The sequence below is a fragment of the Cupressus sempervirens genome, chromosome 7, assembly GCF_028749045.1.
Source record: "Cupressus sempervirens isolate cs-2001-9-10 chromosome 7, ASM2874904v1, whole genome shotgun sequence".
Classification (NCBI taxonomy): domain Eukaryota; kingdom Viridiplantae; phylum Streptophyta; class Pinopsida; order Cupressales; family Cupressaceae; genus Cupressus; species Cupressus sempervirens.
The window spans coordinates 755,158,945-755,231,033 of NC_143124.1; the positions used below are offsets into that span (position 1 = coordinate 755,158,945).

The window sequence follows — 72,089 nt, forward strand, 5'->3', positions numbered from 1 at the left end:
CTTCAGCCACTTCTGATTCCTGATAGAAAATGACAGTACTTATATATGGACTTCATCACAGGATTGCCTAGAGCCCTAGGCAGGGACTGCATATATGTGGTTGTGGATTGCCTTACAAAGTTTGTAGACTTCTTTCAAATCACTACTACATAGGTGGCAAAGTTATTCTTCAAGGAGATATTCAGACTACATGGCTTACTTGAGAGCATTGTGATTGACAGAGATAGTAGGTTTATGAGTCATTTTTGGCAAGAGCTATTTAGGTTGTGTGCGATAGAGCTCACTCCAAGTACCAGCTTGTTGGGTGATGCGACGCGCTCCCCTGCCCACAGGTGGTTAATTATGTGGTGTTCCATGTTCACTAACAGTCATGGTTTTTGGTGCAACGGCAAGTGGGCCCCACAATTGGTATTAGAGCCTGGTTTTGGCTTGGTCATGGGTTCAAATCTCCCCGGTGCCTTCTTGACCCGCGTAAGCACCTGGTATGCGCGTCGAGGGGGAGATTGTTGGGTGATGCGACGCGCTCCCCTGCCCATAGGTGGTTAATTATGTGGTGTTCCATGTTCACTAACAGTCATGGTTTTTTGTGCAACGGCAAGTGGGCCCTACACAGCTACCACCCTCAGATAGAAATAGTGAATAAATGGGTGGAGGGATATCTCAGAAATTATATAGCAAGGCAAAAAAAGGCATGGGTAAAGTGGATTTATCTCTGTGAGTATTGCTACAATACCACTTATCACATGTCTATTTAGATGTCACCCTTTATGGCCCTATATGGGTATGAGGCACCCAATTTTATAGATCTGCTTTTGAGTGATAGTAGAGTGCCCAGTGCAGGTGATTTGTTACAGGAGAGTCAAGATATTGTTAAGACTCTCAAGGATAATATAACCAAGGCACAAAATTAACAGAAACAATATGTAGACCAGAAGAAGACAGAGCAGATTTTTGAGGTTGGAGACATGGTGTATCTTATGTTGCAGCCTTATCGTCAATCCACTCTCAAGAAGAGTGGTGTCAAGAAACTTAAGCCACAATACTATGGTCCATTTAGGATTATTAGGAAAGTGAGAGATGTGGCTTATGAGTTAGATTTTCCATCCAAGAGCAAGGTGCACAACATTTTTCATGTGTCACACCTCAAGAAGGCACTAGGACATCATATTGTTCCTTCTACAATGCTCCGACCCTTGGATGATGAGGGAAATTTGATATTGGTGCCAAAGGCTATCATTGATTTCAGGGAAAGGAACTTGAGGTGGTGCACTATAAGGGAGTATTTGGTGAAATGGAAGGATCCACCAGTAGAGGATGCGGCATGGGAGAATAAGGAGATTTTGCATCATCCGGACTTGAAGTTGCTTGAGGACAAGCAATTTCAGGGAGGGCAAATTGTAATGTCCCCATCTTTTAAGCATATTAGTGGAGTTCTTAGCCTTTACATTCTCCGAAGGCTAAGTGGAGAAATAAGGATAAATTAATCAAATTAATTTCTTATAAAATCAAAAAAAGAAAAAAAGAAAAAGAAAAAGAAAAGTAACTTTATATTTAATTAATTTAATTTGTCAAAGAATGCATTAATTATTTGAAGAGGGAAGCTTCTAGTAATTTAATTTTCTAGAAGCATAATTAATTATTGTATTGCAAGAGAGAAGCTTCTAGTGAGTGCATTAATTATTGGAAGGGGGAAACTTCTAGTAATTTGATTTCCTAAAAGCACATTAATTATTGGAAAGGGAGAAACTTCTAGAGAATGCAATTATTAAATATTTTATTTCCTTCTAGAAGGGTAAAGGAAAAGTATAAATAGAGGTGAGAGCTTCATTGTTTATCATCCGATTTTGTGAATTGCATTTGATATCAAGTTGGGAGAAGAAACTAAGGTTTCCAATTTCAATCAGCCATTGGAGAATGTTAACTCTTCAGTGTTGCAACCATTTGAGGTGGTGAAATATCCATTGAATTTGGTATTTAGGAGAGCTTCAATTCAGGAGTTCTATTTTAGCTTAAGGGGAGAAAAGATTTTGGCTGCTATAGTACACATGCACAATGTCGCGCTGTAGTATCTGTGTTTGATTCATTTCCATTACCGGGCATCACTATTATCATTGTACTTTATCAGCATATGATTTTGCTGTAATATTTCAGAATCTAAATTTTGGTGTTACTATAGTAATTGTTTTACATCTAGTTTCCATGTATTCGCACTGATAATACCAAAAGAATTGCACTTGCATATTAGTTCCTTGTAAGAGGATATTACATTGGTATCAAAGCCTACTTGCAAAGTGTTTGAAAAAATGTCGAACAACTGAATTATAGAAGAATCTGGTATTTGTTGAAGTTATAACCAGTGGGGGTTACTACATTGGTATCAGAGCTTGCTACAAAATGTTGAACAATTGAACTAGAGAAGATTTTGGTGTTTGAAGAAGTTATAACCTGTTGGGGTTACTACAAATTTGTAGAAGTTATTGAAAGGTGACAATCTTACAATAACTCAATTTTATATTATGATGGATATCTTACGATGTCTATGCAGATCATGATAGAATATACTTTCTGTGGTGGATGTTTATATGGTATACATTATGAGAATGTGTTCACACATACCTTATAAACATCTTTGAGTACTTGGTGAATATCATGTGTCGATATTCTAGAAGACCAATACTCATGTTATCAAATGTGATATCAAACCTTTTTTAGGACTCAGTGAATATCATGCATTGATGTTTTGGAAGACCACTACTCATGTTATCAGATGTGATATCAAACCTTTTTGAGTACTTGGTAAATATCATGTGTTAATATTCTGGAAGACCAATACTCATGATATCAAATGTGATATCAAACCTTTTTGAGTACATGGTGACTATCAGGTGTCAATATTTTGGAAGGCCAATTCTCACAATATTAGATGTGATATGAAACCTTTTTGAGTAATTAGTGAATATAATATGTTGATATTCTACAAGCCAATATTCATGATATCAAAATGTTGAATATCTTCCGATCAAAGATATTCTTATATTACGTTGAGGTAATATATGGTAATGTGTTTATCCTCCCTAGATAAGAGGGAGTGTTGCTATTTTGTAGCTTTACTCAGATACATTACATCAAGATATGTATATATATCTCTATATATATAACTATGAGATTTTAATCATGTTAATGAACAAACATGTCCTATGAAGGGACATGTCTATTCTCTCACTCTCTTATAAATATAAGAGGAGGCCACAGTTGGAAAAAACATACCAATCAGGCAATGCAATTATATTTACAATGATCCTCTAAACTCAACACTAGATACAAGGTTAAGTACTACACACTATGCATTTACTATTGGTGGGGCAATAATGAGTTAGATTTTTCGGTTATAGAAGGTGAATGCATTATCCACTACATAGGTATATCATGTTGCTACTACAAGGGAAAATAAGGAGATGATATGACTTTAATTTTTCATGGAAGAGCTCAAACATTCACAAACAAAAAAAATATCTACATACAAATAGCAAAAGTGCCATTCATCTTGCCACGTTTTTTGCTTTACATTCCAATACAAAAAACATACAATTGTAGTATCATTTCATTCAATCAATTTTTGATGATGAACAATTAAAACTGAAAAATATACATACAGATGACAACTCAATAGATATGTTTACAAAGACAGTGCCAAGGGAGAAGTTGAACTACTCTCTAGCTTTGATTGGTCTTCTAGATTGAAAGCAATAAAATAGAACAACATAGTCCAAGGTGTTTTTCATTTTTTAGTGGAAGCTATGGTTTTACCAATTCTATGATCAGTCTTTAAGTGAGAAGATATTGTTGTGGAGTTTGATAAGTCTCCAAGTGAGAGATTGTTGTTATGTGGAGCCTAATCAAACTTAGAGGTTATTTTCTTCCACTTGCTTTGATATAATTTCCCTGTAGATTTCTTCAACAGGGCTTTGGGGGCATCACCCTTGTGGAGTCTAGTAATAATGCCCAAGGCAAGGTCCTGGGGTCACACCCTAGGCTCGCTCCCTATTGCAATATATGACAAGGTCATGGGGCAGCGCCCCCAAGGCCAAAAATGACTCTACTATTATAAAAGACATCGATAATTGTTTTACTATTGGATGACATATTCTAGCCCTAATTCTGTAAGTGACATAAGTCTTGTATAAAATGACTTAATGTTAGGGATTTTATGATTTATGATGATTTAGTATCATCTTGCAACGATATTGAGTTGCAAGGGATTAAAAGTTGTAATCAGGTTAGAATCACTAGATAATAATATTGGACTTGTTGTTTGGTGGACATAGCCCAATGATTGGGTGAACCATGTTAAATCTTTGTGTCTTTTGTTTGCTTATGTGTGCTTTATTCCTTTGTAATATTGGTTATATTCAATTGATATTCTATCTCTCTAGTCCTAACACAAAATTGCATCAAAAGTAATTATGCTTCCTATCCCTTAAAAAAAATCACGCATGCTATATAAATAAACATATACAATCCAACGATACTTTCTCCAAATAAAATTTAACCAATACATCTCTTGTTGTGATTAAAAACATAAGAGAAAATTGCATGACTTTGTGATTTCCACCATTAAAAACATAAAATCAACCTATCTAACAAATGCAATATAATAGAGGTTGTACTTTCCCATTTAAGTAAGTTGTAGAGGGGACGCTTGAGAATACAACAAGACTATCCATCAATGTTAAATGAAAATCACACTGATAATGACAACATAATGCAAAACAATAAATAGATAAATTACTCGAAGCATGCATATCATATGCATATATAATATTTTATGTATCATATACTTATTAATCTCATATAAAAAATAAATATTATTTCTTATCTATATAATAATAAATATTATAGGTTACAAATATTAAGTTTCCACAATCTATATGAGTATAATTCAATTGACTTTTTGATTGTGTAAGAATTGTGATATTGCTATTAAGATTCAACTGTTTGATTTTTTTGAACCTAACTTATTGACTAATGTTTCATGAATACTAAGTAATTCACACAAGCCCAAGCCTAGCTCCCATCAACATTTTCTTATATATATATATATATATATAAAACTATTCATTAACACCTCCTCCTCCTTAATCACCACTACAAACCCTTATATATATATATATATATATATATATAAAACTATTCATTAACACCTCCTCCTCCTTAATCACCACTACAAACCCTCTCGGCAACCACTACACCACCAAGTAATCCCCTTTAATATTTTATTTTTAAATAAATGATATTTCAAATCTCATTTACAAAAAAAAAAAAACACATAATAGTAGATCCAAAGAATAATAGTAAATAAAAAGCTAATCCTAAACAGGGTGGGGATCTTGCAATTTCAAATGTATAAATTCCATCTGAATAGACAATTTGAGCCCTTTCGACCCTTCTCCCGATCGACAACAGAGTCCGTAGCGAAGAACTGCTCATTCCTGGCGGCGAAACTCCCTAAATAAACCTCTGGAACCCGTCTTTTGTCTTTCCAATAGCACTCGATTCATCGAGTACCTCAACAATAGGAAGAAGAATAAGTACAGGGCAAAAGAAAGGGGTTTTGGGTATCCATTAAAACTTAAAGATGTATGCCGGAGAGGACGAGGAGGATTATGGGAACAACAGTGTTAGTGTGAACGAGGAGGAGGACGGAGATGGAGATGAGGAGGTCGAACAGATAGAGATGGAGGATGGGAGGGAGGAGATAACCCAGGAAGATGCGTGGGTGGTCATCAGTGCCTACTTCGATGAGAAGGGTCTGGTGCGCCAGCAGCTTGACTCCTTCGATGAATTCATTCAAAATACAATGCAGGAAATCGTGGACGAGTCTGCGGATATCGAGATCAAACCCGAATCGCAACATAATCCTGGCAGACAAGCCGACTTCACTGAGGTGATGTGCACCATTTGTGTTTACCCCTTTTTCTAACAGAGTAATGGTATTGGGTGCTCAAACTATCGTCTTCTTTTAATTTAGAGTCGACGACTAAGGGACATCCTTTCCGAATTCGGTCAGGAGTTTTTCTCTTTTGTCTTGTAAAACCTTTATTTTTCCACTCTACTTGGGGTCACTCTAAATCTAAACGGTCCTGTGTAGAGTGCTTGTGAAATCATTTCGCCTCTTTCTGAGGTAGAAACGCAGTATTTATCATTTTCCTATGCATTTTTTTTTGGTCAGTGAGTAATATTTTGAAAGTTAAATTCTGTAAATTTTGAATCAAATAAGCTTTCTATTGGGGACCTCTCCCAGGAAATGACGGTACATATCCTATGAACAAGTAAAATAACCGCCTAGCTGCCGAGATGAGGCCGTACAGACAAATCTGCATACATAAGCCAAGAAAAGAGAGCGAAAACAGGACAAAACACAGAAATTCCAACCAAAATAAAGACAGACAAGGTTCAAAACTCAGGGCTAAGTTATTCCCAAACCACCAGAATCAGTGGTGTATCCAAAGCCCCACCTAGACCATGCTTGCTCATCACCACAGTCACGGCCTCTTTCTTGGAGTGAGCTGCAGAAGAGCCTAGGAAATTGTTGAGGTGTTTTATCCCATGGATGATTTCCTTCCGCTTGGCTGAACATTGGTGCACCGATCTTTGAGAGAGGCAGTGTATGCACTGTTCCCCTCTAAATCTCCATTGGTATGGGATACCGGCAAATGTTTGACAACCATTTTCAGAGCAACGATGAAATCCTTAAGCTCCTTCAGCTGGTGGAAAGTGGCCAACAAACTTATATCCAAAATAATCAGCCCAACCCTGGTACCACATCCAACAATTCCTCCTTAAGCTTAAGGGAATCAACAGATGGCTCCTCCACAATCAAAAGGGAGGAAACAACATTTTCACCTAGAAATTTTGTAACCAATTATACTGCACAGCGTCCAGGACACCACAAGATCATGTTCAAAGTCTTCCAAAATTGAGTCTCATGACTGGTTAACACTGGTACATTCAATTCCCATTAGGATCCAAAATGTGCTTGAAACTTGGCAGGAGCACAGGAGCCAACTAAAAATGATTACAATTCGTGAAAAGACATTCAATAAAATGATGTCAAGAATGGTTACGTGTGAATATTTAGAGATGATTCAGACCATCCTCACTACCCAAGTTGACAAGTGACATAAGCACACAATGTCAAAATCTGATGGCCAAGGGAGCCACCTGGGCTGCCACCTTGGCGGCATCCTTGGAGAGGAGAAGATCATGATTTTTCGATGCTGACAATAGAAATTTATCAAAGCCCAAGTTAGCAAGAAAATCTGCCACTTGATTCCCTATATCAATGGTGAAATAAAATGTCTTCATAGGCTTTATAAATAGAAAATGCCTTTTCCTTCTCACTGGGGTGTAAAATCTCTAGTGAAGAATCTGCTTTAACAATGAGACATTACACCCCAAGCAAGCAGGCAAAGAGAGACCTTTTCTGGCTGCTGCCCACTGTGCTTCATTGTTTGTGTGTACCCAGGAGAAAAGAGCCTATCTTCAACAATCTAATGGACTGGGATGGGAAAACTTATGTACTTTATCAATTCTTTGTTGTATTGTGGATTACAGATTTTCTTACAGCTTGCATGATAGTTATGTGGGATATCTTTTGTGCAATTTTGTCCAGAATTGCCCCGTTTTTTCCCATGCCCTTTAGGCGGGGCAAACAGCAAACATAATTGAAATTCTCTCAGTTGCTGATTCGTGAAACGAATCCGGTTCGGGTACGCGAATCGGATCCGTGGATTCAGGATTTTTTTTTCCAATAATGATCCATGGAGGATTTGCATGTGCGAGCGTGTATAAATACACTAAAAACTAAGAGAAATCATTTCATAGTGTGAATGTATGATTCTAGTATGCATCTATGAATCTAGTATACTTGATAATTGATCTATTTTCATGATAATAAAGAAAATAAGAACATTCACATTCATGATTTCATGTTTTTGTGCCTTGTATTGCCACGGATTCGTGCTTGGATCCTTGAGGATCCAGGCAGGATCCTTGATTCTGCCTGTGGATCCGTCAGGATCCTTGGGCCATGGATCCTAATGGATCCACAGGCAGGATCGCGGACCCTTCCCGGATCCTCATGGATCCATGTGCGGATCCAGACCTGGATCGGACCCGAATCCGGATCCGGGGTCCGATTCGCGAATCCAGTAACTAAGAAATTTCTATTCGCTTTGTGGACCATTGTTAAATGTTGGAATCAGTCCCTATTAGGCATTAGTATATGATGACTGTCTGTATGTATGTATTGTAGCAGATGTGTTTCCAGTTGATATATCATAGCTGCTCCACAGTGAATTTACACTGTCCTATATATTTAAATCAAGAAAATAAGTAAAAAAGTCTTGAAATATAGTAGATTTTCCTTTAAAAAGTATTCCAGTTTGGAGTTCCGTCACATTCCACATAGCTTCTAGTCCTTTCCTTAAAACCTATTTTTTAATTTTTTCAACTACTATTATTAATAATCTATCTTAATTTATTTATTTATATGAATTATGCGGTTCAAACCATACTAACTATAAAATTTGCCCCTTACAATTAGAAGTGCTACTGGCTGTCTAGTTCTAGCCAAATTGGCTCCAATTGGTAACCAAGATTCTGAATACGATTGGGGTCAAAAATCCATGTGTTTGGTTTGATAGTGAAATATTGAAGATGTTTGGCCTTTTATCTAGAAATCTCTATATTAGCAGAATTTTTGCTAGTTCTGAAAGTTACATGGTTCTGAAAGTTAGTGTTTGACAGTCGCATAGTTTGAGAAACCTTTCCCATGCCCTTCTTGTCCTTGGGATTCCATTGCTTATTTATAGGTAGATTTTACCCTTAAATTCAGTAATTTTTCAAATTTTGGATCATAACATGGTGTGACAACCACAAAGAACAAGCACCAGTAAAGAAAGGTGATATTTCAGATTTATCAATGTCCATTCTTTTGGCAATAACTACTAAATTTATTAAATTGTTACTGCACTGATACTTTGCAGCAAACAGTTTGTAACTCTGGTATATTGTCACCATGAACAACTTTTAGCTTTGTCATAATGAATAAATTGAGCAAATTGCAAAAAGGTTTCTCAAACACTGACTTTCAGAAATTCCTCCTGTTAGCTAGAAATCTCCATATTATCAGAATTCTTCTTTTAGCTAGAAATTCTTCTCAAACACTAACTTTCAGAACCATGTGACTGTCTCAGCATCAGCAGTTCATATTTCTTCATAGATGAAGCTTGGGTGGATGTCCAAGTTCACGAGTTTCCAAGGGTTTTGTCCAGGAAATCTGTATTCTTGTTGCAGAAGAAGAAAATAAGAAAACATGGACAAAAGAATAATCCGCCTGTGGATCAACCTCCTCCAAACTGATAGGAGATATGGCAGCACCCAAGATCTATCTGTGATGGAGGCGAAGGTGATGTAGAGGCAGATGGGGATCAACAAGTTTGTAAGGTCAAGCCTTGACTGCTCAACCAAACAAACACAGTGTTCCCTAAGCCCACAGTGTCTCCAGTTCATGAAAATGATTCCAGGACTCCTAACCTTAGCAAGGCATCTAATAATATTATCTTGATCAGACTTTCATAATTTGACCGAATATTCGGATAAGCAGTACTATTCTTGAACAACTCGCACTTTTCCAATCCACTAGCGGCCCTTCTAGGTCAATTAGCTCTTCTCTCATTGTTTTTGGGTTTTAACTCTTAGACTTCCAAAAGAGCTTCCCAAAAATATGCCAGATTTAAATATCCTTTTGCAAGTTGTACAACATATTCCAGAATCATGCATTCCTGTTTTAGACCAACCTCTCCAAACATAGGCTTCCTTGCTGCTCAACTAGGCCTATCAGGCCAACTTTGTAAAGGAACTCTACTTCAATCACAAAACCATCAAATGTCTACAAAGACACAATTTGAATACACAATCTTCAGACATCTACACACGTCAAATATCCATTCTATCAAACCCTTACTTTTAGGCCTATTCATGAGGGTTTTGAAGAACACATCCATGCATTCCTTTCGAAACCTTAACAATCACCCAGGCATCTTGTATATGACCTGCACATGCTAGCCAAACTTGCACATGGCAAGAATTGGTCCTTTTTCCCATAGTTACCATTCAAAACCATCAGTTTTGCTTCTCCAAACAGCATTTTCTACCACTATGGCATCATCCCGTTCTTTGGAAACTCAACATTCTTGTCCTAAAACCAATTGAACATTGAAGAGGACACATTAAACTACCTATCCCTCCATTTGTATAATTTTCCCATGGTTGGTTAGTGAGAAATTCACAAATTCCAGTCAAGACCTCTGTAATCAAGGGTTCCTGAGAGTTTTAACAAAAAATTCTCATTCTGTCATCATGAACCATGACAAGGGCTCAGACCTATTTCAGATTATTAAATCTACTTTCCAACCATATAAGGCTTGGTACCAAACAAATGCATACAGCATGTGAAAAGAGCAAAAATCAGAAAAATTGCTGCTCACAGATTACAAAAATTTCTCCCTGCAATCTCTGTCTTAATCCTCAACCTAAAGAGGATATATAGACCATAAACAACTTCCCCCAACTGCCTCTAACTACTTTTGGGAGTTGGTAACCAAAATTACATCTTGTGCATAAAAGTTGCAAAGTTATCATAGCAACTTTGACAACTTTTGCTTAATCACTTACCTAGACTTCTGAACTCCATTCCAACACCACAAACAAGTTCAAATAGGTCATAAAAGACCAAAAATATCAATGCTACCGAATTTTAGTCCTATTGGAGCGTTTGGACACTCTTGCTCAAAAGACTTCATAAGGGCCGTGATTGTCTTCAATGGATCTTGGGTGTACTAGAAGGTTGTAATGAATATACACAAGATCATTCAACCTTTTCACTGCCAACTTGCACTTTTTTGAGTGTATATGCTCGAACATGCTCTAGTTACGCTCGAATTGTAAAGAACTTCATAGTCAGCTCAAAATATGAACTGCAATCCTCTGTAGATTTGATTCCTTACCAAATATCTCCCACCATGCATCTGAAACAAGAAAATTTAAAAAATTAGTTTTAAAATTTAAAGATTTATTGTTGCTTTGTCGATTTTTGCAAAGCTTTTGATTTAGTTCCCAGGTTGGCTTTGTTTGAGAGGTTTAGGGAGATTGGCATCTCTGAGATGTTACATACCACTATTATGAGACTATATGAGACTGTGCTTGGCAGATTTAGGACTCCCGAGGGTTTCTCGGATCCGATTCATAGCACTATTGGGGTGAAGCAGGGTTGTCTTTTCTCTCCTACGTTGTTCGGGTTATATATTGATGAGCTTGAGGACTTCCTACGGAGGTCCTTGCTTCCCAGTGATGACTGCTATCTTCACCATGTTCTGATCTCCATCCTTCTTTGTGCCAATGATGTGGTTCCCCTTGCTTCCTCTCCAGATAGTTTATAGAGGCTTCTTGATGGCTTGGCTTCCTTCTGTGATCAGCGACAGCTTGTGGTTAAGTAAAACTAGGGTCATGATCTTTAATTGTTTAAAGACTTCCCATCTCCACTTCTTTTTTCAGGATCAGGAGATCGAGATCACTACATCCTATACTTATTTGGGGGTTAAGTTTTCTGGACCATGATTCGGTATGAGGTCAACTATTCAGCCCGGAGTTAATAAGGGTATGGGATCTCTTGCTTTGCTTTAGAAACAGTGTTTCAGGCACCACTTTTAGGATACCTCGTCTAAGTTATCTCTCTTAGATTCCCTTGTGAGGTCTATTGTTCTGTATGGGTCTGTGGTTTGTGGCCCATCTCTTCTTGGGTCTGATTGGGCCTCGATCGAGTGGGTTCAGACTTTATTTTTGAGGTGCATCATTAGATGTCACAGGTTCACTCCTCATAGTGTCATTCTTGCGGAGTTCGATGCTCATCCTTTCAGTCTTGTGACCATTTTTTATTTGGTTTGGTTCCTCCATCGTCTTCGTGGTTTTGCGGATCATGCTGGTGATTGTGATTGGTACTTCTATTTAGCTTATTGTTCGTCTGTCTATTGTGAGTGCCAAGTCTGGTTCTCTCTGGATGCCCCGATTTATCTTCTCCCCTCTCGGCAGGAGTTGAATGAGCATGTCAGACTTGACATCTATAGACAGTATATTGCCACTACTTGGGTTAACCCTCCTGGTGGGTTATGCCCACTGATGTCCTTTTACGCGAAGCACTTTTTGGAGATGTCTGATGTTATTATTGTTTGTCCTAGCTACCTATCTCGGAGGTGGTCTCATGCCTTGTGTATCTCTTTGGGGTCTTTTAGAGTTGGTTCTCACGTTCTTTGGGTTCAGACAAACCATCATATTGACAATGGAGAGCGATTCTGCAGGCTTTGTACTTTGGGTGAGGCGGAGATTGAGACACACTTCATTTTCCATTGCCCCATTTATTATGAGATCAGAGGGAGATTTTTTTGTCTATTCTAGGAATGCATGTCGCTCTACAATTTGTTCAGCTACTATAATCAGCACTGTCTTGCACTTTATCTTCGAGAGGCCATTATGCTCCATGATAGCACGATCTAGTCATTGCTTACGCATCGACACTCATCTACTCAGCTCATTATTGCCTTTTTCACATCATTATCCCCTTTGCATGGTGTGAAAAGGCCTTCTAGCTCCACTAGATCGACCGGGCATTCCAAATTGTGTTAGATCTTGGACTGGTTATTTGCGCCAGCGACACTCCTCTATGAGTGGCCACAGACAGAGCAGGGCCTTTACTTGTCGACATGCTTATTATTCAGTGACTGATTTCTTTTCGCCTATAAAGGACTCCTAGTCTCTCTTTTGGCCTTCTCTCTGGTTCTTTGTTTGCTTTCTCTTGTTGTTTGTATTTCTTTTTCGAACACCTTTATGTGCTTCTGCTTTTGTCAGCCTCATTGATGTAATCCTCCAATCCCATAGACCTTTTGTTGGTCTTTTGTTGGACATTAATATCATTATCTTATCTTATTGATAGCTTTGACTTTATCAACTTAAAATGGTAATAGAATCATTAGATTGAAAGGCGTTTTGATTTAAATTTTAGATTATGACCTAAATAAATTATTACTTGCATTAGTTGTGTTCGGTTTTTCTTGCATAAGTCTCATGAGAAGGTCTCTTGTTAATTCCTAAACATTTCTATCTCATGAACTACGTGTGCTCCAATTGATGAATTAGAAGATATTCACTCTACAACTTTGTAAAGGCAACAATTCAATTCCCTAAGTAAAAAGATCAAATGGACTTGTTCACTCTATCCATGCCCACATAAATGTATCCCATTGCAGATCTCTCTCTATCAAAAATCATAGGAGAATAATAAGAGATTCTATGAACTACAATCATTGTGAAAGTTGAAACATTAAGCTTTAAGTTTTAAGGTTTACTTTAAAAAATAAACAATGGCCATATGCAAGTGTGAAAGAAAATGATGAAATGAAATGAAAATGAGAACAAAATGGAAAATTGCTTGGACAATCTCCTTGGCTGGTTGCCAAAAGCCATTCTTATAAAAAACGTGATCAGCCATCTCAATCCCTGCATTGGTCTCTACATATGATGATGCGGTCCATTCCTCACTTACAAGCATATATTCCAAACAGGCCTTGGACTGAACAAGGATTGCTATGTGATAAAATTTGTTGCAAATCAAATTTTCCCTAGACTAGCCAACTCTATCTTATTTGTGAAATTCCTCATACAGTGGAGGTCCTAGGCATGATTATATATGAATTTACAAGTACTCCTTGTGTGCTCTACACATATTTTTATCCAGAGAAGTTTGCCAATATTCTCCAATATGAGATCAAGACAATGAGCACCACAAGGGGTTCAAAACACTATGCCACCTAAGAAAGAAAAAAACAATTTAGTACAATTATAATTTTAAAATTGAATTTCTAAATCAATATCGATTCTTGAATATGGTTTGCAAAGTTCTACAAGTTCTACAATTGCTAAATGAGGATACAAGAAAATTCAACAATGTTCTACTTCTGTCAGTCCAAAGTCCAAACATTAGTCATGATGGTGCAACCCTTCCTCTATACCTCACGCTGCTCAATGATGGCAGCTTTGACATTGGCTACCTTTCAGTTCAAAATAGGAACTTTCAGCTCCTCATCAATAGGGGCTTTGAACCCCAACCCAACAACAATTACCGTAATTTGCCAATAAGGAAACCTTAAACAAATTAAATAAACATAATATGTATATTATTAAGTTTTACTTTCAACTTAAGAAATATATATAATCAATAAGCAACACACTTGAAAGTTGAAAGCAAAAATATTAACTCAAAGAAATTAAAATAATAAGTACCTTACTGCAAGATATGGAAGGTTGTTGTAGAACCAAAAATCTCTATTTGCCATTTTCACAGCCTCATGTTTCTCTTTATTCTAACCCATGCTCTCAAGTGATGGTTGGGCACTTGGAGGTGTGTGAAACAAAAAGGGAATCTAATGTGGAATTTTTCTTATGATTTGAGGCCTAATGCTCACACTCGCATAACCACTACTTATAGATGGAAGGAATGGAGGTTGAGGAGTTGAAGAGGCCTCTCCACCAAAGTTTGCCATTTCTTGCATATGCCCTTGTTTTAATTTTTCTCTCTCTTTAAATTCCTCTTAATGAGTGTGCATTTCATGTATAACATCCTGGGGTGCTGCTTTGCATGGTTTGGAATCATGTTGAGGTACATGTCCAAGTGATATTTCAATCAATTAATAAACAACATATGTATATTATTAAGTTTTACTTTCATTTTTGAAAACTAAGACAATCAATGTGGCATACACTTGAAAGCAAGAAAATCAAGACAAAAATTAAAATAATGAGTACCTTGCTCCAAGAAATGGAAGGTTGTTGTAGAACCAAAAATCTCTAATTGCCATTTTTGCAGCTTCGTGTTTCTCCTTATTCTAACCTATGCTCTCAAGTACGGTTTGACACGTGGAGTTGTGCGTGGAAGAAAAAGGGAATCTAATGTGGAATTCTTCTTATGAATTTGAGGTTTAATTCTCGCACTCGCAGCACCACTACTAATAGATGGAGGGAATGGAGGTTGAGGAGTCCTCTCCACCAAAGTTTGCCATTTCTTGCATATGCTTTTGTTTTAATTTTTCTTTTTCTTCAAATTCCTCTAAATGAGCATGCATTTCACGTATAACATCCTGGGGTGCTGCTGTTCATGGTTTGGCATCGTGCCCAGGTGCATGTAAAGTGATATTTGAATCAATAAATAAACAAAATACGTATATTAAGTTTTACTTTAAAGTTTGATAACTAAAATAATCAATGTGGCATACACTTGAAAGTTGAAAGCAAAAATATTAACTCAGAGAAAATTAAATAGTGAGTACCTTGCTGCAAGAAATGGAAGGTTGTTGTAGAACCAAAAATCTCTATTTGCCATTTTCGCAGCTTCATGTTTTTCCTTATTCTAACCCATGCTCTTGAGTGATGGTTGGACACTTGGAGTTGTGTGTGGAACAAAAAGGGAATCTAATGTGGAATCTTTCTTATGATTTGAGGCCCAATGCTCACACTCGCAACACCACTACTTATAGATGGAGGGAATGGAGGTTGAGGAGTTGAAGAGGCCTTTGCTCCAAAGTTTGCCATTTCTTGCATATGCTTTTGTTTTAATTTTTCTCTCTCTTCAAATTCCTCTAAATGAGTGTGTATGTCACGTATAACACTCAAGGTTGCTGCTTTGCATGGTTTGGCATCACGCCCAGGTACATGTGCAAGTGATATTTCAATCAATTAATAAACAAAATATGTATATTATTAAGTTTTACTTTTAACTTTGAAAACTATAATAATTGATGTGGCATACACTTGTAAGTTGAAAGCAAGAAAACCAAGACAGAGAAATTAAAATAAGTACCTTGCTGCAAGAAATGGAAGGTTGTTGTAGAACCAAAAATCTCCAATTGCCATTTTCGCAGCCTCATGTTTCATCTTATTCTAACCCATGCTCTCAATCTAAGTTCCTCATTCATATGTTGAACCTGAAATTCAGTAGTTGGTTTGGTTAATTCAAAATTCTACGCAGTTCAGACTCGTTACAAATTCACTTTTCTGTATGTAATTCACTGCCAAGTCAGTTAGCGTTTTAATGACTTCTGTTGAATTTGGAAATTCCAATTTGAATCGAAAACAAATGGCAGCGATTTTGGAGTGACTTTTCCCAATTGTCGGGTCAACTTGAATTCTAAATATTGTTTATTAATTTTTATAATGTTTTGGCCTGTGTTTTTTATAGTTTTTAAGTGTGTTATTGGGTCAAACAAGCTTTTGGCTACCAATTTTTATATGCTCATATACCTCCTTCAATTTATCTTGCCGTACCCTGATCATGTTATGCGATTCTATGTTGGTTATGTTGTGTTAATGTTCTGCCGTGTCAGTTATATTCTAGCCACCCTTTATGTTTCGTGATATTCTAGTCACCCTTTATGGTTCGTGCGGGTGATATATTTGCCTTCCTATTTACTTCTATCTTTGTATTGCTGAGCAAGCACGATGTGGCATCAAGGTTTGCTGACATGTCTCACATTTGATGTGGTTCTTGATGGACACAATTCATTCTCTTTTGTGATGTATTGAGGTCGACATTTCTCAAATTAAAGGCGTTGATTCATATATTCAATATGCCATGTGTCCAATGGCATACTCGAACAAAGCTATCGAGGCATCCACATTTAAAATATTTTAATAAATGTGGTCAAATGGCATCCACAACAGCCATTGTCTAGTATTCCCATTTTATACTGTCGCTACATATTCTATTTTGCATAGCTCTATGTCATATTATTCAATCATATTACAAAGAAGCATATATTTTCCATGGCATCTGATCGCCAACAACCCAATGGAACAATTGAGAGAACCAACCTTAGATAAATTCTTAACAATATTACATTATTACAACAATATTCGGCCACATTTATTGAAATATTTCAAATGTGAATACTTCAATAGTAGATTATTGTTCCAACTAAATGGTAAATATATGTGGTGGAATGTTTGCTAAGTTGCTTTAATATTAGCATACAATATATATTTTTATATACTTTAAAAAATAAAAATAAAAATCCTTGTACGAACCCGAAGCAAACCCAAACCTAACCTCAAAATTTTTTGAGCAAATTTGGAACCCGAATCTTGAATCCGCATTCGTGCTAGAATCCGAACCGGCGACTTAGCTCTCAAGTGATGGTTGGACACCTTGAGTCATGTGTTGAACAAAAAGAGAATCTAATGTGTAATTCTTCTAATGTATTTGAGGCCCAATTCTCGCACTCACAACACCACTACTTATAGATAAAGGTAATGGAGGCCGAGGGTTGAAGAGGCCTCTCCACCAAAGTTTGCCATTTCTTGCATATGCTTTTTTTCACGTCAAATTCCTCTAAATGAGTGTGCATTTCACCTATAACATGCTTGGGTGCTGCCTTGAATGGTTTGGTGTCATGCCCAGGTACATTTGTAAATGATATTTCAATCAGTTAATACCTCCTCCACTACATTTAACATTTCAATGCCAACATATAACTACTCATTTTTTGGTCCAGGGATGGCATGTTTCCAAGCCTTATCCCTTTGGCATCTAATAGGGTCTGCATCTGGGTTACCACTAGGTGCACGACTCCCAGGCTCAGACATTATGCTGCTGCTGCAATATATCATAAATGAAAAAAATTAGCATCTACAAATTTTAATAAAATTGAAATAAATAAAATAAAGAAAGAAAAAAACTTGGGTGTTTTTCTTTTTCATCGACATAAAATGAAACAAAACTAAAACAAATGTAAAAAAAATGGAAATATGAATGTAAAAAAATTAGAAAACAACAAAAAAAATGCGATTCACATTTTCAGATTTGCTCCAAAAATGATAAAATGCACATGAAATTCGTAGTGGCCTCCTCCAAATGCTTCTTTAACTCCCCTCAATGTGTAAATGCAAGCTACTAACTTGCGCAAACAATCCACAATCAGTATTGAGATCCTGTTGATCTGCTCAATTGTACTCTGAAACCCCTATATTTTTATCTAATCCCTTTTTTCCTCTCTTCCTTGTGTTTGCAAATGAAAGTTAGTTCTTTTTTGTGTTTGAGAGGGCTATAAACCCAAAAAGTCAATGTAAATAGGTTAAAATAATGTTTTTTTTCACTTTATTTAAGTTACTGCCTCTGTCAGCCTAAGGCTTGGGACTTGGCAAGGCAGCCGACTCTGGCTGACTCGGCGAGAGACCAAGGCAGCCCAGATTCGGTCTGACTTGGCCGAGTCCAAGCCTAGGATTAGTTTGATCCTTTTTTTGTTGATTTGGCTCTGGACTTTGTGAGTCCCGCTAGGACTTCAGTGTTTTATAACTATGGTTTGGACTCCCTTGGAAATGCAACATTTATAATGTTTTTGTGGGCGAGTCGTCATAAGACACCGTTTATTGCTGGGGAACAAGCAAATGTCCCGGAAATGGTTGAGGGATGCCCGAGTATACCCGCTCTGAGGATGTCATGTCATCCTTGCAATTGGTGGCGATTGGGTTGTACTTCAGAGGCAATGTGGGGAAGCTCTGTCCCTGAACTGTCTTGGGGATGTCCCCATCCCAAGAATGTGGGGTCTCAGGGCCGAGATGCATCCCCATCGAACAAGTGTTGCCTTGAAGGATTAGTGTTGACCTTTGACACATTTTTTGCTAGCCAATTGTCAATCAACCATGCCATATAACTAGAACTGCATTTTAAATTGTTATGAAAGAGGAAAAAGGTTTATTCAAGCGGTATTGTACTTAGTTGTTTCAACACTGATCAGTACAGCTTGAAAAAAAGAAGAAAATGTGGACTCTTATACAATATACATATATCAGAAACTAAACATTCAATATAACTTAAATCACACTCTAATAACTATAAAACAGGAATAACAAGTAGGAAAGTGGTAAACCTGGCTACCCAGAAACTGAGATGGGGACTGAAGAATTTGGCGATTTTAAAATACAAAATAAATGCCCTTCAAAATGCCATAATACATGATATATGTATCTATATCAGGAAATATCTTTACATATTTTTGAATAAAAATTCAAAATAATTATATTAATGTAGAAACATTGAACACTTATGCATAATATATGCACATCAGTATTGCAGGGTGAAGAGATGCTTTGAAAAAAGCTGATTAAAAAGATCAATAAAACTTGCTTCCATAGTATTGCTGGTGAAACAGCTCTATTCCATAGTGTTCAAGAATATATGCTTGGAAATTCTAAAATAAATTATTGCTCATACAAATCATTGTATGTTGTGGTCCTACTTTCTTTGCACTTGAAATTATCAAATGCAAATCAGGCCACAGTTTTCTAATACAATCTAGTAACATAATACTTATCTTCTTATTTTCAATGATTTATTTTGGTCCAAGTCTTTCTCGTTTTAAACATTTTCTCACTTCCATCTCATATTTTGAATAAAGCTTTTGTATGCATAGCCTTGTTAACTCTTGTGGTTGCATCTGTTCAGTATTGCTGGTGAAACAGCTCTATTCCATAGTGTTCAAGAATATATACGTGGAAATTCTTAAATAAATTGTTGCTCATACAAATCATTGTATGTTGCGGTACTACTTTCTTTGCACTTGAAATTATCAAATGCAAATCAGGCCACAGTTTTCTAATACAATCTAGCAACGTAATACTTATCTTTTTATTTTCAATGATTTACGCTGGTCCAAGTCTTTCTCGTTTTAAACATTTTCTCACTTCCATCTCATATTTTGAATAAAGCTTTTGTATGCATAGACTTGTTAACTCTTGTGGTTGCATCTGTTCTTATTCTAAGTGATGTGGCCTTTGCTAGGTAAAAATCTCTGCTGTAAAACATGCTGTGAGTTTAGTTCAAATTAGAAAAATACTTCTATTACTAGCTTTCTCTGTTCTTTGAACTCTATGTAAACATTTAGTAGCGCAGGCACAAAAAGTAAATAGGAAATCCCCTTATTTTTGAGCAATGAATTTGGGAGACATCAGGAGATGCCCCCATACGTGCCTCTGAGACAAGTACATATTTTTAAGGTGGGAAATGACAGTGACGGGTTAGGGTGTGATTTTCCGGCTGACAATGGCATTTATATCCATTGGATCTCTCCCCTCTGAAAAATGATGACTCAATGGTTAAGTAAGGTGTTGAACGCAAGTGCACCTCAATTTTGGTGTATGAAGAGTTTTTCTTTTGCCTTACAAGGATAGTTCTGCTAGTGAAAAGTCCCGTATATCATCAAGAAGTACTAACCTTAACCAATATGTTTTAGGATGCATGAGTAGATCTGCAATATTAGACCAAATTAGTCGGCTTGAATTAAGCTATATTTTCGTAGTATAAATGTTTTTATATTAGTCTCCCATACATCACTGATTTTGACCTAATAGAACAAATCTTATTTATTGGTGTCCACCACTCAAACCCCCATCCCTGTCCCCTGATGTGTTTCAGGGTCGTGGGGACATCCACCAGCCACCCTCTTCCCCACCACCAATGTGAGGAAATCTGGAAATGTCAGAGAACACGTCCCCAAAATCGGGGATGGTAGGAAACAAGTAGGGGACACCTAGCCGTCCCCAAGGTGGTCTAGGATGTCTCAGACATCCCTTATCCTGGGGATGGCTAGGTGCTCCCTACAATAAAGTAGTTTTTTAATGTTTATTGAATAGCTCATGACAATCTAAAAAAGACTATTAAATATATCATGACAGCATAAGACAGCAGTATAATATGCCAGCATTATAACAGCAATTAATTTAGTCATGATTGTTAGATTTGAACCAGAACAAGCAATTTACAAATACTGACAAGATTTATCCTGGGAAAAAACTCCTTTCACAGAGGGAAACAACCCAGTCCGCAGAAACCTGTGAATATTATTGAAACAAATAGTAATTACAAATCTCTGGAACAGAGTTTCTCAACATCCATTACTGATTGCCAAAGATTCACATATGAATCATGAAATGGACTCCAGAATTCAGCAATGTAATTACATGCCTCCAGACACAAAGCAATAAATACAAAACTATGCAGCACTGAAATGCATATGTATGAGAACCGTAGAATCAATCTAAACAGTCCAGAATAGACAGCACTAAAATAAAAACAAAACCGATGAAGGAGAGCTCCTGATATCCAACTGCTGGAGAAAATTCTGAATCACGCTAAATTAATCTACATCTGACTTTCTTTTATTTGTTAACTCACCTATCTGTTCATGCATATACACTCAAGCCATTTTACATTCCCGATAATCATACCTATGTGTTCATGTATATTCGCCCGATTTTGTTTCGTATTGCTGTTAGATATACACATGCATTTGTGCATGAGACTATGGCATCAATAATAATATGCTATGCAAGCTGATACACACGAGCATACACTCTCACATGTTCCACTCACCAAACACACATCAGCAACGTCTCTCCATTCGTAGTCCACATACGTGCATATGCATATCGTTCTTTCTAGAACATGAGCGATGAGGACACGGAAACGGTAGCAGGAGCACAACTCTGCCAACGTTTCAAGTGATGACTTGTTTATAATGCCTATGACCTGGCAGAGGGATTTCCTGGGCAGTGACAGTTACAAGCAAAGGCCAAAACTTCCAACCTTGTAATTGTAGCTGGAAAATGTTGGAGCATATGGCACTTTGTAGAGAGCAATCTTACACCTGTCTAAGAGTGATTGAATATGATGCTGTTGCACATACAGAGTTCTAGGCCAGTAGAACTGTTAGAATGAAATTCAAATATCTAGAAATCACAAATACTTGAGTAGATATCTCAGAAATATTAAATGAATAATACCAGAAATATTTAGAATTTCATATCTATAAAATTAAACAATGATAGCAGTCACATTATTTAAAGTAGTATAACAGTAATAAATATATCACGATTCAAATTGATAGTCGATGATATAAGTTACAATGGTTAACACCAACAGCAGTAATTTGGGATTTTGATTTCATTGTTCAAAAAAGTTGCAAACTTCAAAATTCTTGATATGGCTTTAATCGTTATCTTCATTTAAAACTTTAAAACCTTCCTTCCAATTTGCAGAAACCTTAGAGAAGTCATTTCTTCTTTGTTTTGGAAAGAATGCCAACATATTGTCCGATGAATAGGCAGTTTTTGTAATGTCCATTTGTAAGCTATCAATATAATATTTACCAATTTATGTACTTCGCAATGGATGGACATTTTCTAATGTCATTTTAAATCCATTAATATAATGTTAACTGATTTTTATAAAAAACTGATCAAAGAAGTAATGTACATCAATTAGAAAGCTACTGCTGTAAAACTTACAATTATTATTTAAAACCAACTTAAACATTGTGAAGAAGCTCAATTACATCCGATAATTTCTTTTGCAATATCTGCATTTGCTACCCTATCTATAGATGTACAGTTAAGTTACTCCCATTTTACAGTACTCAGTCTTCTGCTAATATTTACATTAATGTTACTTGTACATGGTCTAACATAGATCTTATCTTCTTTTTTCCTTTTGTTTTTACCTTGCTTTTTCGTGGCATTCAAGGATCTCAATTTTAAAATCAATATACATGTGTTCCTTTGCAGACTGTTTTCAAGATAAGCTTTGGTCAGATATATCTGAGCAAACCAATGATGACAGAATCTGATGGGGAAACAGCTACTTTGTTTCCCAAAGCAGCTCGGTTAAGAAATTTGACGTACTCAGCCCCACTATATGTTGATGTCACTAAACGCGTTTTCAGAAAAGGACTCGATTGTGAAGAGCTTGCAGAAAAACAAGATCTTACAAAAGTGTTTATTGGGAAGGTACAATTTTCTGACCTAAATTGCCATCTTATTTTAAGACACTGGAGAATCTTCTTTTCAACTTTTGCATTTGTTGTATGTTAATGCTTAGCTGTTCTTGTCTCATTTCAGGTACCAATAATGCTGCGCTCTGCATATTGCACATTATCTCCAACAAATGAAAAGGATCTGCATGAACTTGGGGAGTGTCCATATGACCAAGGTGGATACTTCATAATAAATGGCAGTGAAAAGGTCCTAATTGCTCAAGAAAAAATGAGCACAAATCATGTCTATGTTTTTAAGAAACGTCAACCAAATAAATTTTCATATGTTGCGGAGGTCAGGTCTATGGCTGAAGCACAAAACAGGCCACCTAGTAGCATGTTTGTACGCATGCTTTCAAGAGCAAGTGCCAAAGGGGTGAGTTTTTGGTTAGCTGTCAACTATGCATATAGCTCATTTCCTCTTCCAAATTCACGATTGGTATAAGGGGAATTGACATCATTTCTTTGAACTTCTATGATTGTCTCGGAGAGGGATGTTGTTTGTGTTTCAAAAAAGAGTGCATTGGTTAATTATGCTAAACATTGAATCTTAAAAATCGTACCTATAGTGGGTAGCTACAAAACAGGAATACATTATTCTGTCAGCAAATTACTTGATAAATTACTATGATGGATTCTCATGACAATTTGGCATTTTATAACATTTTTTCAACAGTCTTACGATGTTTTATAGTATATTTTTATACTTACATAGAATTTCTTATGTGCTTTTCCTATCACATTTTATGTCAATCAGGGTTCATCTGGGCAGTTTATTCGAGCAACATTACCTTATATTCGCTCAGACATTCCAATTATCATTGTTTTTAGAGCCCTTGGGTTTGTTGCTGATAAGGACATTCTAGAGCATATATGCTATGACTTTAGTGATGCTGCAATGATGGAGTTGTTGAGGCCATCATTGGAGGAGGCATTTGTAATTCAGAATCAGCAGGTTGTTGTTTTATTATTTCTGAATACTTATTTGCTTGTCTGTGTCGATATTATCAATTTTATACATGCATTCTAGTTTTGCAAATGAAGGTAATTGAAATTAGTTTGGACCTTTATCTATAATCATGTGCTCTAATCTTATTGGATTGTAAGATTCTATTGCAACCCAGCGAAAAGGGGGAGTTTCTTGTAAATGGGAAAGCTAATAAGATTTTTTGTGTATATAGAGGAAATTGCTAGGTGCAAACTTTATATATATTATAATTTGACAGGCAATATGTTAAGCCCTTAGACTGTATAATGGCGGGAGATAAGTCTTTTAATGAATGATTTGGTTTCAAAGACGTAATCTGTAATTACTCAATTACTTCTTATGTATGTAATAGGTTGCCTTGGATTACATTGGGAAGCGAGGGTCAACTGTTGGCGTTACTAGAGAAAAGCGTATAAAGTGAGCCCTTTTGTGAATAAGATTTTCAACTAGATGACTATTTATCTTCTAGAGAACATATAAATTAATAAGTCTTCTTTCTAATATCTATTGTTTCAAGAAGAGATTTCCTGTGGTTTAATGGTCTGTTTGTAATTTAATGCTGGCTTGATAAAAAAAAATCTGGCTTACAAATGTTTTACAATGGAATCTACTTCCAACATTACCATGCTCCTGTACAGCTGACTAACAGTTCGATTTTGCAGGTATGCCAAAGACATTCTCCAGAAGGAAATGCTGCCTCATGTTGGTGTAGGAGAGCATAGTGAAACTAAGAAGGCTTATTTCTTTGGGTGGGTAATGACTATTTGCTTGATGTGCTTTATAATAAACAATCCTATTTAAGCACACGGCATCATGGAGAACTGAAAGTTCATGTATATTCTTAGATACATCATCCATCGACTTTTATTATGCGCTCTTGGCCGCCGACCAGAGGATGACAGAGATCATTATGGGAACAAACGATTGGACCTAGCTGGCCCTTTGCTTGGAGGACTGTTTAGAATGGTTTGTTGCATTTACCATTTAAAAAATATACTCTCATATGATATACAAATTATTAAGACCTGCTTTATTGTTCGATCCTTATTAGGGAAGTCATATTAATTTCTTTTTCGATTTTTGTTTAGCTTTTCCGAAAGCTGACCAGGGATGTGAGGTCCTACTTGCAAAAGGTTTGTTATATTTTACTGCATCTTTCACTCTGCTTCTAAGCTGTTTAAAGATATATAATCATTTATAAGCCTTCTGATTTATGACAATTTGAGCAGTGTGTTGATTCTGGGAAAGATGTGAATCTACAATTTGCAATTAAAGCAAAAACAATTTCTAGTGGCCTAAAATACTCCTTAGCTACTGGAAACTGGGGTCAAGCAAATGCAGCAGGTACAAGGGCTGGAGTCTCACAGGTACTATTGCTGTTGTAAAACAAATTTCTATATTAATTTTTTCCCTTTATAATATTAGTCAGTTACCCTTCTTGACTGTTGATACAGGTTTTGAATCGTCTGACATTTGCATCAACCTTATCGCATTTACGAAGGTTGAACTCTCCAATTGGACGTGAAGGTAGAATCATTTACATTAGTTCAACATGTACATTTTCTACTGAAAATATACAACTCATCATATCATCTCGGTAGTTTGGTTGGTAGACTATGTACGTCATAACATGTTTCTGAATTTCGATCTGATATAAATGCACTTTCTTTGTGTAGGTAAACTGGCAAAACCCAGACAGTTGCATAATTCACACTGGGGCATGATGTGTCCTGCAGAAACACCTGAAGGACAGGTGAAAACAATTTCCATGTTTTAATGTGAAAGTAATTGTGGTTTGAAGATTATGCAGCAAGAATTTCTAATTAAGATGATGGTGATATGTTTTCTCATTTCTTTTCTGTAGGCTTGTGGGCTAGTGAAGAATCTGGCTTTAATGGTTTACATCACTGTTGGTTCATCTGCAAATCCAATTTTAGAGTTTCTGGAAGAATGGAGCACAGAGAATTTCGAGGTGGATTATTCTTATTATAATTACTCCCAGAATTCTTCTAGAGTTCTGGGACCCTCAGTTGTTTCTAATCACACTTACAATTTTGTTGGCTAAGAAAGTGCATTGTTGTTTTAGGAAATATCTCCAGCAGCAATTCCAACATCAACAAAAATATTTGTAAATGGTTGTTGGGTTGGAATTCACCGTGATCCTGAGCTTTTAGTGAGGACTCTGAGACAGCTGAGAAGACAGGTCTGTGGTTACTTTATATACATGTGGATTATAAATTTGGTTGTGTATTAGCTTTTTTGAACTCCCTATTATTTAATATTTATCTATATGAATGTTTGATCCATGTCTTTCTCGGCGTTGGCATTTTGTACTCATTAGGATAGTTGTGAAATTGAAGATTTAGAAACGTATTCTGAAATTTATTATAGAAGAGGATTGGGCTTTTGTCATAGCATGATAAATAAAAATCAAAGGCCTGCAAATAAAACAAATCCTTGTGACAATATTTCCGAGTCACATTAAGTGTGAGAATATTGGTAGAATTGACTAAATGCTCAGGTTATAGTTTTGTGAGAGTTATCCTTTGATTGTTAAGGATTCCTAGAAAATCTTTTTTCTTAAGAGTGCCCTTAAGGAGGTCCTCTCCATAATATGTATTTTCAATTTTGAGCCTAATCATGCAACATTTACATTTGTTCTTGTTGAGAATTTCTGATTTTGCACATGTTCTTTCATAGTAAATACTCATACTTCAGAGAACTTTCCTGATCTAATCATCAATGCATTTTAAGTTAACTTTGCAATTTATGGTTTGTAGTTTGTACTAATTGCCATTGTAAGTTTTCCAGGTCGATGTCAACCCAGAAGTAGGAGTTGTTAGAGACATTCGCCTAAGGGAATTAAGGCTATATACTGATTATGGCCGCTGCAGTCGACCACTATTTGTTGTGGAGAATCAACGTTTGAAGATAAAGAAATCAGACATCAATAATTTACAGGCGGTGAGTAAACAAGTCTGTTCTTTACCTGATGTAGAACAAAATGTGGTATATAATTACAAGACACTTACATTTGTATTATAAATTATATTTGGACAGAGTCGGGAAGAAGGATGGCATGAACTTATTACACAGGGTTGTATCGAGTATGTGGATACAGAAGAAGAGGAGACAACAATGATTTCCATGACTATCAATGTCTGTCCTTTTTCTGTTTCCCATACTTATTTTTTGCTTGGATATTTTTAAATCTTTGACAACTGCCTTTGGGTTTACTTAGTTTCAGGATACAATTTATGATTTTGGTGCAGGACCTTGTGAATGCAAGAATTAACCCGGAAGATGCTTATTCTCATACATACACCCATTGTGAGATTCATCCATCATTGATTTTGGGTGTTTGTGCATCAATCATTCCATTTCCTGATCATAATCAGGTTTGTTCTTTAGTACTTTAGGTTCAATAGCATCTTCCAGCATGTTCTTCTTATGGAGAGTGTTTTTTGCTTGGGTTATATTCTGAACTGCATTTTATCCTTTATCGTGTATTGCAGTCTCCTCGTAATACATACCAGTCTGCTATGGGTAAACAAGCAATGGGCATTTATGTTACTAATTACCAGCTACGAATGGTATGCATATGTTTTTCTAGATTAAGGAATGCATATTTGAACAATGCTTTCAATTCTTGTCATATCTATCCTGTATTAATTCACCATTCACTTGTTTCTCTGCAGGATACTTTGGCATATGTACTCTATTATCCACAGAAGCCCCTGGTCACTACTAGGGCCATGGAGCATTTGCATTTCAGGCAGCTGCCAGCTGGGATCGTAAGCCTTCTTAATTTGTTTGTATCAACAGTTTTTGTTTGTTACAGAATTGTTTGATGATGATCAATTCATCATCAATATGACACTAGAAAAACATATATAATCTTTATTTAGTAGTTATTTTCTGAACTCTTTTCAAGCTTTTCATCTGTGATGACTTTTTTAAACATTTAACTGTTTTTTTTTCCAGAATGCAATTGTTGCTATTTCCTGCTATTCTGGGTACAATCAGGAAGATTCTGTTATCATGAATCAGTCTTCGATAGACCGTGGATTCTTTCGTTCATTGTTTTTTCGGTCCTACAGGTTGACATATATAACCGAGTCTTCCTAAATCAAAGTTCTTTAATAGTCCTATTTGCAGAAGGGAATTGGAAAATTCTTCCTTATTCTTTTCATGTTCCATTATTCTGTTTGTAGAGATGAAGAAAAAAGGGCAGGAACACTAGTGAAGGAGGAATTTGGTCGTCCAAACAGGGAGAATACAATGGTGAGGGACATGTTTATGCTCTTCTGTTATAAACTTAGTTTGAGTTCAAATCTTCTTTTGAACTGGTGTGATTGTTTCTGTACTGCTTTGGTAATCACAGGGTATGCGGCATGGTTCGTATGATAAATTGGATGATGATGGGCTTGCTCCTCCTGTAAGTTTGACTACATTCCTAAGATATTGTACTCACAAATATTGAAGGACTGGATCTACCTTTAAGAAAGACTAGTGGGATATGCAATATGCTAAGAACTGTCTGGCTAACGTCAACATTTGCTATGTTGTCAGGGAACTAGAGTTTCAGGAGAGGATGTTATTATTGGTAAAACAACTCCCATAGCACAAGATGATACAGCAGGCCAGGTATCAAAATACACAAAGCGAGATCAGAGCACAAGTTTGCGCCATAGTGAAAGTGGGATGGTTGATCAGGTACATTACAGGTGTAACTTTCCTTTTCTTCAATTTGATAAAATCATATTAACAGTATGAAAAAAATTTGGAAATAATTGCAACTTGCCTTGTACCTTTTCCTAAATGTTTTGAAAAGTACTTCATTTTCTTATAGTCTGTTTTGGTCCATCTTTAAACTCAGAGATAGAGATAATATAGAGTACAGGCAGAAATACAGTTTTTAGTTTAGGCCTAGGGCATTTCACCTTAAAAAAGTTATAACCTTAGTAGATTATACATTTCATTTAGATTTTAACTTTTATCCTATGCCGGAAGGTTCATGTTTGTGTTCAAGTTTGGCCAAGAAAAAAATTAGCTCAAATATAAATCTGCAATTTTAAAAATAAAAAAGTATTATATTAGCTTAGGTATTTGTAATAAATTTGAATTTTTAATTTCTAACTAATATTTTAAATAATAAATAAAGTGTCAGTGAATTTGTGCTCAAATGGAAAGGCCATTGGATTCTCAAGCTGGAGGTCAAGTTCATATCCATAGGGACATGGGAAGGTGAAATTCCAAGTGGTGATTCTTGGACTTCCATCATTGCTTTTAAGTTGATTAAAATTGTAAATTCATAATTAATAGTAAATAAATAAATGAAAATATATTAAAATTTAAATTTTATCGATAATTTATAGAATGTCAAAGGGGTTGTGCTCAACTGGCAAGTCCTTAAGGTTCTTAAGATGGAGATCCAAGTTCAAACCATAGTGACATCTAAACTTGAAATTCCAAGTGTCTAAACTTGAAATTCCAAGTGGTAATTCTTGGACTTCCATTGTACCATCTAATTTGATTAAAGTGGAATATATGGCTACTGAGTTCATTAAAGTGGAATATACGGCTACCAAGTTGATTTAAGTGGAAGTTGTGTCAAGGAAGTCCCTCTTGTGGCCTCTAGGTTGTACAGGCTGTGTTAAAAATCCCATCTGAACAATAAAACATATAGATTTATAATAACAAATTTAATAGATATTTTTATGTTAAAAATTAAAACTTAAAAAAAACTAAAAATAATGTATAATTTTTTTTATTTCTCCAAATATTAGAAGATAGTTTTGCTTAGCAAAGCACTTATTGTTTTTCTATTTAATATCCTAATGGGGGTTTATGCAGGAACTGACAAAATCAGTTTGTTTTCTCTATTTTTATGCAAAATTACATGGTTTTTGGGTTACCATGTTTTTACTGAGCTTGCCTATTTTAAACCTATCTAATTGAATTCCATTTGGACTTTACTTTGTCAATTATTTGTAACAGAAGTATGACTTTTTATAAGTTCCTTTAATTTGTTTGAATCTTTGATGGCTGGGCACAATTGGTGGATAACTTTTGCTGCGCCCTTCAGGTTCTGTTGACAACCAATCAGGATGGTTTGCGGTTTGTTAAAGTTAGAATGAGATCTGTACGTATACCACAAATTGGGGATAAGTTCAGTAGTAGACATGGTCAGAAGGGAACTGTAGGCATGACATATACTCAGGAGGATATGCCCTGGACAGTTGAGGGCATTACACCTGATATTATAGTAAATCCACATGCTATCCCTTCTCGAATGACTATTGGCCAACTCATTGAGTGTATCATGGGAAAGGTTGCTGCGCACATGGGAAAAGAGGGAGACGCAACACCTTTCACTGATGTCACTGTAAGTCTTTCCTATGTTCCAGTTAATTGAATCTGCAAATTGTCTTTTTTGTCTGTTTTGGTTGGTTAACAAAAGTTATTGAAAATTTAGGTTGACAGCATCAGCAAGGCACTTCATAAATGTGGATACCAGATGAGAGGTTTTGAGACAATGTATAATGGCCATACTGGCAGAAAGTTGAGTGCAATGATTTTTCTAGGTCCTACATACTACCAACGTTTAAAGCATATGGTGGATGACAAGATCCATTCTCGTGGCCGTGGGCCTGTCCAAATTCTTACTCGACAGCCAGCAGAAGGGCGCTCTCGTGATGGAGGTTTACGATTTGGAGAGATGGAGCGCGATTGTATGATAGCACATGGAGCTGCACATTTTTTGAAAGAAAGGCTTTTTGATCAAAGTGATGCATATAGGATCCATGTTTGTGAGCGCTGTGGCTTAATTGCTATTGCAAATTTGAAGAAAAACTCTTTTGACTGTAGAGGCTGCAAGAACAAAACAGACATTGTTCAGGTTAGTTTTAATTTTTTTTAAATGTTTGAATATTTATTTCTAGCAATGGGGATTTCTGATCAATTTCTTTCTTTTAATATTCGTTAGGTGCACATTCCATATGCTTGTAAGCTACTTTTTCAAGAACTTATGTCTATGGCCATTGCCCCAAGAATGTTCACAAAAGAACTGAAACAGCTAAAAGATCAAAAGAAAAAGGCAGGAGGTTGAATGAAATGGAGGGCATGTCATCTTTTTCCATTGTCGTGCCCACAAGGCTTGTGATTTCCTTGATGAACGGTGGGCACCTGCATTGTCGCCAAGTTGAATCACGAGTAGTAGCAAAATAAAATTGAAGATGGCGTGTTACAGTTTGAAGACTTGAAGTAAGAAAATAATTTATTGGTCAAAGAGATTCAGAAAAAAATTGTCGACGAGAGTTGTATTATCTCAATTAATGTGAGGTCTGGAGACCCTTCCCTTATGAGAATTGAATCAAGCAAGAAAGGAATTTGAACCTAACGTTTTTCCATTTCTGCTGTTTGTCAGCGTAAATTCCTCAACCAGGACAAAGACTGTCCTTTCGGTGGCCCTTCTTATATTGTATTACTTATATAGAATGTTTAGATGAGCATATGTTTCAAGTCTTTAAGGCGTGGCAAAGGGATTGTGCATAGTCTGGGCAATATAATTTCTTGGTAAAAGCATCATGTGATTCACGTTACTTGCTGTGCAAAGAATTGAGTAATTAATTGCTCATGAGTTCCAGCTGTTTGCCTCATTAAGTCAATGTGGCAGAGAATCAGATTTGTGCTTTCAAAAATCTCCTTCGGGAGACCTGTTATTTAATCGTGTTTGAGGACCTTGTGGCAGACATTGTTTGCCCACACTTATGCATGACAGTCAAACATGTTGAGCGCAAGAAAGGCACCAAATATTTATAATCTCTTGTTCTTTGTGGATAGATAAATATTTTTCCTTTATGAATAAATGTTTTGTATTGCTAACGACCTCAATTTGGAATTCCCAGTGTTTTGTTGGACTTTTGATTACTTGTGGCTTGTGCTACATGTCAATGTAATTTTTGCTGGAACAGACATGGTGTTATCGCTTTACCGCCATGAATTCTCAACAAGCATGCAGCTGCTTTTAGAGGAGTCTCTTAACTAATTGTTCTCAACTCACCTGAACATGATATTATATTCTGCTGCTCCACTTGTATGGCACCCCACTTTGTAGATAAGCTTATTTTCTCGTTTGCCAGATTCTAGGATAGTTTATCCAAGATTGGGCCAGAGCATTTTGATTTTTTTTGAGTTCGGTATTTGATTGTAATCTGCTTTGGCTGTCTGATTCTTCTGGTGGTACTAAATATTTTTGCTATGGCTGAAGGACAGGCTTCCATTGTTTACCGGCTACGCTGAGATGTTAAAATATCATTTGATTATCAAATATTGGATATTTTTAACTTTTCTGTCTTCTTGAAGTTTACTTTAAATGGTGGGTAGATAATATGTTTTATGAATTGTTTTTACGACTAACAATGCATTATATAAGAGGTTTCTGAAAATGCGTGCCAAACAAAGAAATGATTTATTTATTTCTAGGGAGTTTGTGATGCCTAAATAAGTTCGTGCAAACACCTTGATTATTCATCTGACGACGTGAATTGAGGGCCTCCAAGTGATTCGTCGTTCTGACCCCCCCATCTCTGCTAATTATTCTAGTGTTAACATTGTGTCAACGTTTTTTTAATAGTAATCCTTTTGCAGAAAAATGGGGGATCTTTTTATCACATTCCCTATTCTATTTTCAAGACGAGGGAGTGAAATGTGGATTGCCTACCTAAATAAATAGAACATGGAAGAGAAGAGGATTGCACTATTTGAACACCTTGTTTTCAGTTTTATCTATTTACTTATAGGCATTCTACAATGGCAAAAGGGTGGAGTGGGATGGTGTGTGTGTTGATGTTAACATATATTTTTTAGATTAAATTTGACAACCATCTACATGTCAATATTTTAATATTAATTATAAATAGAATATATTTTAAAGGATAATAATAAACACTACATAAAATATTTGTTTTTGATTAAGGAAAACAAGTTTTGAAAGGTGCTTGAAACTTTTTACAAATCGAAATATTTTCAATGAAGCCCAAACCAAAAAATACTACAACCCATAGATGAAACAAGTCACCAACCAAAACAAGGTAATCGGGGTGGCATCACAAATAACACAATACTCTTCAACCACCAAGACAGGTTTTGAATAGGCACTTAAACCCTATGGTTACAAAAGAAATAGACAATTAGTCTTGAACCATTTTAAATTACAAAGAACAACAGGCCAAAAGAGCCAAGAGCTCTAAACACGGGACAATCACAAACAGGCTAGGCCTTAAGATTTACCTTTCGGTCCCATCTTTTGAGAGTGTAATGACATATCAAAAGATGGAGTGGAGTGCTTGACCTTTTTTCCTTTTACTGTTGTCCATCCATCCTCCACCATACCAGCAACCTTTTGCCATGCAAAGTCAGCAACACCACAACCAACCCCAAAACCCCTGCAACAGGAGGAGAACCACCACCACATGACATCCAAACAACAATAGTAGAAGGGATAGTAGCATCATCTTGAGACAGAGCCATAAGAGGGGCTACAATCAAATCACCAGTGACAAAATCTGAAGAAGGGAGAATACATAAAATATTTGTTAAGTCATAAACTTTGGAGATATAAATAATCATTCTTTTAAGTAATTAAACTTAAAATTTAAGTGAGTGCAACAAAAAATAGAGATTCAAATAAATGTAAATATTTTTAGATGTAATAAATTAAATTTTAATTATTTCATAGTAGACATCTATTAACATTTCTTCACATAGATTAATTCAAGATATCTACACTAGTAGTTTAGAACAACTTACTTGATAATTTCCTTACTTATAATTAAGGTTTTAGAGTCAATCTTTAAATATGATGTCACGTCAGCATAATTTTATAAAGTGCTCTAAAAGACCCCAATAAAGTGAGACCAATGCTTATACGTTGAGTAATGATTATTGAGGCACTGAAGTGGCATTGTATGATTTTTTTTTTTGAGATCTAGGAATATTATAATAACTTTGTATTCTAACTACTTTAAAGTAAACTATTTGGTGTGATTTCGTTAAAAATATTAGACATTAAATCATCTAATGTTATAACAATATTGGAGCTTACTTAGCTATTGAGTTATCTATTCTTAGAGGCTTTGAAAAAATACAAGGAGTTTAGATCACATGAAGATTCTAGAGAGCAATAAAAGCATATAAGAAAAAGTAACTAGAAATATGAAAAGATAACCAAAACTTGAAAATTAAGTTATTGAAAATCTTTAGTTAAAATTATTGCACCAATACAAAACATCGTGGAGCTATAAATATTCATTATTTAATTAAAAATGAATTATATAAGTCAATATTGTAATAGTAATAATTATTATGATAATAAAATAAATAATGTCAAAATAGATGGTAGTCAGAGCAACAAGAGTAGTGGAGTTGAGTTGGGCTATTAATTTGCTCCCTAGTGGTCTCAGTTTTAACTCTGAAGTTTGAATTTAACCAGTGTACATAGTTTGTGGGTGATTGCATATATCCATAGAGGATTATTCTTGTCCTAGCTCACTTCTTTCCAACCCGAACTTGTAGTAAGCCCAAGGTAAGGTGGGTGTTGGGTTGGGTCATGGAGATAGCTTCAATTTACTAAAAAGAGAGATGATAATAAGTCAAAGTCTTCACAAGTAACAATAAACATAATATTTTAAAACATTCAATACTTTGATAAAGCTTAAAAGAGGAATACCAATATAGAGGAGAAAAATGCCGCTTTGCTAGGGTTTAGGGTTATGTGTTGCTACTTGGTGTTTGGTGCTATTTTTGTGTAAGTTTTTTGATGGGAATGACAAGGGCCTTGCGAGCTTTTGTATCACATATTTCCCTTTTATAAATTTCTTGTATTTGCCTTGGTAAAAAAAAATGCCCTTTCATCTATTTCCCTGCCACATGATTTGAGATCTTATTTCTCAAAGGAAAAGCCTAGTTTCTTTATAGGCAAGTAGTTGTGTGATAGATATACTCAAATGTATCACAGGTTTTGATTGGTGGAGCTTGAAGGTTCATCCAAGATGATTGGATTTCAGGTGGATATACCAAATGAGCCGATGAGTGCAACTATTGTTAAGGCTTCCTTGGTAAGTTTCTTACCTTTAAACTTAGTATTGACTAGTTCCAAAAATGGATTGATAATCATTGGAATCTAAAGGGTAGAGTCAAAATTTGTGCTATGGTTAATAGGTTGTTACTTTTTATCTTTGTTAATGACGAAGGCCTTATTATGGTGCTTAATGGAGGTCCTTGGACCTATGATAGTAACTTCCAATTCCTTTTCCTCTTTGTAAATGGAACCTAGGGTTTGGCCCTACCATTAATCATGGGTCAATAGCTCCTACTTGGATCTATCTTCCTAGGCTTCCTCTAGAATTTTGGAACTTTGGGGTTTTCAAAGGAACTATTAACTCCTTCAGAATTTTTATGCTTTTGACATAGTCAACCAACAAAAGTCTATGCTAATCTTTGCTAGAATATGTGTCAACGTGTCTCTTAATTCCATCATGCATACCAATATCATGTTGGACTCTAAGTGTGGCTCATGGAAATAACCTATTAAGTACAAAAATACTAAGGCCTATTGTTAGTTATGTAGGAAGCATGGTCACCTAAGTAATGAATGGTAAAAACAACCTAGAGGAAGCTCTAAACCCTTAAAGAATGTTGTTGATTAGACATATTTGACATCTAAGGTTGTTGAGGATGACCAAGCCACTGTTTGCCATCTTGCCTGTTGATGCAACTGAAAATGATTAATTGTGGACTAAGCTTAAGTATGTAGCCAATCAGATTGACTTGACACTTCAGGCAATTAAGGACAATTAGAAGCCCTTTGATGACCTACATATTGATGTAACTGAAAAGGAGTAAACACATAATGATAAGTGTAAGAATAATGTTGCTCTAACCCTTAATAATGATGTAGAGGAAATGAAGTAGGAATAAACTTGTTGCTTTCTATCCATCAAGAGGGATAATGCAAGGAAAAAAGAGTATTTTCCACAAGACAATATGGTTAAGAATCTAGACTTGATCTCCAACCTATCCCAGAAGGAGACCTACAAGGAGGGTATCATAGGCGATAAGGATTCAACACTAAAGATTGATATGCAAACACTATCCAATGAGTGTCCAACTTATCCCAGAAGGAGATCTACGAGGAGGGTATTATAGGCAATAAGGATTCAGGACAAAAGATTGATATGACAAACACTGTCCAATGAGTGTTAAAGGAGAATGCTACAATTAACCTCATAGAGTGTCAGTCTAAAGGGATAAATAGTGTTATTTCCCTTATTGAGGAAGTTGTTTTATTGAATGGTAATAAAGAAAACAAGAACCCACTTTCCATCCAGATTGAGTCTGAGTAAGGTTCAATGGGGAATAAGGTCTTTAAGTCCTCAAGGATGATTTGGCCTTGTTGGGGTTCTCCTTAACTCCGCCTCAATATAAAACAAAGAAAAGCTTAAACGAAGAGGACTTTGAGATGTAATGATCTCAAGTTGGGAGCAAAATTTAAAAGAAAAAGAAAATAGATGTGGCAAGGGATTGAAAACCAAGTGGACCTACACAAAAAAAATTCAAAAATAGGGATGTCGATAAGGAAGTCACGAGTGAGAGGTGTAACATACAAAATTAAATGGTTGATAATGGAAAATGATATGATGATGATTATTGATTGTTGGTTAAATTCTTATGCCACATTAGAGAGAGTGAAAGAAGGTCTAAAGAGCATAACCCTTTAAAGGGGTCCAAACTAGATCGACACAACCCTAGGAGGATGCAAAGGATGCCACTGCCAAATCTAAGCCCCTTATCAAGATTTATATTCCAAGGACAAATATCTCTCAATGTTCTTTCCCTTGATTATAATGTTATGGATTGATTTGGTTAAGTGATTACCAGATGCAAGTAAATTGACCAAATGAGATGCAAATGATGAATAAAACTTGTATAACAACTAGAAACATGCAATAATCAGATCCAAAACTAAATGATAGATACCATGAAGTACACAACTCACCTTACAAACCAATGAAGTGGAAAAAATTAGATCTATAAAATTGATGTAAAAAACTATCAAAATATCAAACTATGAACTAGATAATGGACATGCAAACAAAAATTTATGAATTCTACAACTATGGGGGTCTATGGATAGGGATGATGTGGAGGTTAGGGATGACTTGGGTGAGGGACAAGGTCATTCCTTATCCTCTCTACACAGTTTTATGAGATTTGAAGCCGAGTTTGCAACTTGAAGCCCTAGATCTAAATTCGAAGTTCTTCATTCTAAAAATTTAAAGATTTGCACCTGTAAGTTAGAAAAATGGATTTTTTTGGTGGGGAGTAAAGAACTACAAGGGGAGGCGGGGGCACTAGCTCGGTTGGCTAAATCGTCCCTGTTGCAGGGGGTTGGTCACAAGTTCTAGTCTCCCCTGTCCCTGTGGTAGCAGTGGGCGTGTCGCGCCAGTGCTATCGGTCATGTTAAAAAGTTTACTTGGCGCACTGCAGTTTATAGGGGGGGCCATGTTGCACCCAATTCCTATAGTCTAATAATAAAATTTAAAAAAAAAAAAGAAAAAAAAAAAAGAGAGCCACAAGGGGCGGGGGGAATCAGTATAATAACAACTTTGGCAATTTTTTTTTAAAATCCAAACAATTGCTTTATTAACCTTAGATGTTGAAATAAACAATTATGCACATGAACACAAATACACAATGATTTATGTTGAAACCCAATGGGGTAAAAAACCATGACAAATAAATGCTTTTATATAAACTTATTTTTAAAACATTTTTGTAGGCTCCAAGCTTGCTAGAGGCTTCAACCCCTATGTCACATCCTTTGTAGATAGTCATTGATATCAATTAATGCATCTTTATTACATGCTAGGAATTTGTTTTTCTGCAAACATATATAGTTCACTACATATCACTTTCACTATCTTATGCCATTCTTTTCCTTTTATAGTCAATTTACATAAGCCTTCAAGTATTGTCTTTATGTATACTGCATTCTTCACAAATGTACTCACAACCCACTACCCATTATTACCATAAACCTCTGTACATATATTGATTATCAACGTCTCTACATGATTTGTTTGTTGTCATTTTTGTAATTATTACTGGTTATTGTAATAGGGCCATCAAGTTTAGCTTGCTTGTTGTATGCATTCTTACTGACTCTGTCACAACCTATCTTGCCACTTTCATTGTTGTTGCCTATGTGGCGATTATGTGGCATTTTGTTTTGAAATTTTAGCATTTTTGTGTGATTTGGAAATGTTGTTGTAGGGTTTGGTCTTTACATATGGTATCAGACCATGTGCATGTTTAGTAGAATGATTAGAAACAAAACTAAGGAAATAATCAATTCTTGAGATTTCATATTTTTTGGAGTGTTATTGATTATTTTATTGCACCCTTATATATGGTATGAAATAGTGTGTTGGAGTCCCTATCTCATTGTTTCCCTGTTGTCAAACACTCAGGTTTGATAAAAATTAGTTGTTGTAAGATAACTTGTCCAACTGTGATCATATATATATATATAGTCTTGTAGACACTTCACTATGTGGCTAGATGTCAAGTTTTGAACAACTTCTCATGTATTTTTGTGTATTGCAAATAGCTAGTAACTAGGACTATCACTCTTGTAGCCTGAATTATATTTGATTTTAATTGAACACTGTTAGGAATATCTGCAATAGTTGAGAAACCTCGAGTTAACACCTAGTAGTGAAGGATAGTTATAAAAATGTAGCTGTTTGATTGATGTTGTGTGGCATGTCGAAAGTTTAATCACAATACATTCTGGTTAAAGATTGGCTAATCATTTCAAATGAAGCCATTAAATTTATTTGTGGTTTTTAAGAGCACCAATTACAATATTTCAAACACATCTATTTTTCCAGCGATGCTAATGTTCCACTATATGTAGGAAATAGTCATTTTTTAAACTTTATTGTTTTGATCTGATCAGCAATGAGTACATTAATAATGTTGTCATAGAATTACATGATCCTTATTTGAAACTTGTTCTCCTTGAGGGTATGGGGATTTTTATCTTCCTTATGGTTGAGTGTAATGTGACATCAGGGAGGGTGGGAATGGACGCATTATGTTTCGCTTCTTCCAGCCTATCATAATTCTGAAAAGTAGGATTCGTGATGTTTTGACTCTTCTTTTCAATAGTGTTGATGAATTAAGTGCTCGGCTAAGGCATTTATTACTTACATTTAAGTATGTTGTTCTAACATGTAGTATATGTGCGTTTATTTTTGTTGTGATTGACATCGAGACGATGCCTCTTTCTAGAGGGGAGGGATGTCATGACCTATCTTGTACTTTCATTGTTGTTGCCTATGTGGTGATTATGTGGCATTCTGTTCCAAAATTTTAGAATTTATGTGTGATTTGGAAATCTTGTTGTAGGGTTTGGCCTTTAAAGACTCCAACACACTTATTAGTGTTGAATTGCTTCTTATTGGCTTTTTGATATAAATCACACTTCATATTGACTTCATCCCTAATGATTGCTTCTCAAACTGTTGACGAAACTTATCTTCTTTATATCACACAAACTTATTTTGATTATAATGACATCTCTTGATGTTACCTGATCACTATACTAAGTGTCATTTTGACTTCTGAATCATCTTTCATTTCTTGGGAGAGGCTTTATGCATGTTTCCATATTGCTACTCTATGTGTGTGTCATCCTTCATATGTATGTAATACAACGAGGGCACTTGATGTATAATGACTATTTGGATATCATACCCTTCATTTTACTCGATGCCATATCATTAATTAATGGGATAGGCTAATCTCCAGATTCACGAAAACGTAGTGATTTTTTTCCATTCTTTTTGTTATTTTCAACTACAAACTATGCAGATCATGAAGATCAAATGCTGAATTCTTTGAAAAAAATTATGATGTTATCAATTTTTTGAAAATTGGTCAATTGTACAATTTGTAGGGAGGATAGCCGTGTCCCTAATTTATATCACCATTTTTTAATACTTAGCTTTGTATGTTGTTGTGCATAAATCATTGCTATATTCTCTAAGTAATATTGAAAGCATGAAAGTTATTTTTTATTTCTTTCATACATAAATCCCATATGATTCTTATTGCTCTGCATACATCTGTTTGATTATTCTTTTATGCCTTTTATTTAAATGGGTTTGACTAAAGGTCTTTGACAAATGTTCTTCAACAAGCATCATGTAAGAAAATCGTCAGTGAGTTGTGTATGTTTCAAGGAATTTTCGACATGCATTTTTCAAAAAAATGTTAAGCTATTTGAAATTAGGCAAAAGAAAAAAGATCATATCAATGTTAGCATCAGGAACATGTGAAAACACATTTTGGAAAAACTCTATAAAATGGTCTCCATTTTTGAAATGAGTGAAGACCTGATGACAAGTCTTGTAAGAGATAAAAATATCCTAGAAGAGGATCTAGAAACCTCGTACGACTCAGAATCAAACCTAAGACGAGGGCTTGAATCCTTTAAGGCTCCTACAAGACAAAATCAAGTGTTATATGAGTAAACATCAGGCTCATACGAGGAAAGAACTTCCCAGAGGAGACCTCTGTATGATGTGTAGAAATAGAATAATCAAACTGTCAGTTTGAGTAGAAATGAGGCCAAAATATCAAAATTTCAACCGCACGATGGGCGCTAGAAATATATGTGCTAAAATTGGTACTATATACACTTAACATGGTCATTCTATGCTAGATTCATCTAAGAATGAATATAAGATTATCCATCCTGAATGAGATAGACATGCTGACCTATTGCCTTCTATCTAATTGGAGTTTGAAGGTGTAATACCCCTCCTTTGCTATCATTGTGGACTTAGTTGTAAAAATTCTATATGACTCTTCTATAGATGTGTTAGCCCATATTTGATATTTGAAATGCAACACTTTGATATGTTGAGTACTTGATTATGTTAGGTTGTAAGAATTTCCTACTTGCAATGATGATGCTTAATTGCTCTTAGTTAGTTAATGAAATTAATTTTATGATGTTTTCATATGGTGTGTCTTAGAAAGATGTTTAATATGTCCTCATGATGACGAGATGTTCATGTTAGGAAATGATGTTATTTATATTTATGATTTACTATTATACTCACCCCATACTTGCAAGTGTATAGTGTGTGTGTTTGCTTTATATTTAATTGATGAGTGTCAATTATTCTTTGGTGGTGATTTTATTGTTGGAGTTATTATGGTTGATGGTTTCCTTTTATTAATGACAGTTGTTATCTATTGGTTATTGTGCTTATGACACTTGACATTGATTTGGTGGTGGTTGTATCTTCTTAGTTTTGATATTTGATTTGTACTTGGTATCTGTTGTTGATTTTGGTATTGGATTGTTTGATCATCTTTTCAATTTTGATTATCTTTCTTTATTAGTAGTTTGAGTTACCCTTGAGGTAGATTTAGCTATTGAGATCCCTTTCCTAGGATTTTTTTGTGATTTGATTATCTATGTGTGGATCGTACATTATCTCTCCTACATGGTTGGAGTGGGAGCCTGATTAGGTGATCACACAGTTAGGAAGTAGTGACTTCTTACCATTTGGGTTCCCTACATATTGATAGTTATTGGATATTCGTGAATACAATTATAGCTTTATTATTCTTGTTCTTGTCTTGGGGACTTCTATTCATTTGATGTATCTATGTAATATGTATCTTGTATTTTGAGATCCCACGAGATGTATTGTATGTTGATTTAATTGCATTTATGTGTAGTGGATGCTACTATTTGAATGTACTTTATCATATCAATTGGTTTTATGTATGTGTATATATGAGATTATGTATGCGTTTATTCTTTTTATGATTATGGACATTGCCATTGAGACCTAAACTTATTAATAAAACTTTCTTAAACATGAGTTAACATGAAGGAACTCTTCATAAATAAAATCTGTATGGTAATTGCATTTGTGTAAATGTTGTGTTTGTGTATATTGTTTCCACATTATTTCTGATTAAGTAAAACAAGTTTTAAGAGGTGCTTAAAACCCATCAGTTTACAAAAGAAATAGACATTAAGTCCTAAACCAAAAAAAACAACAAAGAAGGCCAGGTGAGCCATACAAAAAGGGACAACCTCTAAAAGAGTAGGTGAACAATAGGTTTTGAAAGGACCCAAAACCTTATACAATATTGACCATCAAGATTTACATTTTGGTCCCATCTTTTGAGAATGTAAAGACATATCAAACAAAGGTTTGGAGGACTTGACTTTTTTTTCCTTTTATTGACGTCCATCCATCCTCCACCTTCCTAGTAGTCTTCTACCAATTAGGGCATTCAACCCCACAACCAACCCCCAACACCCTCAATGCAGGAGATAAAATAACTAAAACAACACCAACACCTATGTTTTGGACAACAACAAAAGAAGGGACACCAACACCATTATAAAATAGAGTTGCTAGAGTGACAACATTTGAATCAATAGTTTCAACAACAGATGAAGGGACAACTGCAACATTCTTGGTCACTGTCATAGAGAAAACATTTGAATCAATAGAGAGAACAACAGAATCCTCCACCAAAGAAATATCATTTTGAGAAGAGCTATCCAACCCATCCACAACTATGGATACTTTTTGAACCATGTAGTGATCATCCGAAACCCCCACCTACCAAGAAGGTGATTTCTTTTATCTAACCTTATCGAAGGAGCATCATGCAATGAGATGGCCAATCTTATGAAATTTCTTGCATTTGAAGGGAATACCCTCATAATCAAGAAGCTAAATCCAAGAACCATTAGGAGAGGCCAATTTAATCATTTCAGGGATCTTCTTGGAGACATCAATCTCCACAAGAATGTGAGCATACATTGTTCTATACACATTGGAAGATGCTAAATCAACCAACAAGAAGTCCCCAAGGGCCTGCCCCATAGTCTCCAGGATTGAATCCAGCGAAAAGTGAAGGGGAAGACTCAACAACCTTACCCAAAGAGGAGTCTTATTAAAGGATTTAGACATCGAGTCAAAATCCTTATACCAAGGTTTGGCCATCAAGGGAAACCTCTTCTCCTAAGAGAAACCACGACATAGGATTAAATTTCTATCTTCAACATTTGCAAATTTCACAATAAAAAAACTCCTTTCCATAGGGTAAATCTAAACTAAATTTGAAATGATAGGTTCCAATATTTGGAAATCCAAGCATGCAGATCCAATAGAGAGGACCAAAATCCCCTAAAATGAAGAATAACAGCTGAAGAAGAGTAGTCCTCAACACATGTGCAAATCTCATCAACAATTTTTGAATCTATGTGAAGCACAAGTAGGTTACTTACAGAGACATGCACAACCAAACGGAGCCCCAAATTCACAAGAACCCCAATACCTACCTTAAAGGCAACCACATCAGCATAAGAGATAGTAGATCTTCCCACAACAACTCGAGACTGAGTAGCAGGGTAACAATGAGCCTCAATAGTAGGAGCCACAGGAGCAGTAGCTGTGGCAACCCTAGCCACAACAAAGGGAGAGAGAGCATCCACCACTATAGCTAGAGAGTGAACATCATCCCCATTATCTACTAGAGAAAAATAGGTAGGAGAAATCGAAGATTTAAACCCGACAAGAGTAGCGTGGGTAGAAGTGAAAGTGGAAGCGGGAGCCAGAGACATCCTTTGTTGCTTCCACATTGTTACTTTGATGTTGTTTAAACTTGATGAAGAAGCATCCTGGGTGTAAGAGCAATCTTGCATCACCCAAAAATATTTTCTTTTCAGTCTTTTCTATTTTAATAAGGACTAGTAGACATGGTGGTTACTATTTATAAGAACTTGCTATTTTTAGTGAGTATCTCATACGACCTTAGAATGTTCTCATTTTCTACATGAAGGTTCACTTTGGAATTATAAGCCTACCATAAAAGTCTCATTGCTCCAGCTTAAGTATCAGAGAAGTTATTGCAGGTTTTTGGTGGAAAAATTTGTAGAAAAATCTTCAGGCTCATTGTTGAAGGCCTTAGAGTGCTCAAATGAGGTCCAAAAACTTGATGAAAGGGCACTTGTGTCATTTTAGGCATGTAGATCAAGAGATGAGATTTTTAAAAAGTGGTTATAATAGCCAATCAGAGCAATGGTTTGAGAGTTATGGACTTTCGAAGTTGGGTAACTAAAATTTGTAAAATATTTTTTCAAAGATGTATTTAGCCGACTCTATATGTATTGTTAGGGTCTATCAGCCCTAGGTATTAAGTTTGAGCATTTAGAACCTTCATGGGTGGCATTAAATTTTCTATTTAAGAAAGGCTCGAATATTGTCTAGGACAACTTTGGGTGGTAGTTCATACCTTAGTCTTGCAGATTACTGTAATGAAGTCGCTCATGTGGGTTAGCATATTGTACTTGTGAATTATATAATTTCACATTTGCAACGCAAATAAGAAGTCCATACTTTGTTCTCATATTTGCTATTGTTTCTTTGTTTCTGTTATGTGTTTATGGTATTAAAGGGAGCACCCTTCATGAAGTGACATTAAAGCTAAAGTTCTCTAGTGTGTGGATAGATTGCCGATAGTGAGGCAATTTGCACCAGGACCATGGTTTGGGCTGAGCATGTAGACAGATCATTGATTGTGAGGCAATTTGGTCTAAGGTTTCAACAGAAGTGTGAAAATGCCTCCACGAAGAGAGCATGGTGGAAGAGTTGTAGGTGTTACACCTAAGGATTTTAGAGCCCTCCAAAGACAAATGCAAGCATTGGAGAAACAAAATGTGTAGAGGAATAAATTTTCTTGTAAGAGATGAAAGCAAGGATGAGGATGAAGTAGAAGAAAATGCTGAACTAGAATTCTAAACTCAGAGGAAGAGAGGCTTTTTAGGGCCATCTCCAAGATTGGAAAAAGACCTAAGTTTGAGGTTCCCACATTTTTAAGAAATCTTAACCTAGAGGAGTTGATTGATTAGATCAATGAACTGCAGTAGTACTTTTAGTATGAAGATATTGAGGAATTTGATAGGGTCAAGTTTGCGAAGGTTAAACTAAAGGGACATGCAAAGATCTGGTGGCAAGAGGCTCAATTGGAGTGAAACAAAAGGGAAAGGAAAAAATTACTAGATGGATCAGATGATAACTAAACATAAGTGACAATTCATTCCTTCAGATTATGAGCTTGATTTGTTGAAGAAAGCATTAAAATTTGTTCAAGAGTATACTAAAGAGTTCTATTGAGTTCTTATTAGAACTGGCCATGCAAAAGTTGATAAGGAGAAAGTGGTCCATTATCTAAATGGGTTAAGGCCAAGCATTTAGGATGAGCCAAGTCTGGTTCGAATGAACAATATTGAGAAGGGATACCGATTTTTCCTAAGAGTTGAAGAAAGACTGAACAATAAGTTTGACAACAAGAATAACAGAAGAGGTCATAGTGGAAGATCTAGCGGATGATCTTATGGAGGCCTTCATGATGATTAGAAGAACAAGGATGAGGCTAGAAGTAGCAATCAAAACCAGAGGGGAAATAATTCCAATCTTTTCCATGATTAGAATAATAGAGATCAGAGAGGAAGAGGCAGAGGACAAGGATGTGGAAGAGGAGGCTTCTATGGGAAATGTTTTCATTGTAGAGAAGAAGGGAATAAAGCCTTTGAATGTACCCAAAGACAAGGAAGGTTAGATCAAAGAATAGAAGGCTAGGCCTAAGTTGCACGTGTTGATGTAGATGCTAGATCATCACATTGTGAAGATGCTAAAAGAGGAGAAGTCCTAGTTAACAGAAGAGTCCTACTAAGTGGTAAGAATGAACCTAATCAAAGAGATTGTTCCATACAAGGTGTTGATGTGAAGATAAGTGTTGTGATGTGATCACTGATGGTGGAAGTACTGACAATGAGGTGTCAGAAATGATGGTCACCAAGTTGAAGCTGAAGAGATAGAAACACCTATGTCCATACTGTATTGCTTGGGTGCAAGATTACCACAAGGTCATGGTCAATGAAATTGAAGATTGGAAGCTACCAGGATGAGGTACTATGTGATATAATACCTATGGACATATGTCATATGTTGCTAGGTAGGCCATGATAGTTTGACAAGCATGCTGTACATGATGGGCGAGCAAATACCTACACTCTGACCAAGAATGGAGTGAAACATAAGTTGAAGCCATTGAAGAAGAAAGAAGAAAAGGTATGTAGTGCTGCTAGAATATGTTTTGTTTATGGAAAATATTTTCTCTAAGGTATAAAGTGTGAGCATATGTATATTTCTATAATTGCTAAAGATAGCAAAGAAGAAGTAGAGGAGGTACTTGCAAAAGTTGCAAATATGTTGGGAGAGCTTTTTGATATTGTATCAGATAATGTGCCTAATGGATTGCCCCCAGTGAGGAAGATCAGTCACCATATAAATTTGGTTCCAGGAGCCAATTTTCCAAGCAAGGTAGTGCACAAAATGACACCAACAGAAAGTGAAGCTTCGAATAGGCAAGTTCATGAGTTGTCGCAGAAGGGGTTGATTTGAGAGGGTTTGAGTCCATATACTGTACCAACCATATTAGCACCAAATAAGAATGGAGAATGGAGGACGTGCACAAATTCTTGCACTATCAACAAGATCAAAATCAAATACAAATTTCCATTGCTAAGGATGGATGATATTATGGATTGTTTGAGTGGAGCTGAGTATTTCAGAAAGATAGATCTAAAGAGTGGGTACCATTAGATTCATATTAGAGAAGGTGATGAGTGGAAGACTGCTTTCAAGACAAAAGAAGGAATATATGAGTGGTTGGTCATGCCTTTTGGGCTAACCAATGCACCGAGCACTTTTATGAGGCTCATGAATGAGGTATTAAAGGAGTTTCTAGGTAAGTTTGTCATTGTTTACCTAGATAATATTTTGATCTTTAGTAAGACATTGGAGGAGCATTTGATCCATATTCACAAGGTGTTTGATAAGTTGAGGGAAGAAAAGTTTCTGATAAACCCAAAGAAGTGTAGTTTTGTAAAGGAGTTGGTGTACCTTGGTTTTTTGGTCTTAGCAGAAGGGCTGAAAGTGGATCTCGAGAAAGTGAAGGATATCCTTGAATGGCCTACTCCAAAGAGTGGGACAGAGGTAAGATCTTTTCATGGACTAGCTAGTTTTTATAGAAAGTTCATTAGAGGTTTTAGCAATATTTGTGGACCCTTGATATAAACAATGAGAGGGGATAGGAAATAATTTAAGTGGACTGCAGGAGTAGATAGGAGTTTTAATCTATTGAAACATATAGTTACTAAGTAGCTTATTTTAGCACTTCCTAATTTTAACAAGGTTTTTCAAGTAGACTGTGATGCTAGTGGTATTGCAATATGAGCTGTTATGAGCCAAGAAGGTAGACTTGTTGCTTATTTCAATGAGAATTTGAATGACGCAAAAAGAAAATATTCTATTTATGATTAGGAATTGTATGCTATAGTTCAAGCATTGAAGAAGTGGAGACACTATCTTCTTCTTAAGGAGTTTGTTTTGTATATTGATCATCAAGCTTTGCAATATTTTAATAGTCATGGAAAATTAAACCAAAGGAAGTTGAAGTGGGTTGATTTTTTGCAGAGTTATACATTTTTTTTGAAACTCAGGAGTCAAAATTCTAACAAACTTGCAGATGCTCTTAGTAGAAGACAACTTTTGCTTATAGAAATGAAGATAGAGGTGGTTGGGTTCAAGGAACTCAATGCTTTGTATCTAGATGACCCTAAATTTGGTGAAGCGTGGAAGGCTTGTACATAACTTGTTACACTAGATAGGACAAAGTGGCTGGATTTTATGATCTAGGATAGTATGTTGTTCAAAGGAAGCTAGTTGTGGATTCCTAGAAGTTCAATGAGAGAGAATCTCATCAAGGAGAAGCATAATGGAGGATTGGTTGGACATTTTGGTAGAGATAAAACCATAGCTTTGGTTGCTAATCATTATTACTAGCCACAGTTGTAGCAAGATATGAAGGAATTTGTATAAAGTTGCAAAGTATGTCAGATGGAAAAAGGAGTGAAGTAGAATATATGGTTGTATCAGCCATTACATGTACCAAAGAAGCTGTGGGAGGATGTTAGCATGGATTTTGTTCTTGGATTACCAAGGACACAACATAGGCATGATTCTATTTTTGTGGTGGTTGACAAGTTTTCAAACATGACACATTTTATTCCTTGTAAGGAGATTAGTGATGCTGTTCTTGTGGTAGAGTTATTTTTCAAAGAAGTGGTAAGACTACATGGTCTGCCAAAGAGTATATTTTCAGATTAAGATACCAATTCTGTTTGATATTTAAGGCATAAATCGTGGAAGAAGTTGAAGATAGATTTGAAGTTTAGTTCATCACATTATCCACAGGCTGATGGATAAACAAAAGTTGTGAATCATAGTTTGGGAAACTTGCTGAGATGTTTGGTTGGAGACAAGCCAAAATGATGGGATCTGATTCTACCACAGGTGGAATTTGCATATAATAATTCTGTCAATAGGAGTACTAGTAAATCACCATTCCAAGTTGTATATGGGAGTAGTCCTAGAAATGCTTCTAAATTGAGGCAGTTGGATAAAGGAGAGATAAGTAGTGCTAAAGTAGAAGAATTTGCTAAACATTTGAAGAACATCTATGAGGAGGTGAGGAAGCACATCCTAAAGATGAATACACAGTATAAGGCTAAGGAAGATGTGAAAAGGAGATATAAGGAATTTCAGATTAGAGATGAAGTCATGGTTCATTTGAGAAAGCAACATTTTCCAGTGGGTACATATAATAAGCCAAAGATGAAGAAGTTTGGATCGTGCAAGATAGTGAAAAGGCATGATTTTGGAAATGCTTATGAAGTGGAGTTGCCAGCTGAATTGAATATTTCACCAGTATTTAACATTTCAGATTTGATAGAGTATTATGAAGGGGGTGATGGGGAGTGGTTGGATCATGTATTAATACATTGATATTTTGGCGCAACAACAACCCTAGTGGTTAATAATTGGTATCAAAACTTAGTCATAGGTTCAAACCCTTGCTAGCAATTACATGTAATACTAGGAGGGAGATTTTTAGTATTGAGACAACGTCCCTCATTGGACTCATGACATGTCATAACTACCTTTAGTGTCTTTTATAAGTCTAGTGGTTGAATCACACATTGATAGGTTGGTCTTATGGTGCAAGGACAACCTTAGTGATTAACATTGGGTCCATATGCATGGAAAATTTCTTCACCAGGTTTAATACTACTACTACTCTTACTCTTTAGTGACGCCACTCCCCCATCTTGTATCGATGGACTAAAGGTCTTTCTTGCCTAGTTTTGTCTCATTCAGTGTTGGATTTCTTTCAGCGGAGGAAGGATCCCTAGCTCTTGCCTCCTTGTTGGCTCCTTTGTTGTTTTGTTTCTCACTTGCTCTTTCCCAGACACCATTTGGTGTCTTGTTCGCTGCTTCTTTGGTTGTATGTTCTTGATTCCTTAGACTCTTGGTGGTCTTTTGTAGTGATAATTTTAAGAAACCCCTCCCAAAAAAAAATCCTAAAATGCTGGCAAATCCAACATTTTGTGGGTAGAAAATTTTTAATCTCAAGGGTAATTTTTTTTTTGTTCCATATAGGGAAATAAAATATTACATGTTGGCATTTTTTTTCTTGCCCTAACAAAAATCAAATGTGGCGAATTAATATTTTTTTTGCCGATGGATAAATAAATGATGGCTATTTTTTCCCTTGCCAAAAATGAATTAATAATATCAGAGGCAAATTACTTGTTTTGTAAGAAATTGAATAATAATGGTCTTGACTAATCTTCAGTGGTAAACTGAAAAATTGTTTAATCTGAAAGTGAAATTTGCACATGTATTGGCTAGTGATTGTAGTGACTAATGAGTAGTCACTTCAAGTTTCAACTTGTGTACTATCTTAGGTGTGTTATTAATAATGTTGTAACATCGTTACGTCAGTGTCACTATTACCAAGTCAGCTACCATCACTTTCGTATTGTTAATAGTAAATACAATAGTATTATTGACTGTTGATTAATTAGAAATCAAAGATAGAAGATGCATCTTAGGGCCACTCTCTTGAAAAGACCTAGAGTCACACATAATTCTCTAGAATGAAGACACGTGGAAAGGTTTGCATGAAAATCATTACTCAATGTCAGGCACTATCGACTGTCCGACATTAATGCCAGTACATTTCAGCATTTCACACACTTGAAAATTAATAGGAATACGAAAAAATAAGATATGAAAGATCACAAATGCCAAAGAATTAAATGCAACTGCCATTAAATAGCCTCTTCAATTCCTCTTTCATTATCATTTCTCATATTCTTCAATTTGAATTTGGTTTGTAGTTGTAGTTTGTAGAGTTTCTTGATTCTTAGTCATGGATATGCCAATTCGCTTGAAATGCACTACAATGGCTCTACAAAAGCCCTTTCTGGGTAGGATTCCTGATGATGTCGTTGCCATGGTTTGCAAGGTAGATGCCTGAAGTTCTTTTATTTTCCATTCTATATTCATGGTACTCGGCCATGAATTCTTTAGAAATGATAAGAGGTACCGTGTGTCTACGGATATTACCTCCACTTCCTCGCGTCTCTTCTAGACCTTGGAGGCAGTCAAATAGACATGCTGATGCTTCCACATAACATTTTTAAGAAAACGTTTTTAGAAGATGATGTCAGAATTATTGTATTGGTTGAGTAGGTACTGGGGCCAAGAATTGGCATCCCTTTTGCAAATGTAGCAGACAAGTGTTGAGAGGAAGGCATAGGGTGCATTATACATAAACATCCTTTGTTGCTTGGTATGAATGAACAATAATTGACTCGCCATAAGAAGTGGGCGTGGCTCTAAAGGGATTTTCTACGAAAAATGGTTGTTGTTGGATGATGTTAGTGGGACTGACTTCACATGGTTGGATGAGTTCAACGACATCATCTTCTCCAATAGATTCCTCATGGATAGAATTGAAGACCTTTCTAATTAAAGGCTTCAAACCCTGGGCCCCTCAGCCCGCTCATGCTTCTAGCCTCCTTGGTTCCTTGGTTCCTTATTCCTTGTTTTCGAATATTGTTTCCTTACCCGTTGCCCTTAGGGAAAACAAATGTTTTAAAGATATTTGTATTTTTCTTTGGATTGGGCCTTGCCCAATGCCCTTTTTTGTAAATTACAAAGTAGTAAAACTAGGCTGATTTAATCAGCTATTTTGAATATCTATGCTTTGAATCAATACTATGTACATTGTATACTCTAAAATATTATCAATGAAAACAATAGTTTTTGGCTTCTCAAATCGTTGTTCTTGTTAGTCTACGACTTTGTAAATTTTTTTTTGGCATCTTGATTCTCAATGCACTGTTGAAATGTTACCGTTAGTTTGTGACTTTGTTAAAAATAGTTAACTATTAATAATTAACTATTTTTGTTTAATCTGATAGGTTAAACAAATGGAGCTTCAAGAAAAACTAAAGATTAATAGATTATAACCTTAACAAAGTTAAAAATAATTTTGATAATTTATGTGTCAAATTTTTATTTCATACCTATCTTGTCACCTATTCCTAACATTTTTTCATTATGAAATCTTTTAAATAATGAAGAATAGGTTATAAAAAATTATCACAATTTTCAATATATGTTAAATTTTAATAATTTATAGATATTTTAATTATATTATATTTTAATTTTGAAACTAAATAATAAATATGAATAAAAATATAGCATTTGCAATTATATTTTAAAATTGTAATTATTTTATTTACATTAAACTATTGTCATTATTATTATTTCATGATATCTTGCACCAATTTTACTTTATAAAATTTAATATATCTTCATTGAATTTTTCATATCATATTTACAATAAAAAGCTTATGATAGAAAAAAAAATCAATTCAATAATAGAAAAGAAAATCTTTTATTTATATATATTTAAACTATTATAATAATAATTATAAATTATATATTATATATAATATTTTATATAAATAATTAAATTAACATCATGATTTTGACATGCTCATTGCTCAAGCTTAAAAGTAAAATAATAGTAATTAATAACAATTTCTCTTATTTTTATCTATATTAATTAATATGCTATGTAAATTCTTTTCAATGATTGTGGTTCGCACCTCAATTTTAGGCCAAATTTTAAAAGATTGAAGATAAAGTCTATTTCTACTTGAAATTGGGATACATGTACTCGAAGATTCTGCCCGAAATCTTGACCGTTGCATAAAAGAAGGATTGACAACCCGAGATGAATTTCAGGGCGATTTGGGGAATGCTTTCCCATGTGCCTAGATTCATCTGGAATCTTGACACATGTCCAGTCATTGCCAATTGGAAGACTCAGTTAATATTATTAATAATTATGTTTATAAATAATTATCACAATTATCAATATATGTTAATAATTTATAGATAATTAAACTATATTATATTTTTATTTTGAAACTAAATAATAAATATGAATACAAATATAACATTTCTAATTATATTTTTAAATTTTATTTAAATTAAACTATTGTCATTATAATTTATTAATAATTATTAGTACTTGCTGGTAGTTACTAGGCTTAGGGCTAAGAGTTAAATATTTCATTTTCAATGTGATTCATTGACGTTAATATTTTTATTCTTTTAATGTAAGTGCATTGGTTTAATATTTATATTGTAATAATGCATTTTTTATAAATTATAATATATTTTTTGTCATTCAATTAAAAATAACATTACTTTTATTATATAATTATTTAAGATTTATTATTATTATAAAAATATTATTATTATTATTTATAATTATTTATTATATAATAGAACATATAATATAATTATTTATAATATAATATAATTATAACCGTATGATATATATGTTCTATTACATATATATCAATGATTATATAATATATTTATGAATAAAATTTAAATTTAAATTAACATCATTACAAAAAAAAAATTATATTACATTTTTATTAATTAAAATATTTTATATATTATAATAAATTTATTAAATTTAAATTAGATTTATATAAAAAGTAAAGGGCTAGGCCAAGTAGTAGTGGCACTTGTTTCATATCTTGCACCAATTTTATTTTATAAAATTTAATATATCTTTATTGAATATCAATAATTAAATTAACTCGAAACTAGACACGTGTACTACAGGATTCTACCTGAAAATTAAAATTTTGACCGTTGACTAAAAGAAAGGTTGACGGACCGAGATGAATTTTGGGTTGATTTGTGATGCAGGAGCATCTTGGGTTTGCTTGGTGACTACTTTGGAGTTCATGTGAGGAGGCTCAGTAGTTACTTTGCAGGGTGCTTGGATGGAGCTTGGCATGGTCTATGGAACTCGACATGGTCTTGGTTGCTTGGTATGGTCTATGGTTGCTCGGCATGGTCTTGGAGCTTGGCATGGTCTTGGTTGCTCGACATGGTCTTTGGTTGCTCAGCATGGTCTGGGAGGAGTTTGGCCTTGCTTAGGAGCTTGTTTTAGGCTAAATAACTATTTTTCTATAATTAATAAAAGGATAAAAATTTCAAGCATTGAAGAGGGCGTAGATTTATACCTACGATTTGAAGCACGAGTTGTAATTCATTCAGAGCTAGGAGATATCACAATTTTACTAAGACATCAATTTTTGAAATTTAATTGTTATAGGAGGCTGACTTTAGCATTTAATTTATGTATTTGTATTTGATTTGTGGTCTTGGCTGACTTGTGGCTTAGATTGGTATAAGTAGGGGTTGTGGGGAAGTCTTTAGTCATTATTCATTCACTCGAAAGAGGAGTGAGTGTGGCAAGTAGCTAGAAAGCGAGTTTTCCTGAGTCTGTAGACAAAGCACTGAATGTGAGGTGGTAGTTTACAACAGGATTGTGATGTGTCATCCATCATGGAGAAGTGGAGGAGCTTGGAAGAGCGAATTTAGAGAAAAGCTAGTAGTTGGGGCTTGGAAAACAAGGAGATTGCTTGGTGGGCTTGTGAGCACAAGTTGAGATCTTCCTTGGGGTTTCTACCAAAGTGTGGATTTGGACTAGCTAGGGTTTGTTTGGATCTTGAGGGATCTTGTAGAACTATTACTTGCTTTGTATTTGGCCGTAACTGGGAAGGCCTTACATCCTGACACATTGCATGTAATTAGTTATATTTTATGAGTATATTATTGTGATTTGGTATCAGATCTTGTATTGTTGCTTCTTATTGTTGTGTTTTCACTACATAGTTGTATAGCTGGGGGCTAGGATATCTCCTTTGGGGATTCTCCTACCTTACACTGCGTCAAGTGGTATTAGAGCGAAGGTTGTTCCTAAGTGTGTAGATAGATCACCGAAGTTGAGGCAGTTTGAACCAAGACTTGAGTTGGAGAAGTGGATCTGATTTGGTCTTGATCTGGTGGTGAATTTTCTTTCTAAAGTCCTACATCTTTTGGTTGTGAGGTGGAAAATCATGGTTTTAACTTGCAATTGCAGAGGACTTGCAGATGGATCAATGGATGCAAAAATGGAAGACTAATCTTGTTGAGGCATGATCATAGAGAGTTTGTGGATTGCAGATCTGTGGTCTTGGACTTGCGATGTGGTTCTTGATTGTTCGTGTGAGGTGGTGGTTGCAATCTGACTTGAAAACAATTTGAGGTTGTCACAAGGAGCGTGGGAAGGATTTGTTGCAGAGGGTTTACAAAGATCTTGGGAGATGGCTCCGAGAGGATTGGACCCTGAGATGCTTGAAAGTCTTTGTGATGTGGTGGAGAGGAGGTTTTCTGAGATGACTGCTTGATTTGAAGTTAGCTTGGCTGATCGTGTTAGGAAAGGGGTGAGGAAGGAATTCCATAGCTATTTGTGGAGTTGGAGTCTACTGATCTGGAAGAGAGTTTTTTGGCCGGTTAAGAGACTTGTTCGTGAGAGAAGATGCAATAACAAGGTCAAGGTGGAAGATTTTGGTTTTGTTGATTAGTTTGTAGAGTCTAATATAGAACCTATAGAAAAACTAGAGGTTGTTGCTAAAGATATTCCTAACCTTTTTGATGTTGGGATAGAGGTTGGTTTTCATGATCAGTTGGTTGGATTTGATATGGAAACTGTAGAGCACTTGGTCATGAATGATCCGGTTGCTATTGGTGGTGAGTTGTATATTGCAGAGCATCTTGTTGTGAGCAATGAGATTACTAGGATTGTGAGTTTGGCATGTGTTGATGGAGATCTTCATGTTGTTGTTGATGTGGAGTTGGTTGTTTCTAGTGTGGATTCACTAGTTGTTGATATGGATGGGGGTTCGCTGATGAAGCATTATGTTTAGTATGTTCCTGGAAGTAAGCATGCTAATTGGTTGGTTGAGACTCTGGTGTTTGATAGAATGATGTGGATGTGGATGATGTACATATTGGTTTTCTTATCCTTGTTGGAGTGGAAGCCTTTGGTGAAGATGAAGTTGGTTGTTTTTCTTTCTTTGGGCATCAAAGTGTTTGCTTGGTGATTACTTTGGAGTTCATGGGAGGAGGCTCGGTAGTTACTTTGGAAGGTGCTTGGATGGAGCTTGGCATGGTCTTGGTTTCTCAGTATGGTCTATGGTTGCTCGGCATGGTCTTGGAGCTTGACATAGCCTTGGTTGCTTGACATGGTCTTTGGTTGCTCAGCATGGTCTTGTTTACTTGGCATGGTCTTTGGTTGCTTGACATGGTCTGAGAGGAATTTTGTGCTTGTTTCAAGCTGAATAACTAATTTTATATAATGAATTAAAGGATGAAAATTTCAGGGATTGAAGAGGGCCTATATTTATACCTATGGTTTGAAGCACAAGTTCTAATTCATTTGGAGCTAGGAGATATCACAATTTTACTAATACATCAATTTTGAGAATTTAATTGCTGTAGGAGGCCGACTTTGGCATTTAATTTATGTATTTGTATTTACTTTGTGGTCTTGGCTGACTTGTGGCTTAGATTGGTATAAGTAGGGGTTGTGGGGAAATCTCTAGTCATTATTCATTCACTCAGAAGAGGAGTGAGTGTGGGAAGTAGCTGGAGAGCAAGTTTTCTTGAGTTTGTGGATAAAGCACCAAATGTGAGGCAATTTACAATAGGATTATGATGATTCATCCATCATGGAGAAGTGGAGGAGCTTGGAAGAGAAAATTTAGAGAAGATCTAGTAGCTACGACTTGGAAAACAAAGAGATTATTTGGTGGGCTTGTGAGCACAAGTTGAGATCTTCCTTGGGGTTTCTACCAAAGTGTGGATCTGGACTAGCTAGGGTTTGTTTGGATCTTGAGGGATCTTTCAAAACTATTACTTGCTTTGTATTTGGCCATAACCGGGAAGGCCTTACAACCTGACACATTGCATGTAATTAGTTATATTTTATGAATATATTATTGTGATTTGGTATCAGATCTTGCATTGTTGCTTCTTGTTGTTGTGTTTCCACTGCATAGTTGTATAGCTGGGGGCTAGGACATCTCCTTTGGGGATTCTTTTATCTTGCATTGTGTTAATTTGGGGAATGCATTCCCAAGTGCCTAGATTCATCCAAAATTGTGACACATGTCCTTGACAAGTGTCACGATTGATGGACATGTGTCACAATTCTGAATAACTCTTGACAACAATGATATCACTCCATAAATTCACTCAAAAATAATATCGAATCATTGATAATTAAGTTCTAGTTTATTAATTAATTTATTTAAAATGAACAAATTTATTCAAATGTATATCAATGTAATAAAATTTTACTTTTTAAATTTTTTTATTATTGTTATGTACATTACTAAATTATTGAGTCTTGACTCTTTATGTTGTTTACATGTACATTCTACATATTAATTTACATGCACATTGTACATACTATTAATAAAGTACCTAAAACCATTAATTACTTAATAATTTCGTTTTAAAATTTTAACTATTAACCCTACCTTGCATGTTCATTATTTTTAGAGTTTGATATGATAGGGTTTTCAAATTTTCAAATTTTCTTAGACTGGCAGAATTCCATTTTGTGTTCTAAAGACTAAAAGTGTGAAACTTGAGTATCATATGACAACGCCAATTAATAATTATCCAATCTTGATTCCAAGTATTTAATTTTTTAAAAACTTTTTCATTGCAATTTGCAACAATACAAATCTTGAATCTTGGCTTTAACTGTCTTAGGTTTACACTTTACAATTATTTTAAATAGGGCTTGAAGAATAATTTGTGTAATAACTAGTAGCAGGCATGGATAAAACAAAGTCAAAAACTTCCCATACGAGTGCACACATAAAGGAAAAGAAACACATTATAGAACTTAGGCAAGTGCTACAAACCCGAGGTTTCACCTATGAATGTCATGAAATTTTTGATCCTGTTGTCCATGGAGATTTAGGAATCATGGGAATTAGACATTCATTGTTTAATAAGTGGAAAGATCCATAGAAGGGGAGAATTTATTACAAATATAACAACAATATTTGTGCAAATACAAATAAACTAGCTGCTCTGGTTATTGGTTTAGCAAACCTCGCAATTGTAAACCAAAACACTCAGGAGGAAATTTTATCCATAATTGAGAGTGAATTTTTCACTTTGTTAGACCTAGGGCTAGGGTTTACACTAAAAAGCCCTAACGAGCACATTGACTTGGATAAACTAGCACAAGCTTATGACAAACTAGAAAGATTTTTTCAAGATTCGTTTATTAAGGGTTTAATAAACTCAGAGTCCTCTACTAGTGTTAGACTAGACATAGACTATCAGCCTCCTTATCAGTATGATATTTTTGTGCCATGGGTTTAGAATACTATTTCTTTGTTATCATTTTGTTTGGGATTGGATAGTAACAAGGAAGTGGGGGCCAATGTTCTTGAAATGATTTATAATATCCATTGTCAAGGTTAGTCAGTTGAGAAGGTAGATATAAGATATAATTTTGTTCAACACATTGTTGAATCTATGCAACAACAATTAATAATGATTAAATAAAGTACAACTACAAGCAAGACAAAGAAATTTAGGTTCACAAGTTACTTGTGCTACCTTCTTTTAGCAAAGCATCACCCAATATTTGAGACAAAGAACAACAAGATTGATATTGAGGTCTATAAGTTTGATGAGAAAACCTAGAAGAAATTAGGGACTCCAAGTCCATTATATGAGTGGACACATAAGATGAGGATGACTGCTGCAAATAAAAATTATAACCATTTTTTAGACTTCTTTTTGGCACATATTTACCAAAAAATCACAGGCACTTCGATGCCTAGATTGCATTCAACTGGGAAGTCAGATTCAATTGGCTAACTGGTTCTTTATGGAAGAGTACACTGTCTTAAGGTTTTATGATTCAGTGGTTGAACTCTGCAAACTTCCAATGCATGTTATAGAAAAGGTTTTTGCAGTGGAATATTTACAACAGATGGAGAGAACAAATGAACTTTTCAATGGACAACAAAAGAAAATGATATTTCCTTCCTTGCCTTTCGCAATTGGAGGCCTCACATTTGAGAGAAAGGCTTTTAAAGTGGCAAATGAATTGGTAACTTTTTTTGGCTTTGATTTTGTCAGTCACTAGAATTATGATCCACTGAACATAATAAAAATGAGACTTATTGCCAATGGGAACTCTACGAGAAAACATCAACATCGGGAGATGCCATTGATAGAAAAGTTAAAAAATAAGGATTCGTGGGATGAGGTTAAGGAAGAGATGGAGAAACATGCAATAGAGAATAATATTTCAATGCAAGAATTGTCATCCCAAATTATGAAATTGAACAAATCAGAGCCTTTGACATACTTAAATTTCTATAGGAAAGCATCTGAACCTTCTAAGAGGTCTATACCGAAAGAAATTAAAGAGGCAAGTATAGTTGAAATGTGGTGTCAAGCCAAGATAACTAATTTTTGGAAAATAAGGAAAAATTTGGGTGAACCAATGACATCAGCTGGTTTTGATGAAATTGAGGAGGATGAACTTTTCAACAATTATTGGAATAAAGAGCATCCAATTGTACTATATGATTTTGGTAGTGACAGTGATAGTGAAAGGCAGAAGGACCTTGAGTCTGATGCTGACATTCAAGGTATTCAGGATTTTGGGTCAACAAGGTGCAGAGATATTGTTAAACTTCAAATGAGTGATTCTGTTAAACAAATGTATAGTAAATGGGCAACTATGATACAAAAAATGGGTTACGCAGGTATAGGGCCCATTGGTGCAAGTGGTGAAGGGATTTGGAATCTAGTTCTAGTAATAGATCCACCCAAAAGAGGATGCAATCCAATCATTGGACTCTCTAAGAATGAAGATGATTCATCTAGAAAGGGAAAAAAAATTATGCCTTTGCTTGTGAAGTTCATCCCAAAACATTATTTGTTAAATCTTCGAATCTAGTTGTAGTTGATCCCACTAGAACTAGCACTGGCACTAGCATGGATAACCTTGTGCAAAAAAGCAAAAAGTTATGACAATTACATTGCTAGTAATGTCAGTGGTTACTTCACCAATGTATGCACTAGTAGCTTCTGTACAAAACCCAGAAAATAGTCCTAAAATGCTAGGATTTGGAATGGGCCATCTTTAGTCTGTTGGCAATCCTCAAAATACAATTGTAGGTGGAGTAAGTTTAACTGGAGGTGGAGGAGCATACAATGATACAACTGATAATTCACCTTTCAAACACTCAATTGTATTAGCAAACCCATATTTTAGTTTGAACGATTTTGCATCAAAGTTTGAATAGACAAGCAAAAGAAATAGGCAAATTATGAAGATTTTGAAAAGTGATGCAAGGGATCTACTAACAGAATATTTCTAACATATGATCCAAACAATGAAATGATGAACTTTATGGCTGTTATGCCCCTGGGTAGAGATAATAATCCACCACAAAATGTAATAAATCCTAATGATATACAAGTTACTAGTCTTCAAATGGATTTGTCAAAAGTGAAAAATATTGACAAAATCAATATATCAAAAGAGAGCAACAAAATAGTCTACTCTACACTTCTAAAAGTGGAGAGGGAAAACAAAAGGCTTATAAAGAAAATAGAAAAGTTATAGGCAAACCTTGATAATGTGAAGGCAAAGGAGAAAGTAGCAGACAATAGGTTCAAAGAATTGCAAAACAGGATAAAGAAATCTTCTCCTATAGACGTAATTGTCCAACAAGAAAAGATGAATGAACAAGTGCAAAAATTGACTAAAGAATTGGATGAGTGCCAAAAAAGACTTCAGCATGAACAAGACTCTACTGCATAGTTGTTCAAGTTTGTAGAGAGTAGTGCATAGGTCAACAATAAATTGAAAATTGACCTGGACTATGCTATCAAGGAAAATAATATTTTGAAGACTGAATTGGAGAATGAAAATCTAAACATTTAGATTCTAGGGCAAAGATGGTTTTTAATTTGCAAAAGAAATTGGAAAATAAGAAGAAAAAAGAGGAGTCTAGTGCAAACACAATCCAAAATTTGAATAAGAAATTGAATAATATGAAATAAAAAGAGGAGTCAACTGCAAAAACTATCAGTGTTTTGAAGAAGGAATTGGAGAATGCAAAGAAAATAGAGTCTAGTGCTACTGCAAGCACTAACACAATCCACCACATGAGGAGGGAATTGGAGAATGCAAATAAAAAAGAGGAGTCTGCTACAAAGAAAATCCTCAATTTGAGAAAGGAATTGGAGAACACAAAGAAAGAGGGGTCTACTCAAAAGACTCCATGATTTGAAAAAGGAATTGGACAATGTGAAGAAAAAGGAAGAGTCCATTGCAAAGACAATCCATGATTTGAAAAGGGAACTTGAGGATGAGAAGAAAAAAGAGGTAACTACTACAAATAAAATCCAAGATTTGAAGAAGAAATTGGACGATGAGAGGAAGAGAGCAACTAATTGGCAAGGGCAACTAGAGGAAATATAGAAAAAAGAGTGAAAAAGAGATGTCTGAAATGAAGAAAAAGATGGAGAATGTAATGACAAAAAATAAAATGACCTCTTCCGAAGACCATCATGTGAAGGATACTATAATAAACACGGTTAAGCTTATCAAACAAGAAAATTGGAACAAAATAATGAAGAACAATGATAGTTTGTTTGAATGGCTTGATCTAAACAACAATCTCAGAGTTGTCTTTGAAAATGTAAAAAGTAATTGTGTGTAAAAGACAAATCTTCACCAATTCCTTAAAAAATCTTTTTGACCAAATTTTGAATAAAGTAAAAAGATCCAATGACAGGGATTTGGCAAACCATGGAATAAACAATTGCTTGGATGCCTTTGTAATGACCATTGAAGTCAATCACCATTAAGAACAAGTAACGAAAATAGGTGAAGCTCTCAAATCTACTTCCAAAGAATTGATGAAGATAAATAGCATCATACTGAACTTGCTGACTCCTGGATTACCAAATCTAGCTAACTCAAATGATAGATTCATTGGAAAATAAAATTACATGAAAAGGTTGCAGAACAACATGAATTTTGATTTAGGAAACTTACCTAAGGAAACCACTCCGGAAAGAATTGCAAGTTGCATCAAACCACTGTCAAAAATGAATGAAGTTATAGATAAATTCCTTGATTCATGTAAAAATATCTCTCAAAAGTATTTATTGTTGATGAGGTTACAACTATTTAGCTACAACCTCAAACAAATGGAGCTTCTAAATGATGTAGAATAGAGTGCCCTAAAGAAATTCTTTGGAGTTGGGTCATCTTCTCAAACTGAAGCTGTTACTATTGCTGTCAGTGGAAATCATAGCTAATAGCACTAAGAACTGGCAAATTAGTAAGTGATAGTACTATAATTGTTTTGTTACTTGTTGCTCTTTAATTTCAAATTTTGGATTTAATTTTAACTTTGTTTAATGTTAATTGTTATAGGAATCAAGAGCCAGGATATCAAGATAGTTGGGCAACCAGGCACTGGCATACTATTACTACATAGAGAAAATGGAAATTTTTTCTCTCCTACTTGAAAAAATTGTACAATTGGCAATGTGATTGTACACACATAATGTATTATGTAGTAATAATCTGATTATATATACAATTACAAACTGACCTACAACTATTGTTGCTCCCTTGTATCTGCAAAAGGGAATTCAGGGTCATTTCAATTTGACATTGAGTCATTTGCAAAGGGTTGTAATTGTTTGTAATTGACAATTGTTAAATGTATTATGTTACAAGCTGATTTATAATTATAAATTATAATATATTTTTTTAAAATAGAGCTTATTCTGTTAAATGCATTATGTTACAATTTCTTACAGAAACTAGAATCGATGAAAATCTCAACATGTTAAAAAAATACAATCAATGAAAATCTCAACATGTAAGTTTGTAACATCAAAATGTTCACAAAATAATAATTTAAGCATCTATAAAGGGACAGTGAATGAAGGCTATAAATTAACTTCTAGAAACATATTACATAATTAATTAGTAGGTAGAGTCTTAGATCATAGCTACTAGCCTACTAATTGACTCAAGCACAAGTTAGAACTTGAGGTTGAGATGCTGCTATAGTTGCCATTCCGCCTGGACCGGCTCAACATCACTATCATCAGAATCCTCCTCATATATTGCATATAACATTTCATTGTCTGTTTCTTCAAATTCACTGTCAGTGTCAGACTCACTATGCATGCCAAAGTCAACATCATCTTCATTGCTTCCAATATTAGGATATGAACCATTGCCATCACCACTACCACTACCACTGTGATCGCCACTACCACTGCCACATGGGTTTGAAATGTTGGCAATCCCTCTTCTTTGACATTGGTTTCTCCAAATGCTGACAGCACTGTCATAAGGGAAATTTTCTACCTCATACCTAGAATTATAGAGCCTCAGATAATTATCCAAATTTTTGTCTAATTTGTTTCTAACCTTTGACTTCAGAAAGCCCAAAGTACTAAAAACTTTGTCATCCTCCACTGAACCCAATATCATTGTCAAACATAAATTGGTAAGCTTGAAATATTTTGGTATTGCATCTCTCAACTGATTGCTCTCACCAAGGTTTTTCCAAAACTTTGTTACCGCTCCCTCTTCATTTGGGTTTTCCATAAGAGCATATTGTTCCCTCATTATGTTTGCAAAAGAATATGATTGATCTCTCAATTGAGATTCATCTAAAATTCTATTTATAGTGACTCCATTGATTACTTTAGGTTTACAAAAATTCTGAATCAAAGCCATCATCCTTCTTCAAGAATCAGTCAGATAGTTTAGAGACCAATATTGTGGAAAAAAAATTGACATTGCTTCGAGCAGTTCCTCTGAAGGGAATCTGAATCTGATTTCTGACGAAAGATTGTAGCAAACTCCCTTGACAAAGTCAAGCACAAAGTCTTTGATCTTCTTGAACTCTTCACTTGTAACATGTGAAAGTACCTTCTTTGGTATTGATTCAACTTTTCTTCCTGCTTTGTTGTGGTTGGAGTCAAGGTTGACACAAGCATAGTATTGCATTTATATGTCAACTCCACGTACCCTGGCATATATCTCATCATTTGCACCAATATGTAAAAAGTTCCTAGGATTGTTCAAATATGAGATTTCTAACCACTTTGCAAACTTTGTGTCATCTAATGGTATTAATTGGTACAGAGTATCCAGGCTACTACATGTCATTATATGTAGCTTATTATATTCTGCAATGTACATAGCTCTTTGTTGAACCTTTTTTATAATATTTCTCATGTCCTATAGCATGGGGAGAATACCTACTAAAGTTAAGAGTACCTTAACATTAATTAGGCTTGAATATAGCCAAGGGAATCTATCTTGCATAGAGTGGATTAGTCCAAGCAATGATGGATATTTAGACATTACTCGATGTGTTGATCTATCCAAAGAGATTCATTTGGTATCATTGTCTTTAAGAAGTTTCCTCCCATCAGTAAGTCCTTGAGCAAAGTGTTGAAATTCTCGGACTCGTTTTGGACTTTGATAGAAGTTTTGGTAAATCACTTTGATTAGAGATTCCACTTTACTTACACAACCAAAATTGCTGAGAATTCCAAAAGCTAGATTCATTTGATGGGCCATGCAATGAATGTGAATAGCATAGGGTGCCAAATCATTCGTGATCTTTTTGCAAAGATCGCCTTTATGACCTTGCATAACCAAAGCTCCATCCGCTCCAACATACACCAAATTTTTGGCAATCTCCATGCTATCCAAACTTTCAGATTCAATTAGAGTAGTCTTTAATAATTCATATAAATTTTTAGCTATTGCACTACGATTCAATTTAACAACAGATAGTAGAAATGGTTGATGACAAAGATTGTTTACAGTATAAACATGCATGCAAACCAAGGAAGTATTATCAATTGCTGTTACTTCATCTAGAGACAATGCAATGAAATTAGAGTCTTTAATTTTGTCCTTCATATCTTCTTTTACAACTCATGCAAGATATCTAGCCCATTCCCACCTGCTATTTATTGACCAGTGATTGTTCAAATAGTTTCAAGTTTTCAAAAAGTGCAATAAGGTAGGAATTGAAGGGTAGTCCATCATAGGATATCCTTTACTCAATATATAAAAGACCACACTTAATTGAACTAATTTTCCCATATTTTGCACTTTCATTGCTTTCCCAATGAAATCTTTAATGGAACCTTTTACTACAGAACACTTCTCTCGTAATTGCTGGTGTAACTTGTATATTTCAGCATTCTTGATATGTAGATAGTTGTCCTTTGTTTTCCAAGTTAGCACATATTTTTCGACTCCATCTATAGTTTCTTTCTTGTAAACTTTACTGACATGCTTTTCTATGGTATCAATTTTAAGCTGCAACCTCTTCTCCTTTTTTGTTATCTCTGTGCAAATCTTACATTTGCATTCTGCAAGAGGCTCACCATCAATTGGATTGGGCACTGGTTCAATGAACTAGTACCTTTCCACTCATTCTAACTGAAAATTCCTTTTGGACAAATTCTAGCGAGATTGATCTTTCGTCAATTCCAATTTTTGTTTCCCCTTTTATGCATGAACACGATTTATGGAATTGATTTTGGTTTTCTCACTTGACTAGTCCGGGGCTGACTCCAACTCTATAATCTTAGTTTGTGACACCTACTTAGGGGAAGTGCCTCCAAATCATGTTCAAGTTCATCCTTGATTGAGATATCAAGTTCACCAACTTGAACTTCAACACAGTCTAAGGGTCCAACTTGTGATGAATCTCCTTTTTCAATAAGCACTGGAGATCTAACTTGTGAATCTTGTAGGTTACCAACATTTCCACCACCAAAATATGCCACTATGGTTTTTCATTTTGGTAATGATGGCCTCTCTTGGCTTTCAGGGATCCTACCGGAACCCTTGTTACCCCTCTTGTTTGACATGACAAACTGATAAAGGTTGCAAAAAAAATCAACTTAGTTGTTGAACAAAAGACTCAACTACTTAGATTACATATAATAACAATAATACAATTCATTCTCAAAAAATGGGTACTACTACTACAATACTATAGTCTACAATACTACCCAATATAATTCGCAAACCTATAGGCTATATTAGCATGTGAGATGTCCAGTCACCAGTGGACACTAGACTGTAAAACTAAAAAAATAACCAGTACCACTGTTGACATAAAAAATAAATTAAAAATCATTTGCCTTTTACAAAAACTAGGGTCCATGAGTCAGTGGCCAATGCACTTAGCACTCTGAAAGTTCGGAAGCAATAAGAAATGCCAGCCTCTAGACCAAAAAATAGTGAATTGTGTAGAATAATAATATTTTATAGTCCAATCTAGGTTGGTGAATTAGGTAGGATTAACAAGTGGGAATGTCAAATGTAGGTGAAATGTACCTTCCTATGCAAGCCCATGGTAGGAAATAGTTGGATAAATGAGGCTGGTGGTCGACACATGTCAAGAAAATGGTTGGCGACACCCAACCCAAGGGAAAACTATTTGGTTGTAATAATGGAAAAAGAACATGGACCAATAAGAAACAACATGCAAAGGCTTGCTATATGTTTAAAATAAGTGTATCCAAAATGTATATTACATTGGCGATTGGACTGATTTTTTTGACCAATCATGTGATAACTAATGGGTGACTACCCCAAATGTTGGACCCAAATTTGATAAATATCCAGTGACACAGTTGACCTACGTTGCATGCGCTATTTGCCAAATGACGATTGATCCGTTAGACGAGATCGCCAAAAGGAAAAGATTTGCCACTAAAGTAATCTTTGGTCTTTTGTTGGACATTAATATATTATCTTTATCTATCTATCTTTATCACTAAAAGTTGTGAGAAGGTTTAAACGAAAAGAAAAGATTGATACCTAAGAGACTAATAGATTTATTGTGTCTTTTCTCTAAGTTTTACTAATAGAAAAATAAATTTTATGAAAAAAGCTCTTACTTATAATGATAATAGCTATTGGAAGAGTTCCTTGAATGAGGAGATGGTGACATTAGTGCAAGACTTATAATTATATTGATTTTGTGAAAAAGGGGTAAAAATTTATTCGATCAAAGTCAAATTACAGAAGGCCTCAGTCCTAGATGACCAAAACACAAAATCAAGAGCAATTAAATTCTATCCTTTTCCACTAGCTGCTCAAGAATCTCAATATAGTCAGTAGGAAGATCATCTCTTTCCAAAATATCCCAACCAACTCCTTTCTTTGAAGCCCATTTTGCGAAGACATCAGCCACTCCATTCCATTCCCTAGGAATATGACAAAAGTAGATCCAATCCAAAAAGTTGCTCAAGTGAAGAATCTCTCTAACAATAGAGGCAGTTTTCCAGTTAGAGTTAGAGTCATCCACCCTCTGGTTATTAATCATATCCACAACAATATGAGAATTTGACTCACACACCATTCTCCTCCAACCTAGAGAGCATCCCTGCTCCATAGCCACCTTAATGGCCAAGGCCTCCATCATGTTATTGGAATGAACTCCTTTGTGAACAAAGAGCAAGAAAATAACATTGCCATTCGTATCTCTCCCAATACCCCCCACACCAGCCTGTCCAGGGATCCCACAGGAAGAACCATTTGTGTTAATTTTAAGGATATTTGTTAGTGGTGGTCTCCATCTCCCCACCCTAAAAACCTTTCTCTTGAGTGGCCAAGGTCTCTTACTGCTTGAGCAACCCAATCCTTTGTCCATCAATCCTAGATTCCTAACAATACTGAAGTCACCAAGATCCATAGGTTTTGTCATATCACACTTAGCATAGATAGTATCCTAAAGTCTGCTTAAAATTAGCTTGCCATATTTTAGTGACTCCCAAATTATAGTTACAAAAAATCCTATGATTTTGTTCTAGCCAAAGATTCCAAAGAATAGAAGTAGGTCCAATAGCCCAAGTGACCTAGAGGAATGAATCTTTCGCCAAGGGTCTGCCAAGACTATCCCAAAATTCAATAAGAGATTCAACATGAATGCATCTATGATGCCATGCCTCCCTCCACTTATGCCAAATTTCTCTAGAGAGAGGGCATAAGAAGAATAAGTGAGAAACATTCTCTCCATTCAACATACAGAGGGAGCAGAGAGAAGGACCCTGAAACCCTCTTCTTTGGAGATTATCCTAGGTGAGACACTTCTTTTGAGCACCTAGCCATAGAAAAAAATTACATTTCAGCCAAGAGAATTTATTCCAAACCTTTTTCCACCAGGGAACTTCATGTACTCCATGGCATTAATTATCTAGCCAAGCATAGCCTTGGGCCATGCTGAACTTACCTTTAGGACAAGGACCCCAAGCAAGGATGTCTTTGTACTTAGAGGAACTGCACAACCTAACAGAGAGAAGATTAGCCAGCTTAGCCCAAATCTTTGAGGATCCCCCCAGAGGCCATTCATGTGGATCCTTCCAACTAGATAGATTCATTGATCCACACCACTTAATAGTCTTGAAGTGAGCTACCTTGGTCCATCCTGTAGCAGAAAAAATCTAACATAGAGGCTGGAGATGAGGGTAGCTAGAGAGAATGGGAGGATGGCCATCCCAAGAGTCCTGCCAGAATAAAACACTCGATCCCTCATTACATATCCAGAAAAGGCCTTCCTTGATAAGAGGAGCTCCCCTTTTAAGAGTATCCCAAATAAAGGAGCCCTTTGCATCTAGAACCAGCCTCAGAATATCATGATACTCCACTCCTGAAAAATACTTTTGGGCCAGAATCTTAGCCCAATCCCGATCTTGATTCTTACACCACCTTCAGTATAACTTAATAACAAGAGCCTTGATGCCAAGAGCCATACATTTAAGGCCTAGACGCCTAGAAAATTGTGTCCCAGTTGACTAAGCTCCATTTAGAAGAGAGAAGATTGCCAAACCAAAAAAATTGTCGTGACAAAGCATCTAATTCTTTCATAACTCCAATCAGAGTAGTTTGCACCAGACACCTGTAAATGGGAAGAGCCTAAACCAAAGTCTTGGGGAGGATAAATCTCCCAGTAGAAGAGAGCCACCTATGAGTCCAATGACTCACCCTACTATGAAATTTGTCCAATAGACCTTGCCAATATTCTTTCAGCTGAGTCCCCAGAGCTAAGGTAACTCCAAGATAGATCAAAGGAAGAGAGCCAATTTGAAACCTGAGAATCCTAGCAATCCTGAGCTGGATCGACTGTGGAGTATTAAAGAAATAAATAGATGATTCACCTTCATTAATTTTTTGTCTAGAAGCTTTTAAATAAGTATCCAAAATCATTCTAATTTTTCTTGCCTCATTAATAGTAGCGAAGTCCATCAGTTCAGTATCATCCACAAATTGGAGGTGCATGTACGCTGAAATATTATTGTGCCACTTCCACCTTTGGACAAGGCCTTGCTCAGCTTGAAATTTTATAAATCTTCCTAAGCCTTTCACCATAATGATAAAGAGATATGGAGAGATAGGATCCCCTTGTCAAAGTCCCCAAGAAGTAGAGAATAGCTTAGTGGGTTCTCCATTAATAAGAACCGAAAAGGATGAGGAAGTCACACAACTAAAAATCCAATTAACCCATTCCATATCAAATCTAAAAGCAAGGAGCACATGACCCAAGAACTCCCAATTAACCTGATCATAAGCTTTTGCTAAATCGAGCTTAATAAACATATCCTTTCCTTTGACGTGGCCATTGAGTGGATAACCTATAAGCAATAACCACCCCATCAAGAATTTGTCTGTCACCAACAAAGCCTCCCAGTTCCTCAAAAATTAAAGTGGCTAGAAAAGGCTTGAGCCTTTCAGAAATTAATTTGATGATAATTTTGTAAATGACATTACATAAAGCAATAGGTCCAAACTGATCCAAACTATTAGCTCCATCAATCTTGGGAATGAGAGCCAGGAAGGTAGCATTCAAAGACTTGAGCATTTGTTTGTTTTGATATGATTCCTGGACTACTTCTAGAAGATCAAATTTAATAATCTCCCAAAATTCTTGGAAAAATTCAATGGGAAAGCCATATGGGCTGGGGGCTTTACCTTTCTTCATACCAAAGACCACCTTCTCCGGTTCTTCAAGTATAATAGGCCTTAGTAGATCCCTATTCATACTGCTAGACACAAGTTGAGGAATGCAATCTAAAATAGTCCTTGTCTCCACCAATGAACTAGGTTCTTCCTTAGAGAAGAGTTGAGAAAAGCATCTAGTGACCTGTAGAGAAATTTTCTCTTTGGAAAAGAGGATCTCTAGAAGCAGAAATAAGAGAAGTGATAGAATTTCTAGACCTGTGAGCTTTAACCATGTTGTGGAAGAAAGCAGTGTTTCTATCTCCCTCTTGCAACCAATCCAATTGAGACTTTTGCTTCCAAAATATTTCCTCCTAGATCTCCCATTCCTCTAACTCCCTTAGAGCTGAGGAATTTTTAGGCATTAAATCCAGAGTCATGTCTTGGTCCTTGATCTAGCAAGTGACACTGTCCAACTTGGCCTAGGCCTCCCTCAAGTGTTCTTGAAGGTTCCCAAAGCACTATTTATTCCACTATTTAAGCCTACATTTCACATGCTGAATCCTCTTCTCAAAAGTGAACATGAGGAGGCCTACCCTCATGCCACCAAGCTATCATAAGATCCTACAAGGAGGGATCCATCAACCACATCAGTTGAAACTTGAAAGAAGGATTCTTAAAAGTCTTGAAAGGAGTGATAGAAAGTGTAATAGGCCAGTGGTTAGAGCCTCTCCAATCAAGAATTTCTGATTTGGTAGACCATCTAATATCCAACCAAAAACAAGAAACTAGGAACCTATCTAGCCTTTCTGAAATAGCCTCCATCCCACTCCTATTATTCTAGGTGAATATACTAGAACTAGGTTTAACATCAATGTGATTCAAATAACCAATATTATCTCTAAGCATACTAGAAGAAGGGCCCAATCGAGCAACCCTGCCTCTCTTTTCCTCTAAATTAGTAACAACATTAAAATCTCTAGCCACAATCCAAGGAAGGAAAGGATCCAAGGACCAGACAAATGTGATATGTGACCACATAAGAGATTTACCCACCAAATCACTAGGAGCACAAATATTGGAGAACAAGCACCTTTCTCCTATCTCAAAGTGAGAAGCCATCAAAGAGATAGAAGACCTACTCGAAATCCACCATAGAGGAGTCACCTTCTTAGGATTATAGAGACAAGTGAGTCCACCCGAGCTCCCTTGAGCACCCACTCCTTGCTAGCTACCATGGGGCCATAACTTTGGTCCATAGCTATCTAATTCATCAATTGTAAGCTTAGTTTCTTGAATGAAAATAACATTTGGAGAATGAGAGTTTATCAATCTACGAACAACCTTTTGTCCAAGGATGTTGTTCAACCTCCTCACATTCCAAGAAAGAATAATCATTTAGAAGATTGCAAGAAGTGGGAATCAATGAGCTTCACAAACCTTGCCTCCACTAAAATCTCTCCCATCATCTTAACCTTCTCCTGATTAGTCTTCTTTCCACTCTTAGTAGACTTCTCTAAGGTCCCTTTTTTAAAGAGATTTTTCTATAAACCTAAAGAGGATGCAACTTTAGAAATTTTTGTGCTGTTAGGTATCTCTTTCTTGCTAGGAAGGGTAGAAGCTATGATATTTGGGGCATCACCGGGATGCGACCCACCAGGAATATCAAAACTTTTCTCCTAAACCAATCCATCCAAACAAACTGGTTGACTTTGTTCCTCTTTAGGTACTTGGGCTAAATTCCTAACCTCCTCCGTCAGGGGCCCCTAAAAAGAACCATCAGCTGAAGACATCTCAACTAGTATGCCTTCCTCCTATACCAAATTATCCAAGACATTAAACTTGTTAAAAGTGCCATCACTTTGTCCATCCATCCAAGTTCTCTTCTGCCCCTTTCCTTTATTACACAACTTAACTAGGATAAAACCCTCCTTGTCCCTAGAAGAACCTTTTGGCATAGGGGCCTTACCCTTGCCATCCTTAGAGGTCCACACAGTGGAAGTCAATGATTGAGAAAATTTATTTTGGGGGCATTTGCATTGTAAGTGCCCATACTCACAACATATCCTACATCTAAAGGGTAAAGTCTCATAGTCCAACTGTTGAATCCATGAAGTAGGGCCCAAGAAAATTTCCATAGAGTCAGGCAATAGATTATTAAGATCAACCTCTTCACAAATTCGTGCATATGAAATTACCTTACGATCTTGGGTTTGTGTGGCCAACCCAACCAGTTTCCCAAGTAGAAGAGAAATCAAATGAAGAATATCCTCTCTCCAAAATTCTAGAGGCAATCATGGAAGACGAACCCACATTGGGACCTGAAACGAGATCTCCTTAGTAGAGTTGAACCCAATGTGCCAAGGTTTAATAAAAAGCCCAAACTGGTTAAAGAAATATGGGCCCCCTTCAAATACCTTATTCCTGTCTGACATATTTGAGAAAATAACCATAAATTAGTTATTGGCCACTAGAAGAATCTCCATATCTCCTTCTTGGTTCCAAATCTGATGCGCCAACGATTCCAACGCAGGAAGAGAAAGCCAGAGACCCAAAAACTTACAGATGAGTGTATGCTTTCCCTAGTACTCCAGATCCTCTGAGATTTGCTCTGGTTGGATAAC

General features: G+C 35.6%; 1 protein-coding gene across 1 annotated transcript; it reads left to right on the forward strand.

Annotated features, from left to right (window-relative positions):
• The first annotated feature begins 5,452 nt into the window (after window positions 1-5,452).
• Window positions 5,453-31,854, forward strand: LOC149549476 (DNA-directed RNA polymerase II subunit RPB2). The gene is made up of 25 exons (XM_089792842.1): window positions 5,453-5,944; window positions 22,723-22,944; window positions 23,056-23,346; window positions 23,728-23,925; window positions 24,311-24,375; window positions 24,621-24,707; window positions 24,804-24,924; window positions 25,047-25,091; window positions 25,188-25,325; window positions 25,413-25,485; window positions 25,635-25,711; window positions 25,823-25,930; window positions 26,045-26,161; window positions 26,770-26,922; window positions 27,019-27,117; window positions 27,231-27,356; window positions 27,474-27,551; window positions 27,657-27,752; window positions 27,943-28,058; window positions 28,173-28,242; window positions 28,343-28,396; window positions 28,531-28,674; window positions 30,047-30,346; window positions 30,437-30,859; window positions 30,947-31,854. The coding sequence occupies exons 1-25, from the start codon at window positions 5,636-5,638 to the stop codon at window positions 31,067-31,069; spliced, it is 3,633 nt and encodes a 1,210-aa protein (XP_089648968.1). The 5' UTR covers window positions 5,453-5,635; the 3' UTR covers window positions 31,070-31,854.
• The last annotated feature ends 40,235 nt before the right edge of the window (window positions 31,855-72,089 follow it).

What these genes read in the sequence shown, in the direction of transcription:
- LOC149549476 (XM_089792842.1), top strand. Translation starts at nt 5,636, where the DNA reads ATGTATGCCGGAGAGGACGAGGAGGATTATGGGAACAACAGTGTTAGT. An exon ending in CTCTCCAATTGGACGTGAAG is followed by an intron (nt 25,486 to 25,634) that starts GTAGAATCATTT and finishes TTCTTTGTGTAG; the next exon opens with GTAAACTGGCAAAACCCAGA. An exon ending in CAAACAGGGAGAATACAATG is followed by an intron (nt 28,243 to 28,342) that starts GTGAGGGACATG and finishes TGGTAATCACAG; the next exon opens with GGTATGCGGCATGGTTCGTA.